The following is a 61,622-nucleotide window of genomic DNA, read 5'->3' on the forward strand; positions in this document are numbered from 1 at the left end:
GAGGTATAAGTTAGAGGGGCGAAGAAAAGCTGGATAAGCTTGAATACACCTTCGTAAGCGAAACACGGGCAAATGGCGAATACGGCGCCTCTTACGCGCCTCTGCGCGATCACGTGTCACCGGCGAATATCGTCATCCCCAGGAGGCTTACAAGTTACCCTGCCCTGAACGGTGAACCTGCCCCGTGCACGTACACGATGCTTACAATGTACGGCCAGGTCTGCCCATAAGATAGCGCGGTCTGAAGACGGCCTCAAGAGCTCGCTCCTTCTAAAAGGGGTTAAGTACCTCCTCCTCGGTGGACAGAACGGCTAACGTGAGAGAATGTGGCACCCTTAAGATTCTCTTGTGCATTACTCTCCCCCTCTCCACATCGCAGCTATCACGGTCAGCTTCCACGGACATACCTCGTCCGGACTCGCCCGGGTCCAGACTCCACCGCTCCCTCTCGACCCACTTTGAGCCATGCATAGTAGTAGCGCGCAATCCCCCGGGACGGAATGCGGTTCCTGTCGGGATACTGGAAGAGCTGATGTCGCGCCGCCAGCCGACTTACCTCAGACTCACGCTCGACCGGTACTTGCTTCCTGGGCGACGACTCCCCACTGAAGCCCGGGCTCATTCCCTCCAGCGCCGTTCCCCTGCCATACATGGCTTGGACTCGTCTTTCGGCTGTTTATCACGCACTCGGAGACTAACTACGTGGGGGCTCCTGCGGTGCGTCCACGTCAGGGAGGCTGAGATGTGGACGCGGATGTAGAAGCAATGGCTGGAACCCCGGCGGCTTCGCATGTACACAACATGTTGCGCCCGCGTCTACCGGCCCCAACGCCAGTGTGGCACCCACGGAATCGTGGCCCACTCATTCGGCCAATCCTCCCGCCGAGCCGTGCCCCTCAACAACGTCGCCGTCCTGGACCCCATGTCGCGCCTCCCACGCCGTGGGTTCTGGATCCGCATCACGGCTTCATCCAGAGTCGGATTGGTCTCCCACAGGTCGCGCAGGTACTTGTCGGGATCGATGCGCGTCGTCGATTCTTCGGCGTCGGTCAGGGGTGGAGGCGCGGGCGAGCGGGCCCGGAGTTCGCGGACGCGCTTTCGTCGCTCTCTTTCTCCGTCAGAACACGACTCGTCTGCCGATGACGCCATACCCTCGATCGAAAGTAGATGATGGCCCGTCTTCCCAAAGCGCACGTCCAGGTCGAGGACCGCCAAGCGGGTGCTGTGCAGCGATGTTGCAAGCTTCGTCTGTAGATCCGGACCTCGACAGTGAGCATCCGCTCCGGGTGAAAGGCGCCGGGAGACTCACGAAGATTTGGTGGTAGTCGCGGTGCTTAGACACGAGACGGACCTCGACGTAGAGCGAGCGGAGGTTCTCCCCACCGGCCCCGCGCAGGGCGGCGACGAGGCCCGACCGGGCGTCCCCGAGGAGCACGTCGTTGCATTCGAGTCGGAGATGTTCCGGCTGGGCGTGCGCCAGGACTTCTTCGAGCATCTCGTTCCGGAGCGCGTCGCCTTCGAGGACGCACCCTATGCTGACCGTCTGGAACTCGATGCGCCGGATGCGTCCAGGGAGACCGAGGATGTAAAGCTCGTCGATGCCGCCCGAGAAGGCCTGCAGACACGGCCACGACACCCCGCCGGGGCCGGTTTGGCTGTCGAGGTTCTCGCCGCGGATCTGGCGCTTCTCTTCGTCGCTCACGACGCTGTACCCGCACTGGGCTGTGCTGGAGCGGAGGTATTGCAGGTTGGGATACGCGCGGACGAGGGAGGTGACGTCACGGATGATGGCGTAGTCGATGGCGAGACGGAGTAGTTTGGGGTAGACGTAGAAGGCGGTGGGCGTGTGCTCGAGACCATACCAATGCTCGCAAATGAGCGACTCGAGGGTGTCGCGGTGGTTGGCGAAGAGCGTGATGGGGTGTGAGCAGTCGAGAGCTGAGTCGTCGTTGTCGAGCTCGAAGTCCTCGCGGTCCTCTATCCGAAGATAGACGTTCGAAAGAGTACATTCAAGCTTCTGGAGTAGCTTGTAAACGCCCATGCCGAAGTATGCGTAGATGTGCAGATTTCGCAGGGAGGAGAGCGTAGTGCAGGCGTCCCAGAGTTCGGTGTGATCGAAGAAGAGGTCTCCTCCGCCTCCGGCGAGCTGGAGTGTCTCGAGCTTCGTGCAGCGGGCGATGAATTTCGCGAGGAGACGCACATGTTTGTCGTCGTATTCATCAGGGTCGCCGAATGCAAAGTAAAGATGGCGGATGTAGCGACAACGTGTCCACTTCTCGGCTTTGATGAAGCGCAGGAAGAGCCTCAGTACATCTAGCTCGTCAAGCCTGATGGGGCGTTGAAGGGCAACCTTGGCACCCTCGTGGTAGAAATAACGGTTGAGGAACATGAAAGATCTGACGATCTCGCGAGGATGTTTTATCACGTTCATGACGTTAATGAGGATGTCCCAGTTCAGTCGAGGGAGCATCTGTGTCATGGTGGGCTACGCTCGATGATATAGTGAGTGGTACGAAAGAGGGGAGCTGGAGTGTGAGGACGAACCGCTGACACGAATAACGTTTTGGCTGAGGCTTTATAGTTGAATCGCTCCGTCGAGATGATGGTGTCGTCGTTCGAGTCTGAGTCGACGTGTCGGATCGGCTACTCTAGTGTTGCCATTCCGCCCGGCCCGGGCGCTCCGTGGGATTTGCCCACTTTCTGTGCCAATGCACTTACGTTGTTAGAACAGACTTTTTATTGACCCAGCTGACATGGCTTCTGCGGAGAGAGAGTGACCGGAGAGCGAGGTTGCGACGTCAACGTCCAAGAAACAGGGCGCCTACCTATTATGCTTCCTGCACGTCCAGCTGACTGGTGACGGAATCACCGTTCTTTTTGAAAGTCTCTTTCTCTCTCTCTGCTATCGCAAGAGGGCGGAGCTAATTTCCGACCTGGGTCAACTCAGGACGTCGTAGCATCCTCGGTCATGCGCATACCATTCGAGGAGGTTCTTAATTCTGGGGTCATGATATCACATCCGACTCCAGGCTCCGATCGGCTAGTACAGGAGATGGCCTTTCGACCCACTTTGAGTTTGAGCGATGACATCCACATACATATCGTTAACGTCCATAAATCGTGGTAAAGCTGATCGTACTAGTAGTAGTACCGTGCGTTTTCTCCCGGGATGCTGGAGGAGGGCGCTTCTGTCGCGCTGCTAGCCGACCCAGCCTCATTTCTCTCCTGCGCTCCCGTACCGCACAGAACCTCACGTGGGTCGAACCCATCTTGCGGTTGCGCGTAATGCACTCAAAGACCGACCACAGGGCTCTCGTGGTGCGTTCATGCCAGGGAGGCCGAGATGGACGTCAGGGTGGAAGCAGTGATCAAACTGGAACACCGGCGGATTCGCATGTACACGATACCTTGCGCCCGCGTCTACCAGCCCCAACGCCAGTTGGGCACACTCGGAATCGTGGCCCATTCATTCGGCCAGTCCTCCCGCCGTGCCGTGCCCCTCAACACCGTCGCCTTCCTGAACCCCGTGTTGTGCCTCCCGCGCCGTGGGTTCTGGATCCGCATCACGGCTTCGTCCAGAGCCGGCATGGTCTCCCAGAGGTCGCGCAGGTACTCGTCGGGATCGATGCGCGTCGTCGATTCTTCAGCGTTGGTCAACGGTGGAGGCGGGGGCGAGCGTCGCCGCAGTTCGTGGATGCGTTTCCGTCGCTCTCTTTCTCCGTCAGACCACGACTCGTCTTCCAATGACGAGACGGGGTTGACGGGGAGCACATGGTCCGTCTTCCCAAGGCGCACATCGAGGTCGAGGACTGCCAAGCGAGTGCTGTGCAGCGAGGTTGCAAGCTCCGTCTGTGGGGGAGCCCGACAGTGAGCATCCACTCCGGGTGAAAGGCGTCGGGAGACTCACGAAGATTTGGTGGTAGTCGCAGTCCTCAGACACGAGGCGGACCTCGACGTAGAGCGAGCGGAGGTTCTCCCCGCCGGCCCCGCGCAGGGCGGCGACGAGGCCAGACCGGGCGTCCCCGAAGAGCACGTCGTTGCATTCGAGTCGGAGATGTTCCGGCTGGGCGTGCGCGAGGACTTCTTCGAGCATCTCGTTCCTGAGCGCGTTGCCTTCGAGGACGCACCCTGCTCTGACTGTCTGGAAGTCGATACGCCGGATGCGCCCAGGGAGACCGAGGATGTAAAGCTCGTCGATGCCGCCCGAGAAGGCCTGCAAACACGGCCACGACGCCCTGCCGGCGCCAGTCTGGCTGTTGAGATTCTCGCCGCGGATCTGGCGCTTCTCTTCATCGCTGACGATGTCGTGCCTGCGGGCTGTGCTGGAACGGAGGTACCGCAGGTTGGGATACGCGCGAACCAGGCGTGCGACGTCGCGGACGATGACATAGTCGATGGCGAGACGGAGCAGTTTGGGGTAGACATGGGGGGCGGTGGGCGTGAGCTCGAGCCCATACCACTGCTCGCAGATGAGCGACTCGAGGGTGTCGCGGTGGTTGGCGAAGAGCGTGATGGGGTGTAAGCGGTTGAGAGTCGGATCGTCGTCGAGGTCGAGCTGGAATTCCTCGTGTGCCTCTTCTATCCGAAGACGGACGTTTGAAAGAATAGATTTGAGCCCCTGGAGTAGCTCGGAAACGCATAAGCTGGAATATACATAGATATCCAGATTTCGCAGGGAGGAGAGCATAGCGCAGGCGTCCCAGACCTTGTTGTCAAAGAAGAGGGCTCCTCCACTTCCGAGTCTGAGGGTCTCGAGTTTGGTGCAACGGGTGATGAATTTAGCGACGAGAGGTACGTATATGTTTCCGCATCTATCGGATTCGTCGACCGCATAGCAAAGATGGCGGAGGTAACGACAGCGTGTCCACTTCTCGGCTTTGACGAAGCGTAGGAAGAGCTCCAGTTCATCTAGCCCGTCAAGCATAATGGGGCGTTGAAGAGAAACCTTGGCACCCTCGTGGTAGAAATAACGGTTGAGGTACATGAACGATCTGACGATCTGGCAAGGATTTTCTATCACGTTTATGACGTTGACGAGGATGTCCAAGTTCAGCCGAGGAAGCATCTGTGTCATGGTGGGCTACAATGGATAATATAGTGAGTGGCACGACAGAGACGAGCTGGAGTGTAAGGGCGAACCGCTGACACTAGCGACCTTTCAGCTGGTACCACGTCAATTGCTGTGTCGAGATGGTCGTCAAATGTTCGTCGCCGTCCCTTCGTTTGGGCCTCGGCGTGTCAAATTGGCTTATCCGTTGTTGCTTTCTCTCAGGTCCGGGTTCTCCGTGTGAACTCCCGCCTTCTATGTGCCGCCGCGGAGAGAGAGATTGGAGAACGAGGGCGTGAGGGGAGACGGAGACCTCGGCAGGCGCCTATCCTGCTCCCACGCGGCCCCTGTGGAGCCATTTTCCGACATGTCGGCTCATCGCATCCTCGGTCATGCGCATGCCATTCGAAAAGGCTCCTGTCGTCTCTCCCATTACATCTTCCGCTTCCATCTACACGTCCATCCTCTAGGGCAAAGCAAACTGAAGTGTCGTTAACCTACTGGCTCCAACCTGTGCAGGAATGCATGTCCATCTTCGCAGAATGTATGTCTTCTCGCTAGACGGACCTTTCGCCTCGCTCAGACTGGGCGATCTGCAGGACTGTGACGCACGGCTCGCGCGGGCCGCATCCGTGGCAAGCCGGACGACGGGTGCGGGTGTGGGCGCGGATGCGACGGTAGTGCACATTTCCGCAATCGGACGAACGTTTCGCAATGCATCGATTGCTCTTCTGGTGCGAAAGGACAATTCGGAGACCCCGGGAGATCGCTTCGTGTTCCACAAACAAGACACGATGGTTGTCTTGTGTGCGGGCGACGACACCAACGCAAAACTTTGAACACGTGTTGCCGATGCGGCAGCGTCGGGCTTCATGGTGCGTGCCAAGACTACGATAGAGCTTGTCTTATCTCTCTGCTGGCGGACACTGTCAGTCTGTGAGTGCTGTTCTCAGCGGATGGGATGGCGTGGAAAATCTGCATCCTGTAGCTACATAGTGCTCTGACGCGATGCGATCTTTCAGAACTCCGATGCTGTTCTCGATCGCCATACAACACCCCGCATGCGTCTGGGCGTTGCCTCTCCTGCTCAATGCGTTCCGCGGGCCCCACATGCCAAGTATGTAACGGCCGGTTTATACAAATTCCTCTCCAATACTCACGCAATGCCACTGACATAGTTTCGGCGCCCCTTCATAGTACATACAGTCATTCTATCTCCGTAACAGAGCTATCACTCAAGCCCACAGCGCCGTCGCCCTCGTGACCACATACGCGCCACAACGGTCCCCGAGACACCGCGCCAAGCTTGAAGAACATCGGTGGCGACAGCGCGGACGGCGCAGTACGTCTACGAGGCGGGTCAACTCGTTTCCTGTTGGGCCACTTTACGCAAACTGCCCTCCAAAGTTTACGTTCTTGCCGCTCCCAGTCGTGCTAGACCACTCTTGCATCTCTTGGCGTACCCGCCCTTGCTGACAACCTCCTCACACCGCGCCAAGGCCGGCGGCACCACCGACGGCCTCCGTTCCGTTACGGTCGCCTCACGAATCCCAAGCCTTTCCCGGCAAGGCGCGGCCAACGCGTTTCCTCCAGTGAACCGGTCTCAAGTGCACAACAAGCCGCAATGCAGGATGGACACCATCTATCGCCGCGTCCCCGGGCGGCGGTGGGGTTTTGCTGGGGTGTATCCTCCCAGCCTTCCAGGCAGGACGACCTCCGAGAAGCTCTTTTGCCCTGCCACCCGTCTTTGCAGCCAGGTATCCTCGGACCTCGAGGTTGTCTTCCAGTGGCGCCCCACCCTCTTGAGCAGAAGACCGCACCCCTCGGAGGCTCCCACCCCCGGCGCCGTCTTCGTTCGAGCGCACTTTGAACCCGGAGTCGGCTTAGTGCCGGTCCTTCCATTGTCAGCGCCGACGCTGGACGACCAAATTCAGGGGTATTTTCCACACTCATTTCCTGAGAACACGAGGACCCGGCGGTGGCCCAGAGCTGCTTCTGACTTCGCGCTCGATCATCTCAGGGAAGCGCCGATGCGGCTGAGGGCGGGTCCGTACGTACGGAGTACGTGCTTCATCTGAAGGTTCTATGTTCATATGTGCTTACCCCAGATTGTTTCGGTGCAGATGTTGCGGCGAGCTCTTCGCGAACGACGAGAGAAGACGCGAAGGCAAGGCTCGAGTCGGGGGGCGTGGCTGTCGCGTGACGGGAGGGTGGGAGACCGACGCGGGCGGCCTCTTGCGCGGGAGGCGTTGGACATACGGCTCGATGGCGCAACGGTGTTCGAATGTGAGGCAAGCTGCACGCGCTCCATCCTGAACCACTTCTCTGACACTCATTGTACCCGCAGACGCATGGGGTCACGCCTACCGCACGTACACTCCTTTGACATCGTCTTCCAGCTGGACCCTACCAGTGGCACGCTTCCGCATGTTGCGACGCCCTTGCGAACTTCCCACCGCCCCGCAGCGTTCATACAATGCAACCACCACGCTCACACAATGCACGGCCTATACCGTGCTACTCGCGCAGTGGCATCGCGCCCCGTGTATCGTCGGACGCAAAGCTTGAACCCGCTGCAACGAGCGCTCCGATATCGATGCCTCAGGATGCCTTCAGATGCCACGATTTCCCCGCGCCGAAGAACCTTCCATCGTGTCCCGGGCGTCATAGGTGACCGCGCGCGACGCTTTGGAGGACGCTAGACCGTGCCGCTGCACACACGCGCCGCCGACGACCCCGGACACTCGTTCATACAACGTTCATACTCGTCCCTGTCTCGGCGGTAACGGACTGTGGAAGACATGTCCTGTCACTTGGGGTTCCAGACCGACGGCTCCAGCGGGGAGCGCCTCGGTTGTGGGTGCTTCTGCGGCCTGGCCTGGCATGCGCTGTCGAGGTGCGTGTGTAGTCCGAAGCGACGGCGACTCAGATAAGTCTGCAAGTCTTAATGCAGCGCACGGCCGGGGTGGTAATGGACACACGAGGTGAGGTCTTATCTTATCTGTGCATCACGAGATGCAATGTCGACATGACGCAAACTGACGACGTGTGTTGACCCTTACAGTCAACGTGGAGAGACCGCCCAGCGGCATGAGCACCCACAACCCAGGGTGCGACCAGCCCTTAGATGCAGGACCACAGGCTGAGAACACTCGCCCACCAAGTGTCACATGTGTACAAGAGCCGCACTGTACTCCGTATGCGGGATATAAATGATTGGCAAGAAAGACCCTTACAGGCGCCGCCATTTTGACCCCCCGGCGTGTCTTGTCCAACATAAAATTTGATGCATGGTGTATCTATACCTGCTCGGTCAGGAACGCTCTAGAGGCTAGCGCGGGCCGTCTCTGAAGTAGCACGAATACTAGCAGTAATCCCGTGTCGGTTTCCACCCATCCTGCGATCCCTCTCGGCGCATCGTGCCCCTCATCATCGTCGCCTTCCTGAAGCCCATGTCTCGTTTCACCCTCGTTCCCCGCCGTGGATTCTCGACGCGCATCGCGGCGTCGTCCAAAGTCGGGATCGTCTCCCATAGCTTGCGCAGGTACTTGTCGGGGTCGATGCGCGTCGTGGAGAGCTCGGCGGCGGTGAGCGGCGGCAGTGGCGGCGAGCGGCGGCGAAGCTCGCGGAGACGCGCTCGTAGCTTGGTTCCTCCGGATCCGTCGGCCCATGCTTCGTCTTCCGGGGAAGACGAGCGCTCGCGGACGTACATCCTCGAACCGAAGGGAATCGCGCCGACGTGCACGTCGAGGTCGAGGACGGCCAGGGGAATGCTTTGCAGCGAAATCGCGAGCTCATTCTATGATCATCGTGGTAAGTGCGCAGTTCGGCTCGAGGGCGATGGGAGACCCACAAAGATTTCTTTGTAGTCGCGGTCTTCGGACACGAGGTGGACCTTGAGGTACAGCGAGCGGAGCTTCTCCGCGCCTGGTTCGCGCAAGACGGCGACGAGACCGGACCGGGCGTTCCCGAGGAGCACGTCGTCGCACTCGAGCCGGAGCACCTCCGGATCGGCGCACACAAGGATCTCCCCGAGCATCTCGACCTTGAACGCGTCGCCTTTGATGGCCTTCTTGAACGCGATCTCCCGGATGCGCCCGAGGAGACCGAGGGAGTAGAGCTCGGCGAGGCCGCCCGTGAAGGCTTGCAGACACGACCACACATCGCCCGAGTCGTCTTGACTTTCGAGGTTTCCGGCGCGGACTGCGCGCCTCTCTTCTTCGCTGAGACCCTGGTTGCCGGCGTTCGGGTGGACCCATCTCTCGCGGGAGCGGAGGTACTTCAAGTTCGGGTACGCGCGGACGAGGCACGTTACATCGCGGATGATGGTGTAGTCGATGGCGAGGCGCAGCATTTTGGGGTAGACGTGGAAAGAGGTCGGGGTGTGCTCGAGCCCGTACCAGCTCTCGCAGATGACTGATTCGAGGGTGTCGCGGTGGTTGGCGAAAAGGGCGATCGGGTGGGAGCTTTCGAGCAGCGATGAATCGTCGCCGTCATCGAGGAGGAACTCATCGCGAGGATCCTCGCACTGCAAGGAGACGGTGGACAATGTAGACCGGAGATCTCTGAGCAAATAGTATGAGAATAAGTTGGCGTAGCTGATGTCGAGGTGGCGTAAAGAGGAGAGCGAGGCAAAGGCCTCCCAGAGGTCGTCGGAGAACATCAGAGTGCCCTCGCCCCGGTCGAGCCTGAGCGTCTGGAGATTGGTGCAGCGCGAGACAAAGTCGTATATGGAACTCAAGGCAACCCCATCGTAGTCGTCGAAGTCGTCGACTGAAAAGTTAAGGTGACGAAGATAACAATAGCGGATCTGCTGCTCGGCCTCCATGAAGCACAGGAAGCCCTCGAGCTCTTCGTGGTCATGAAGCGCGACGGGAAGCCGAAGAGCAACCTTGGCGCCCCGGTGGTAGAAATAACGGTTGAGAGCCATGAAGCACCTGATGACTTCTCGAGATTTGTCGATCGAGTTCATGATGTTGAGGAGTATGTCCCAATTGAGTCGGGGGAGCTTTGTCATGGTGAGCTAATGTAGTGCTTGGTTCAACGGTTAGTGAGAAGAGATAACATATAAGCGCTTACATTTGGGGCCAGATTCTCGTGTCACTTTCGATAGTTCCAGGTCCGCTGCTGTGGAGGTCGTCGTCGGTGATTGGGGTCGACGTCTGGACCGACGTCTGAAACCGTAACGTGGCAATTTCGGCCCCGGCCCGGACCAGGTGGAATTAGACGCTTAAATACTTCACTACCTTATGGGATGACTCGAAATCAATGTATGTTGTGGAGCTTTACCACTGACTTGTTGTGGTTTGGTGTGCAAGTCACGAGAAAACCGAGCTATCATGCACAATTGCCATCCGATACACATGGCAAAGCGAAACTCATCAGAGTATATAAGCCAGGTCCATCGATCGGTCCATCCAAAGCTCTGGCACTCCCCATCAATCCGCATTGTAGGGCGGCATAGGTTCCCTACGACCTGCTACCGGCCAGACCTCCGTCATCGTCGCTGCCTCCCAGACACGCCCGCCGCGGACCACGAAACGAATGTCACGCGTGCTGCTAATGTCACCGTCGAGTACGTCGACGCCGGCTGGGTAGACGACGAAGTCGGCGAGCTTCCCGGGGGTGAGGGAGCCGATCGCGTCGTTGAGGCCGAGGGTAATTGCGGCATCGAGCGAGGCGGCGCGGAGGACCTGAGGGGCAAAGTGCGGAGCATGAGACGATGCCAAAAGAGAGGACGTGCCAAAAGCTGACCTCGTAGTTCGTGAGACCGCCAGCCTTGGCGAACATCATCTCTGAGTGATAGTTGACGCCGAGAGGAGGCTCGCGTGTGCGCCGATGTGGGTGCGATGACCCTTCGCGACCATCTTGGCGATCGAAACGGAGGTGTTGAAGACCTGGTAAGCTGTCGAAGGTGACGAGTGAGCGGGGCGTATAGATACCAGACATTACAACTTACAATCAAGGGGACGAGCCGTAGACTCGCTGACACGTTCTAGAAGGTCGTGTCGGCCTAGCTGTCGAAGCCTGGTAAGGGCATGAGCTCCGAAAACAGGATATATGCTAGGTAATATCGCTTACCGAGGGTTGTTGGGGATGTCCTCGTTGGCCCAAATATACTGCTCCCCCATGACACCTCCATAGTTGACGATATGAGTAGGAGTTGAACCGGTACCGCTCAAAGCGTACAACGTCAACATATCGTCATACAGCACCGGGATGGGGATGGAGTGTTCGACGGTGGTCATGCCTGCAAGGGTTGTAGTTAGACACGCTATGCGCGTTGCTGAAGAGACATACTTACCGTCGATGATGTACGTGATGTCCCAGTCCCAGTTCATGCCCTGCAAACTTAAGATTAGTACGAGTGCAGCACATACACTGCATCCACTTACACCTTCAGGGACGCAAAGCATCTCCAGCTCGCGGGCAGCGAGCAAGAGTCTCTGCCGTGACGCCCTATCCAATAGTGAGAAGGGACGACCACATCAACAAACAAACGCTTCACCTTGAGGGCAAGTTGTAGTTTTTGTACGAGTAACTCGATGGACCACCTTCGACCTTGATGCGAACGAGAGCAGACTTGGCCTCTTCCATGCTCACGATGTCTTGGTGGATATCAGGTGCCCCGGCGCCGTAGATGACATCTCCGGTGTGGTAGATGCGGGGGCCAACCATCTGGCCACGTTCCATACGGAAGCGCTCGTTGAAGCCAAGTGCATTGTTTGAGCTTGGGCTGACGCGATGGTGAGTGGAGGTGGCGAGAAGAATGGAAGGGTCAACTCACTTGTGTAGGGTCGTAACACCGTACGCGAGGAACGTCTCCATCTCCCAAGACCGTGCGGGATACGTGGTCCCATATCCTGCCCAGTGAGCGTGAACGTCAATGAAGCCGGGGACGATGTAACCTGCCGGAGTCGTCAGCTTCTCATGGCCCTAGATACGGACTAACATTACTCACCTCCCTGGACATCGACCACGGTGGCACCATATGGAATGACAAAGTCGTGCACGCCTGCGATCGCCTCAATCACGCCTCCACGGGTGACGAGCACGGCGTCGTGCAAGATATCGGCCGTGAGCTTGCCCGTGTCCATCGTAACGAGCGTCGCGTTCGAGAACACAAAGAAATCTGCGTTTGCTACGCCCGCTTCGCCGTACTTGGCAGCGGCGTGTGCGGTGGCCTCCGCTTTCAGACGCTTAATGTCGCTCGGGTATTCCACAACGACTTCCTGGTACTCCGCGAATTGCTTGTTGCATTCTATGCCGAGGTTTATTTGGTCCTTCTTCGCGAAGTGAGAGCACGCGCTCAATTTGGTGACATCGACGTGGTGGAGCCAAGGACCTGCATGACACGAGGTCAGAACATCGCCTCACACCCAAAAGAACAGAACATACCAAGGAACCAAAACAATTTAGATCCATCCCCGCTCCATGTGATCGAGTGACCGCCGTCCAAGCTAACACGCATCAGACCCTTGGTCGCGCTTGCTGGCTTGCTCCAGACAGCATCGTCGGCTTTGACAGACGGCGCGTAGTAGATGTGGAAGAAGTCGACGATCGCAACCCCAGTAGTCTTGCTGGACGAGGCGGAGGTACAGCGAGCTCAGTGGACATAAGCCCGGTAGCCAGGGTGGTATGCTTGAAACCGTCCTTAAGGTCGATGGTGAACGAGCGTTGCGAGGATTGTACGAGGAGCTTCTTGTTTTTGTTGACGAATGAGAGCTGAAGGTGGTACGTGTCGTCCGTGTCGATCTCGGATGGGACGAAGTGAACGTTCTCGATCGCAACGCTCTTCGATCCATCCGAGGGGAGTGTGACTTCGCCGAGGTAAAGACCTTCCCCGGCGAGGGCAACGACGCTGCCTGTGAGGTGGTCACCACTGGTCTTGATGAACGCGATCTGGCGCTTCGATCCGGCACAACCGCATAGGATTGGGGAATAGTAGCGACCGAGAGGTAACCCGGTGAGTGCGTAGGCGGTGCCCGACGTGAGGTTGGCGAGTTCAAACGTCGTGAAATTGACGTCCGACCAACGCCCATGCAAGACAAGGTCGTCGGCCCAGGTACAAAGGAAGGAGAGAAGTAAGGGGAATTCGGAGAGAGCACTGGGACCTGTTGTGCACTGTGTTCTCCGATGCGCTGAACGTAGGTGGCTCCTGAAGCCTGGAAGACGACCTTCTCGCCGTTGGCATCCGAGCGGAGTTCGGTGAATGCGTAGACACGCTGCGAGTCCGCAGTCTCGACAGACTTTATGTCGGTCTTGGAGGTCCGCGTTTCGGCGAGCCGTTTCTCGATGTGTGCTTTGAAAGGAATCGCCCGAGGCTCTCCTGCAGCAACGTGCTGGCCGTCTTTGTTCTTGGAGAGAGGGACATGGTAGATTTGACCCGCCGCCCAAATGATGATGGCGTCTTCCTTGGGTGTGAATGCGAACGAAGGATATGTGCCCATGGGTGTAGATATGACTGATAAGTCGTACGTGAGCCCGTGCCAGATGTTGCGGATGGTCCCCGTGACGAGATCCCTGATCGTTTCATTGAGATCATGAAAGGCGCGAACGTAAGGTGGAACTCACTTCAGCACAAGGGCTTCTTTGTCACGGACACGTCGCACGAAGGCAAGCGTACGTCCACTGGGAGAAATCTCCGGGCGTGTTGCACCTCCTGGCACAGCACTCACAAGCTGGGTGGTGACGCCGGTGGTGAGATTCTTCGAGTAAATTGCATCAATGCCCTGGTGGACATCTGGCAAGGAAGTTAAAAACGAAGAGACACTCTGAGCAACTGAGTGCGCACCTTTACTGTATTCCCACGTCCCATCGACGTCGCGGACGTTCTTCGAATAAACAAGCGCATCCTTCCCAAGCCATACAAACTGATTTGGCCCGACTTGCTGGTGCTCGTAGTCTTCGACATCCCATCCAAGCGGAAGCGTGCGGCCGACGAGGACCTTACCATCCCCCTTCTTCACCGGGCTCCTCTTATGAGCACTGGGGACCAGATACTCCCATGCTTCGCCCGCAGGCAGACTGCGCGAGGAGGTATGCCACTTGGTACCGATAACCTTGTCACCGTCGGGGTGGAACCTCGCGTCCGAAACCCATCTGTACGTCTCGTTCGTGACGCGTTGTGCTGCGGTGGACGCGGAGCGGTGGGTATATGCGCCTCAGAGATGATGCAAACGACATACCATGTAGACGGCCTTCGCGAAGCAACCTGTGCCTCTTCCTCTCCTCAGTCTCCGCAACTCCCGACGCCAAAAGCCCCTCCTCGTATTTCTTGACCCGAAGCGCGTCCTGGAGTTCGCCAGTCGCTTGCTCCGGACGCACGTCCATCGCCTTGCACTCCTTCCACGCAGTGACCCAGATGTTCTCAATCCCCAATCCTGCGTCGCTCCGGAATACCATGCGCGTGCCATCGGGGAGAAGTGCGGGTCCGAGTCGTGGGGCACTCCGGTGAGGACGGGCACCGCGCGCGCGAACTCGTCTGACGAAAGCGCAGCCTTGCTATACGCGCTTGCCGGGAGACAATAGATGTCGCCGAGCATGTCGAAGACGACGTCTCCGGTCTTGGTATTGACGTCCAGGCGCAGCCAGGTGCCTTCGGTGACGTCGTATTCGAGGAGGCGGGGGAAGGGGAAGTCGGTGGAGATGTCCCATGGGGTCTGCTCCCGGAGGGGCCATATATCATCTTTCCATTGCGCTCCAGGCTCCGAGGATGTTGAGAGAGATGGTGGGGAGAAGGGGACGATGTTAATGAGGCCGATGCCAGGGGTCCACGATACGGGTAGGAGGGTGAAGAGGACGGCGGAGACGGTGAGCAGCGCAATCCTTACGAAGCGCGTCTTGCGAGGAGAGTAGCTCGCCCCCAGGACTGGCTGCGCCGCTGGAAATGGCGTGTCGGGGATCTTCTTGTCGCGACCCATGGCGACGAAGCCGCCTAGCGCGTGCGGGTTAGCAAGAGAGAGCTAGATGCACGACGAAGCCGCGTCTTACCGTCGTAGTGGTGCGGGTGAGAGTCGCGCTCAACGTCCGCGCGTGAACGCGCACGCTGATGAGATCATCGTGCTGCGCGGGCCGCCGAAGGACCTTCTATCCACTGTCCACCACGATGATGAGAATATCCGGCACAGAATGGGTGCCGGCGTCGCGCGCAGATACACGAACGCATATTAAGGTTGCCCCTATGTTCGGCCTCCTTCGTCATCGACCCCTATCGTCTCTTCACCGCCGTTCCTCTCTAACATGCCTGGACTCGATCTCAGGACGAACGTCAAAGTCGAAGATCCTAAGAAGTTCTGCGAGGAGTTTTCCAAGGTCATCCCCATTTAGTTCCACACTCACTATGCTCTCGTTCTTATCATGCAGAATCCCCTTTTCCTCCTAGTTCTCAGCCGAGACCCTCGGCAAACCCGAAGCTTACATCTCCGTCCACCTTGACCATGACAAGCCCCTCACTTTCAATGGCACTTTTGAGCCGGCCTTCTTGATGACTATCGTATGCTCTTTGTACCGTTCCACGCAATGTCGACCACAACGACGAGCATTGTCTCCTCGCAGGTCAGCTCGGACAACATATCTACCGAGAAGAACGAGGTTTATTCCAAGAAGTTCTTTTCGTTCTTCAAGGAGAGATTGAACATTGACGATAATCGCGGATATATGTATGTGCGCGGATCACGTCCGTCGTACGGCTTTAGCTCATATCCAACAGCACCTTTTTGGATCCTGGCCGAGGCAACCTTGGGTGCGTGGTGAATATCGGATTTGACAGGATAACTCATTGGAACGGTGCGTATAGCTGCCAATCGACCACTGCGTTCCACCTCAGTGGTCCGAGCAAGTAGTCGATAAACATAACTGCAACAATGGTTTACAACACTGCCTGTACTACGTAATGTATACTTCCTCGTTCGAACTTATGATCGTGAGCAGACACTGCGCATATTCGGATAGTCGGAAGAATGGGAGAAAACTGGACGACTCAAGAAGTTACATAGTCGCTTAGGCTGGTGGGGAGCCTCATTGAGAGGGTGCGATCACTGTGACTTCGATTGCCATGAGCAATCGATTCTTGTCTTTGTCTTTTCTAATGGGGAGGAGGACAGGCAGGATGTAGCAGTCTCATCAAGCCCGTACGAACGAGCATTGGTCAGGCCTGTCGGAAGAAACCGGGTGGCGGATATTTGAAATGTTGAATAGCCTCTTGTCCACAGCTTCTAGAATCTACTCCATGTACTACTTGCAGCTCATTGCTTCACTTCTCAAGCCCTCGCCTCTTAGTTCAAACATGCCGTATACTGTACCATTTCACTCAATTCGAATTGTCACGGTCACACAGCCTCCTGGGGTACGAAATTTGGGCGCTTGTCACGTGTCCCCGGCCGGTCTGTCGAATTTGCAGGTGGAGGTCACACCAAGCGCCGGCGAGGAATCAGTCGCTGAACAGCCGCTTCGAGGCCGAAAATGGCTCACGGAGGACAGAAATCGCCTCTGAGTCTCTGCTAAAGCCCATGCATGCAAGAATCCGCTTTCTATGCCCTTCAAATCTGAATTTTACCCACCAATTTGTCGAAATTCCGACCATGTCACGGCCCACAGGGCGGTCCGTCGAATGTCGAATCCGTATTTTGGATGTCACACGTCACAAGGGCCGTCGAATTGAGTGAAATGGTACAGTAACGTGTTACTGTGAGGCACCTGCTGATATCTCTTTGGACGCAGAGCACGCGATACTTACGGCTTGCAGGACCTAATGCCGACTGTAAAGGGTGCAAGGATAAATTGTTGAGGATATTGCCGACCAGCGATCGGTCTGATTCGGTTGTCTTGTCTGAGATCGGACTGGTCACTGGGGACCACGTCTAACATTCCGTCCGCCACCATCCCTCACTCTTCTCCCTCTCGAGTTGCCCTCTGAGGTGCGTACCATGGCGATGCTTATCGCAGATTACCCTGTTTACACCCTGGCATGGATGACAGCAGTAGATGTTCTCCGATACCGACGTCCAGCCCTCGGAGGAGACAACTCAGTCTTCAACGAACACCGGAACTTCAGCTAACGTCACGGAACCCCACTGGCTTACACCGCCTTCCCTCACCATCACTTTTGAACTCCGAGGCGAAGCTCTGCACCCCTGGTTCCAAGATGAAAATCAAAAACGCTTCCACCCCCAGACGATGGCCCACGACGCCCTCTGCGACTTCGTCGACAAGCACGCCCCGGTTCTGGAACGCAGCGCGGCCGTCCTACAGCACGTTGTTCGCGTAGCCCGCCAGCGACGCAACAGCGAGCAGCTCGTCCACCGCCTCCCGCCCGAACTCGTCTCTCGCATCTTCACCGACCTCGTGTCTGAGAACACCCCAGAAGGCGACCAAAATCTCGTCACTGCCACCCACGTGTGTCGTCGATGGCGACTCATTGCGCTCGACGACTCCAGCCTCTGGACGGGCGTCAACGTAGTCGCGACGCGGAAGCATGAACACCAAGCAGTCGCGTTCATCGAGCGATCCGCAAACAGGCTTATCGATGTCAAGTTCTTTGGGTTCATGGGCCTTCTCAATGTATTACGCATGGCTTTGGGATTCCGCCGCGCGTCCAGGGCCCACCGCATCCGCTCGTTGGTCGTGGGCCACCGTGATGAGAACGTTGTCCCTACCCTCATGTGGACGATAGCCGGGTCTTGGTACGCCACACACCTGCACACACTGCACATCCTCGGCACCGATAGTATCCTCGACCCAGAGATGGAGCGATTTGCTTCCGTCGTGAGTGGGATGGAGGCGTTCGACTGTGTTCCCGCCGAGGACCTCGAGTGGACGCCCACTCCTGCCCTCCGCTCCCTCCGCCTCCATGGGTACCATCTCAACTGGAAATCGCGAGTCTACCGGAACTTGACCGAGCTCGAGCTCAGAACGCCGGATGCCTACCCTATCAGCCAGAAGCGACTCCTCGAGATTCTCAAGGCGTGCCCAGATCTGGAGCGGCTCCACCTCCTGCTTGCGGACCCCGACGAACCCTTCGTCGAAACCGGCGACTTCATCTGGGACGTCTCCCTCCCCAAGCTGGTCAAGCTGGACCTCCACATGATCTCACCCGGATCGGTCGCGAAGATCCTTGAGCACCTTGTCCTCCCCCCAACGACGCGCTACCAACTCTCATCGGAAGAAGTTCACGACGTCTCGATCCTCCCCATGGACCTCACTCGCCTCCCTGGGCTCGAGGGTCCGACGATCATCCGCGCCGACATCTTCATGCCGCGGGACGAGAACGTCCGGGAGCCGGTGACGCAGGTCTCGTGCACGCACGCCACGATCGGGGACGCGGTCGACCCGGTGCTCAAGCTCGCGCTGTACGCGTGGGAGACGACCGGACGGTCATTCGCGACGCTGCCCGCGGTGCTCGACCTCTCCGCGCTCGAGACGCTCGTCGTGACCGGGCTCGCCGTCCCGCTCGACGACCTCGCGGACCTGCCGTGGCCGGCTCTGCTGCGCCAGCTGCCCGCGCTGCGCACGCTCCGGCTCGTGAAGCCGGACGGGGAGGAGTTCTTGTCCGCAATCGACGCGCTTGTGACGGACGACCCGGTACCGATCCCGCCAGGCACGGCGCGCGTGCCGCTGTTGGAGGAGGTCGAGGCGAGCGGGGTGGAGCTCACGGAGGAGCTGCGCGTCGACCTGCTGGACCTCTTCATCGTGCGCAAGGAGCAATGCAGGGCAGTGCCGCGGCTTCTGCTCCCGCAGGCGAGTGGTGTTGACGATGAGTGGGTTCAAACGGTGAGGTCTCTGGGAACGCAGGTTATTTTGGGTGATGTATAGGCTTGCAGCTAGTCTCTCCTAGGCAGCACTTCTCAGTACAAACGGACCACCGATCGCACACAGAGCGTCGCGATCGGTGAAGGAAAGGTCGGAATAGATGAACACGTTGTGAACGAAGTGGAGTACCGTTAGAACTGCCAGGAAAGCGAGAACAATACGGAGCGACACCGGTGTGTAGTGAGTCGTTTATCGGTACCGAATGATTGAACGCGCTTGGCAATTGTCAGCGTGATACGTTCGGCGCCCTCGCTGCGTAAGGTTTTGGGGTCGCCCCGGCCGTATCGACTCATAAGAACGGACTGGGAGCCGAGACTGCATTCTGGGGGACTTGATGCGCACCTGTTAGCGTCTTCTATCCCCGGGGCTGGACTTGACCAAATATGGCAAGTCACGTACTCGCCGCTCGATGTTCGATTAGTCATCCGGCCACGGAGTCTTCCGGGTTCCCCTCTTACTCTCTACCACCACCACCTCATCCTCTCTGGGTACTAATTTCCCCTCCTTAAATCTGGACACATATCTTACCAACCTGTCTCGCACAGTGATGCTGAGTGTCCATGACTTTCGTAGCAGCACAGCCAGAGATCTTCGGAGATACAATGTCTTATGGACTCGGTATCATGTGGATGATCCCGGGAAAAGGGCATGGACAAACTGGGACTACAATATATTCTGGATCCCCTTGGCGGCTGCAAGTGAGCCAGCATGATGACGCGTCTATTGGATGCCCCGGTCTCTGCTAATAAATTTCAAATACGCGCACCAGGTCCACTCGGACAGCTAGACCGAAGATGGGTGTAGAAATTGGTGATAGTCCCCCCCGAGCGGCCACCCTCTCCCTGCCACTCCCATCTATCTCTCACTTCTCTTGGGACCGCGCATCGTTGGAGGACTCGTTGCCAACGGGACTGTCAGTGAGTGATGGTACCGTATCTTCCAACTTTACATGTACTCACCTTGGCGTCCTCACCACAGCGCAACCGATATTTTTCTATGTGAGAAGACCGTCAGGACTCTGTTTCGTGGGATAATCTCCCGATAGACGTAACATGTCACTTACACCTACTACAAGCGAAGATGCCGATCTTGAGATGACGCCGGAAGCTCAACATCCGCCGTCTTCCCCGGCTTTAACTTTCGAAGTCCGGGGAGAGAAGTTGCACCAATTGTTCCAGGATCGCACCGGGAGCCCGAAGGGCCTCGATTTCAAGTCTATGTCTTACAATTCCCTCTGCGACTTCGTGAAATATCAAACCCCCAATCTCGAGCGCGTCGCTACGCTCCTCCATGATACCGTCTCCGAAGCGCGTCAGCGGCGCAACAGCAAGCAACTGGTTCATCGCCTCGTCACGGAACTTCTCTCCTCTGTCTTCACCCACCTCATCTCCGAACACACACCCCAGAGCGACACCGACCTCGTCCACGCCACACATGTATGCCGTCGCTGGCGCGCCACTGCACTCAGTAGCTCTGGACTGTGGACCCATGTCAACGTCCTTGCTTCACGTAGGACCGAAGATCAGGCTCTCGCCTTCAGCGAACGATCCGGAAGTAGCCTCATCGACATTCGCTTCGTCGGTCACGCAAGCTATCTCTCGACCGGACGCATGAAAGAAGCGCTCGCCCTCGCCGGGAGAGCCGATCGCATTCGCTCATTCATTGTCTACAAACGAGATGAACGCGCCATACCGCTCTTCCTGTCCGTCATGTGGGGACGGCGGCGGCGATGCGAGTGCGGGGAATTGAGACTGAAATATCACGATAAGGCAAGAATCAGAATCATGATGATGAACGTTAACAGCCACTACTTCGCACACAGCCCCGTGTCCGTGTTGCTCCGAGCCCCACCCAAGTACTGAAACTTCTATAGCTCAGGTGATCTACCATAATTCAAAGTGGCACGTTCTGGTTGCAAAGTTGAGGACGCTGTCTCCTACAGCTGAAATAATGTCCATGTGTGGTTTCGTCTTTGGCAACCATAGCCTTGACAATTTGAAGGTTGATCACTCGCCAAGTACGGTGGAAACTTCTCCGGACTTGAATCAAAGCATACTTGTCATGTGAACGGAGTCAAAAACGGAGTGGGAATAGAGCTGAGCTTCTTTGGTGAACCTTGCTTTCCGCTTCTCGGCTCATCGGCATAAAAGAGGCGCGTGGTAGAAGCCTGGCGTTCGACAACACCCACGTCTTCGAACCTTCCAACTTAAACTCGACGTCTACATGAACTCTTCGTCTTCAGGTTTGCCAGCCGACGTCCTCGCGTCTATCCAAGATGGGTATGCCACATCAGGGAAAACCCGGATCCCTAAGGAGGTATAAATTAGAGGCGGTCGCTACTAAGCATAGATAATGCCCACTACCTCCCGATATTTGCCTCTTACGGACACTAAGCCTGCTTTCTCTTAACTTATCGGTCTAATGGTCAAGTACCAAGTCACTAAGTCGTCCGACTGAGGGCCGACAAAGACAGCTACGCAAGCACTCTAAGGTCTGCATAAAAGCCGTAGATTGTCACAAGGAGCTATATACGTAGGTACGAGTCACGAGAGTGGTCGACAAAGGAGGTTGATAGAGTACAAAGGGCAACGGGATGTGGTACAGCCGATGAGGGGGTAGTCAGGCTAGAGGAAGCACCGTGAGGTGGAGGGGACGAGCTGCTACTTCAGCCTACTTGATCGTGCGGTGCGTGCGATGTCGTGCGGTGTGACAGGATCGGCAATGTAGGCTACATATCGTGCACCCGGCGTCACGCATCGCGCGTCCGAAGATTCGTGCCGTGTGTGCGACTCGCAGAGTGCGCGGCGCGTGTCGAGCGTTGCTGCGCGTCAGGAGATGCGCGGTGAGTGTCCGATTCGTGCCGTGTGTGGTCCGTCAGACCCAATGGGAATCGCAGACAGGTGAGGGCACTTACGACGCTCCTCTTCTAGTCCCTTTCCTCAGCGTCCTCCTCCTCGTCTACGTCGTCCCCGTCAAGGCCGTGGTTCCAGGTCGCGTGGTCCATGATCTCCTCGAGGCGGTAGTTTGCAAGGCAAACGTCCTGCCCGTCAAGAAGGTCGAGCGTTCCAGAGTAAAGGCCGTACTCTTTTTTGGCTACGCAGCAGCCTTTTGAGGTCAGTTCGATTTTCGATCACTACGGGCTGCAAGGGGTCACGTCAGCTACCGACGTCGGAGGTACCATGCACGAGGAAGGCGGTTGGCGACGTTCGACAGCGTCGCGTGCCGAGACCACAGCTGCGCGGGAGTCTGCGGCGCCTGTGGGCAGCGACAGCGGTCGGCATCGTGTGTTGTGTGGTACGAGACCACAGCTGCACGGCAGTCTGCGGCGCCTGTAGACGACGCAGGCCGACGTTGCGCAGAGGCCGACAGTGCACGGCGGTCGACGGCGCGGGTGGGCGACGGCGGCCGGCATCGCGCGACGGTGGTACGAGCTGCATGGCAGTCTGCGGCGCCTGTGGACGACGCAGACCGACATCGCCCAGAGGCCGGCGGCGCACGGCGGTCGATGACGCGGGTGGGCGACAGCGGCCGGCATCGCGCGCCGCGTGGTACCAGACCACAGCTGCACGGCAGTCTGCGGCGCCTGTGGGCGACGCAGGCCGATGTCGAGCAGAGGGCAGGTAGACCGCGCCCGTGTGGCGCAGGTGGACGACGCCGTCGCGCGGCCTTACGACGCAGTAGGGGGGCATATAGGGCTCAGAATGAGGGGGCTTACCTGAGGGGGCCGGTCGAGCATGGTGGGCGAAGGATGGGTGGCCGAGGTGGACCAGAGGCGGGTGGCCGAAGGTTGACGCCGTGGTTATAGTGGGCGGTTTTTGCATCGCATAGGGGGGAACTCCATTGTGGGTTTTGGGGCTTCATTCATCGTAAGGATGGTCAGCTGCCGCAGGGGATTGACGCATTTAGCCCTGCGAGTTGGAGATGCTTGGCAAAGTCGTCACTCACCTGGTTGAATGACTACTGGTTGACCAGGTCGCCGTAGTCCTCATCTGAGTCAACGCCCGCTGCCCCGAGCACGACAATCCCCACCTGGAAGCACGCTTCGAAGGGCTCAGCGACATGCTCCTCTGTGGGAGCGGTGCGCGGGCTCACGCTCCTCTACCTCTAGCCCAGCCCGTGCCTCGCTTCCCCGGCGGTGGCACGGCGGAAGAGGCGATTGTGCGTGCGGACTCTGCAGCCGAACGTGCCCGCATCAAGGGAATTGGGGAGTTCATACTGGAGGTCTGGGGCATGCGTCAACAGTGCGCGGACAGGGCAATGAAGGCAGAGAGTCGAGACTAACAGGCGGCGTCTTCAACACAATGATGACGTCGCAGGGCACCTGAGCAATCTCCTAGATTCAGGTTGAGCCGGTAGGGTTTGGTCAACATCTGGAAAGCCAATCAGAGGAAGTACGCCAGGAAGTTGGGCGAAAACTTACGGAGTCATGTGGGCCTGGTCAGCCGGTATTCGCCCGCCCGCGTCGATCCTTACCGGCGCCCATCTCACGCCGTGCGCGTCCATGGCGAGCGCAATCGACCCGTACTTGCGCTCGTCCGTGAGAAGCGGTTACCCGCAGCGCTGAGGATCCGCCACAGCTTGACTATAAGCGTCGGTCAATCGTGGCAAGGTGGAGGCGGACACGTACTCAGAGGGCGGAAGGGTCGTCTGCGACATGAACGCGGGACCGGGAAGGGGCGGCCGTGAGGGTGGCGATTTGGTAGGCGAAGGGGCAGGTGAGGCGCAGAGGGGTGGGCGTGAGGGCGGCGAGTTGGACGCGTAGGGCGCACCTGCGCGGTGCGTCCGCCACCCACGGCGCATCAGCTCCCAAATGCCATCGTCTGTGCGTACATCTGCCCGTCTGGATGCTTGGCTATTTGCTGACGGACAGTCTGCGGTGGAGGCTGGAAGGGGGTAGGGCGTGTGCGGCGGGTGATACGTGGCTAGTTCTTGCCACCGCGATGTAGAGGTTGAAGACGCGCGAGTGGGCGTTGTCCTGGTATGTTCAACCCCACGCGTAGTAGGCTGGGAGTGCGTGACGTCACACCCAGCCCGCCAGTGTTGATCCGCGCCCATGGCGCGTTGAGTTGAGCCGCAGTGCGAGCACGACGCCCTCAAAGAGCACGCGCACGCGCGCCCCCCGCGTGTCGTAATGCTACGCACGCGCCAATGTGCGCGTCGCCCGACGTGGTGTAGCGCCGAGTCCCGACGCCGGGTACTCCCAGCTCGGCGAGCCACTGTGTGAGCAGGACGCTCCTTGTGGTCCCGCATGACAGTCGCTGTGAGAGTTTGGGGAGGTTGTGGGAGGGAATTGTGGACGATCAACAGTCGTTGAACACAAGAGTGGTTTAGAGACAGCCGTACCTTGACCTCCTTCTAATATAGGATCTTGTAGGTATGCTTGTCAAGGAATGAGTTTACGTAGAAGGAGGTGCATGACTCCAGGACGTTGCTCGACGTCCATTCCCGCGGTGCAATGGGGCCGAAGCATGGAAGGAGCTGGCAACTGCGTTCGATCTGGGTGATAGGAATGACGTCGGCAAGCCTTGCTCCGTTTCGAAGTGATCGCGAGACCTTGTAAAGGCCATGGTTGGGGTCGGGTCCGGCGGCAGCGAAGGGCGTGAACCATTCCACATAGGCGAGGTGCTTCGGGACGTTAGAGCTGGGCACATCAGGAAAGAGGTCTGTGGCTTGTGGGGGCAGACGGAATATAACCCGTAATTGCGCGACACGGAGATCTGGGCGGGTGTGTTGCTTCAGTTCATCGTCTGTGACGACACAAACGGCAACTTACCTGCAGCCCCAAGTTGACGGGGGCCGTCTTGCCCAACAAGGTGTGCAGCAGGACCAACACAGACAAGAACGGTGTCAAACCGTTCAGGAATTACCTTCGGAACCTTCCCACGACTAGTCCTTGTTGGCGATGCGTGGGCGGCGTCCTGAGCATAGGCATCTGGGTCCGACGATCGATGCGGATCTCTGAGCCAAAACTTGACCTTGTTGAAGACGCCGAGCTTCCCAAAGTTCATCCGTAAGTCTTGCTATGTTCTAAAGCTTCTAAAACCTCTAAAATTTTAGAGATTTTTTGGCTAGAAGTGTTAGAAATTTTTAGAAGTTTTTAGAAGTGTTAGAGATGTTAGAAGGTTAGAGGGATCAGGATTCAGGATTTGTCAAACTCTCTGCAACATGAGTATGTATTATAGTAATTTACTCAATGAGCCCCAACTAGCAACTAATATGTTTACATGATGCACTCAATAGATCACACAACCAAAGAGGGGAGCTAAATGTTATATTCATCATACTACAAGGTACAGACTATGGACTACAAACAACGGCAGACATTTCATAGAGGCAGCGAACACAGACGCACAAGGTCCCCCATGTGGGCAACATGGTGGTGACGCAAATGACACGAGCCCAGTCGTGATGTGGACGATGTGAGCGAGGTGGGTGAAGTGGGCGAGGGTGACGTGGGAGAAGGCCATCAGGAAAACCCCCACTTGCTAATTAGAGAAAATTCGCTCTAATTAGTGCTCATTAGCAAGTCTTCTCTAATTAGAGCGAATTAGAGTAGTACATTGCTAAGGCATCTAATTAGCTCTAACTAGATGCAAATTAGATCTTCAGGAGCTCTTCATTAGCTGCAAGATAAATCTCAAAGAGGACTCAATTTGTGCCTAATATGTTCATACAATGCTCTCAATAGATCACACAAAGGTAAAGGAGAAGATCTATATTTGTTGTACTACGAGATACAGAGTAAAGACTAAAGACCACAAGACAGACAGGCATACAGCCACTCGACTAAAGAATCCAATACGGATGACACAGGTGACGTGGGCGAAACAAGCGAGGTGGGCGGCGACGCGGGCGATATGGACGATGCAGACGAGATGGGTGACCATGGATGACACTAGCGACATGGATAACCTGGCAAGGGGAAGCGAGCGACACAGACGAGGCACGTGGGCGACATGGCGACGTGAATGACGCGGGTGTGGGCGGTGTGGGTGCGGGCGACGCGGGGGCGAAACGCGGACGTGTCACGCAACGCGGGTGAGGTGTGTGCGACGAGCGAGATGAACGACATGGCCAAGGTGACGGTGTGGGCAAAGTAGGTGACGCGGGTGGGCGGACCACGGGGGCGAGGCGGTTGTGTTAGGAGGGGTGGATGAATGAACGGCAGGCCGGCTACCCTCAGGCGCGAGTCGAACAGGCTCGTCTGCGCGTATGTCGAGTGCCACTTGTACTTGAGCCGGCATGCACGCTGGTGTGTTCGTGCACCACGACCGTTGGTTAGGAACGATTTCAGCAAGATTCGCAAATGACTCACAAAGCTCCAGTGGGTGATGCGGGTGACACGCGCGAGGTGGGCAAAGACGGCGATATGGACGATGCGGAAGAAGTGGGCGACGCGGTCGCGCGCGGTGTGGGAGCAGAGGGCGACACGGGCGAGATAGGCGACGCGGGCGAGGTGTGCGGTGGCCGAGATCGCGACACGAGTGAGGCGGGCAAGGTGAATAACGCAGGTGATGTGGTTGAGGTGGGCGATGCGGGCGTGACGTGGCGACGGGGCCATAAGCTCACGCTGGGTGTGACGCAGAGCGAAGACGTGCTCACCAGCGTCATGCTGCTCGTTCTTGAGCTTGACGAGCTCGTACTGCGAGCAGTTGGGGGAAGAGGAGTGGTCGACGTCCTGGGTGGAGCGCGTTAGCGGGGCAATTCTTGACCTCGAGCTAGCGGCGGAGGTCCCCGAGCTCATGGATACGGACCGGCAGCGACCTGCTCGGGGTAACGCGGGTGCATGATTCCTGAGGGCGGTGTGGTGGAATGAGCGCGAGCGAGCGAGCTCAGGGCAGGGGGGAAGGGGAAGGCATACCAGCATCAAGAGTGGGGTGGGCGATGAACTCACAATCGCATGATATCGGGCACGGCGAGTCGGCGACCAACGGGTCATATCGATCGCGGGGTGCGTCGGGCGTGGTGTCGACGACTGAGGATCGGCGCTGGCCGTGTACAGGGCACGGGTCTTAGAGGATGTCGGAGGGAGGAAACCGGGGCTGGGGCGTGAGCAGGATGCGCGAAGAACGGGATCGTACCAACGTACCTCTTTGTGTGCACTGCGGCCATGGTTATAGTGGCTGGGATCGGTAGGGGGCTTTATTTTGGACGAGCTCGGGCTCGCTGAAGGGGGAGGCTCGCACACGTCGGCGCGAGGGAGGCGGTCGATGATAAGACGAACGCGGTGGACGTACCTGTTCCATATAACGTTGCCGCATCGGACACGTCGCGGATTGCGGTTGATGCTGCAGTCGATGGCCAGGCGGCGGACGATGAGGGACGGGGGAAGGGAAAGACACGCTGGCAGGCGCCACTTTCGCGTGGGAACGGACGCGCGTCGCCTGGACTCCGCGCTTGCGGCAACTTCGCCGCGCTCGCTCTCTGGCTCACCCTCACCCTTACCACCTTCCAATCCCCTCTATATCGACCACGCCAGCCTCCCGTGCTCCATGCGTACAAGCACGCATGAATCATCATCACGCACGTTCACTGGCTTCCCAGCTCCCTCCTCTCGTCCAAGGATACCCTCTGCGACAGCGTGTGCTCGCCACGTAGCGGCTTTAATCCGGTGAGCTCCTTTCTTCCTGCGCATCGTCGTCTCATTTTCCGTCTACCACTCTCCTCTCCCGCACGCCTCATCGCCGCCGATTCTACCTCATTTGATGGTATCTATCATTGTGAAGTGAGTGATCCCATACCTCGGACAAGCATCTCCCTCTCATTAACACCGTCACCGGCTGGTTTCCCTCCCCCGGCCAAGTCGCCGTCATCGACCCGCGCCTGTATCACGCCACAACCATCTCCTGTGTGTCTTCTCCACTACTTTCTCGTGCTTGTGCTGATCTCAACCACCCATCCCGCACATAGCACCCTTTGCCCCGACCGTCCGCGTCACCCCAGCATCGCCTTTGCTCGCTCTGCCCTGCCCCGTCCTCCACGCGCTCTCCTGCCGGGGCCATACAGGTCCTCGTGCTGAACCACGCCACGTTCAAGCACACAATCCGGGCTTGTGCTCGCGCTCGTGCACACCATCGGGAGCAACGCGCAGCAGGACGAAGACGCCCTTGCGCGGTGGGCGTGCTGCAAGGCGAGCCACACATCGCTCAGCGACCGCGTGGGCGTTCGACAAATCGGACTGCCACGCGGCGAACACCCGCACATCTGGTCGCGCTGGCTGGCTGCCTCCGCGCCCACTTCCTCTCAGTCTGCTAAGTAAGTCGTAACCGTCCCGATCCTCAGTGTTTGATCTGAAGTCATGAGCTCCCAGTGCTGCGGCTCGCGGACCACTCCCGCCAGCCCGCCTCCACAACTGCCCTGAGCAATCGCGCATGCTCACTGCCCCGGTCTGACGGTGCTGACCCCGCCGCCTCATCGTCGCCTGCATCGCCCTCGCACATGTTGACCGTCTCGTCCGGCTTCACGACGGCCGCCCACTTTATCCGTCTTCTCGCCTGCGTGATCTGTGTCGCCCACGTCTCACCCACGTCACCTGCACCTTTCAGCCCCCACTGGGTATGTACAGAGAGGCCGTTATACCCAGTGTCTGCGTCATCATATGTAGTTTGTACTTTTTACCTTGTAGCATGATGAATATAAATTTGTTTGCTCCTCTTATGCATTTGTGTGATCTATTGAGTGCATTGTGTGAGCATATTAGGCCCTTGTTGAGTGCTCCTTGAGATCTACCTTGCAGCTAATGAAGAGCTCATGAAGATCTAATTTGCGTCTAATTAGCTCTAATTAGATGCCTTAGCAATGTGCAACTCTAATTCGCTCTAATTAGAGAAGACTTGCTAATGAGCACTAATTAGAGCGAATTTTCTCTAATTAGCAAGTGAGGGTTTTCCTGATGAGGAGGGAAAGACGAGGGCGAGACGGGCAAGCGTGAGACGGATGAGAGCAAGACGGGCGATGGGCAGTATGGGCGGGGCTGCGGTGGGCGCCGCCTGGGGGTTTGCAGTGGGCGCAGTAGAGGCGGGGCACAACGGGGGCGACATGGCCGAGGCCGAGGTAAGCAACACAGGTGACATGGTGAGGGAGGCGCTTGGGCGACACGGGCGGGAACCTGGGGTTTGAGACCACATGGGAACCGACGACAAAGAACGTCGCATGAAGGTCATGCTTATCGAGGAAGTCCAGGACCTTCGGCGCTGTCGTGGACTCATCAGCGCCCTTGGTCCGTCCCCTCGAGTACATGATAAAAACGTACTGTACGTCGACGGGCTATTGTTGAGGTTGATGCCCCGCACGAGCTTGTCCAGGCAAGAAAGGATGTCGGTGTCCGCAACGTAGTGAGCGCACGTCTATCAGCCGTGCGCCCCACGTCCAAGGACGCCGCCGGGTGCTCCTTGCGTGTCGCACCGCTGAGGGTCGGGTCAAGGTCGGGGATGTCCAACCCATTGAGCTCCTTCATCCGCTCCTTGACTTGGGCGGAATCTGTTCCAAGCGTCAGCAATTCCACCCACCCAAAGACACGGGCACCCCACAGCTGTACGCACCAGTGGTGGGGGATCAGCACCAGCCAGTCTGGGCTGAGAAGACGACTGCATGCGCCCGCAAGGGCTCTTCGTTCAGAAACACAACACAGACGAAAAGACGCACAGGCAGTGGGGAACGCGGGCGTGCCCGGGTACGACGGCGTCACACCGGCGGCGAACGTGTTGGCAAGCATGGGCGCCGCTCCCGCGGGCACGTCCAACATCTCGCTGAACAGCGGCGGGACGGTGTTCTTCGAGGTCATGGAAGCGTCGGTCGTCCCCGGAGTCGTTGTGGGGACCAAGTGAAGGGGGGGAGAGAAGTCAGTGATGTAGGAGGAGGACGAGGATGAGGAGGGTGGGCGAAGACGCAGGGAGCGGAGGGGAGGACTAACCAGGGGAGATTAGGGCCGCGGGAGCCCACCGCGACCCCACAAAACGGCCGCGCGCGAGCTCGATGACGCCGCGTGAATGGAGGATGGGGCGACGCGGACCACAACGGTGACGCAGGCCGCTGGGGTAGACGGGGGATGTGGGTGACGCGGAGTGGACGACGTGGTGGGCGAAGGCGGGGCAGTGGGCGACGCCGGCGACGTAGGTGACGCGGACGAGGGCGCGGTGGGCGATGCGCGGGCAAGGCGATGGGGCAGCGGGCGACGCGGGGGAGGCGGAAGACATGGGGCCTAGGCGAGACGGTCAAAAGGTGGGCGAGAAGAGGGCAAGGGCCAGGTAGGCGAGGACCAGGTAGGCGATGCGGGGGCAAGACGTGGGCAACGCGTGCGCGAGGTAGATGACGTGGCGAGGGCGACGCGGCAAGGGCGGCGTGGTGGAGGAGGGAGACGCGGGGGGCCAGGACACGGCGGAAGCGGGGGAGGGCGACGCGAGGCAGAGCCGGCAATGAGGCAGAGGACGAGGGCAACGTGGAGGCAACGCGCAGGAGGTGGAGGACAACACGGAGGACGACGGTGAGGTAGGCGATGCGTGTGCTGGCAGTGTCAAGCGCTGGAGTCCGCACAACGCGCGTTCATTCCCACGCCTCCCGAGCCAGCGCCTGCCTTCGTGTCTCTGCGCTGGCACCGTCCTCCGTGTCCTCCCCGTTCTTCCTGTCCTCCCCGTCTTTTCATCCTGGCGCAACATCTTTGAGGAGCACGTGAACACGCCCCTCGCCCGCCGCGACGAGCTGTCTCGGTGAGTCCTCTGTTCTGCCCTCTTGCGCTCCCCACCTCGCCCACCATCTTGCTAGGCCCTGGCCGCACCACCAACCCTGTCCCCAACATGAGCACTGCTCTTTCCACCGGTGCGGCCGTGTTGTACATCGCCTGCTTGCCCACTACAACTGGGGCTCCTGCGCCATCGACATACCCACCTGCACTCTCGGCCAGGCGACGGCGCGACTCAGCGCGAGGAGTGCCCCACCAGACAGTTCTTGTGGGAGGGTGCGTCCACCTACTGCTCCTAGTACGTCCTTTTCAATCCCCGGTGCACTGTGCGTGTATGCTCACAGACGTGCGATCGTAGTTGCTCCGGCTTTCACTCTGACGACGCAAGTGCGACCAGTACTCCGTCGTCGGCACAACCTCCTCACCCCCATGCTCCTTCTTCTACGCTGACGGCCAGTTCTACTGCCCCAGCTCCAGGCCCACATGCCGTGTGCCCCTCCACCGTTCCGATTTTTTTGTCCACGTACTGACTTCTCGTCCGCAGCCGATGTTGGCGGCGGGAACCCCTCGGGTCTCAACAGCCAAGGCGCCCTCTGACGTCGCACAGCGGCGTGTCCCATCAGCCAGCGCAGCTGTCCCGTGCACGGCATCTCCGCGAACGGGCAGAGCCACCTCCGCAGGAGCGAGTCCATCGACGTCCGGACGGACCTCGAGACCTGCGGCGGGTGTGTCACGGACGACTCGCCGCTCGGTGCGCGCAATGCGGACAGCGGGTGCGACCGCAGCCTCCACCCACCGACAGCTTCCCTGGCTCCTTCACGGTCTGTTTCCCTCTTGTCCGCTATGCTCCTTTGCCCGTGTTCATTCCCATTCTCACATGGTCAACATCGCGACCTCACCTGTGTCATCCGCGCCATTGCCTTGCCCATATCGCTCACCGCGCCCACCTCACCCACATCGCCCAGTGCCTCGCCTGAATCTCCCGCGTCGTTCTTCGCCCATCTTGGGCACGTTGCCTGCGTCGTGCCCGCATCTGCTTGCACCTGGATCTCTGGCCTCGCCCATCTCGCCCACGTCGCCAACCTTGGCCGCGTCGTCCCCTCTTGCCCTAGCCTGCCTCGCCCTCGCCTGCGTCACCATCATCGCCCATCCCACCTTCGCCTGCGTCTTTCATATTTCCCACATCTCCCGCAACGCGACACGCCATACACCTTGGCCGAGTCGATCACGTTGCGCCCGCATCCCCCTCTTTGCCTGTGTCACCCACCTCACCCACGTATGTGTCCAGGCAGACCCTCGCGCCTGCGTCTCCTGTATCACCAACGTTGCACGCCTAACGTCACCTACATCGCCTACGTTACAGACCCAGACACCCCCATGTACAGCATCCTAGTCCATAGCCTGTACCTTGTAGCATATTGTATGGCAATATATTTGTTCTTGCCTCTCTTTTACACTTGTGTGATCAGATATTGGGTGCAGTGTATGAATATGTTATGCCTCCTCTTACTTCGACAAAAATGCGACAATAGTGATGTGCCTCAAACAATCTCTAAGTGCTTCTAAACTTCTAACTGCTTCTAAAATACACTTCTAAAGCTTCTAAGCTTCTAAAGTGTTCTAACTTCTCTCAACTTCTAAAGTTAGAAACTTTTAGAGGTTTTAGAAGTCAACGCAAAGTACTGATGTTGAGGTACTGTCCGCCTGCCGCATTCTCCACTTGACGGGGGAGAAGGGCGGGGTTGTTGGTTCTGGCAATGAATCGTCCGAGGGCGTCCCGAAAGAAAGGTGCGTGGTACAACGAGGGGATGTTGGCGACAGGGATGTTGGCGGAGGGATGCTGAGTGAGCTGGATGCGGGGCGGAGGCGATGGCAATTCCGCCGCCCTCCCTTGCGCTAGTTCATACCGTCTGAGGTCAGCAACACCCCCCGAGAAGAGAGGAGCAGGTACGTACCCTCGGACCCATGCTTAAGTCGCCACTCGACGTAGTTGGAGTGGTGAAGAACCTTCTCCTTTCGCTCCACCCACACTGCCATTTGCGGGAGTTCGTCTTTTCTGTTGGTAGCCCGCCAGGCGTCCTTGGCTAGGATGATGTGGAGCCTTTCTGTGAACTGTGAGTCGAAGTTGTCGGTGGTGCCAAGGAGCTCGATGGAGAGGATGTAGTGGTCGAGACCGTGGAGCTTGGGGATGTGGAAATCGACACGAATGCCCAGATCGACAAAGACGCTCTTGTTTGCGTGGAACTCTTCTAGTGCCTCTTGAAGTAGACGTAGCGTTGAGGCCGAATGGGTTGTGTACTGCGCAAGGTAGAGGACGTCGAGGATGGCCCTGGTAGCACGGATAACTCGAACAGGAGAGTACCCATCTGGGAGGCGTAGGTCGACAATGAGGCCCAGGAGGATGCGACAGACATGGGCATGTTCTTTGCCAGACACCCGAGATAGGATTGAGATTCCTTTGCTGAAGTGTCGAGCGTTGTGGTTGAGGGGGAGTCGACTGCATCGAGCATCGATCTCGTCAGATCCGTAAGCAGTTTGAAGCCAGGAAATGACGTGCTTGAGAACGCCTTGATGCAGCTGATGTAGGATGTCGGGCGTGATGGCCATGAAAATGTTGCAAAAAGGCAGGCGCTCCCAAAAAGGGTGGAAGATCGGCTTGATGCCAGCATCTTTGCACGCCTTGGTGTAGGTCCGCGGGCCTTGATTGAGGGTATCCAAGGCGGCAAAGACGCGCGATATGTCACGGAGAGCACGGGAGGTGTCACAATCTTCGCCGACGTCGTTGCGTGGGATTGGGCATTTCGGGCACTCTCCCGTCTTGCATCCACCTGTCCCTCACGGGATATCAGTTTCCCAGACTCGAGTGATCCGGGGGGCCGTGCCGAGTCTCCTTGACTCAAAATCCCACCCACCCCCAACTATTAGTTAAACTACAGGGTGCTTTCCTTACAGGGAAGTATTCGACGCCTCTACTAAGTATGGCATATATCCAGTCTCCCCCCGTATGTTTTCCCCGCCCGGCCCCGTGATGTCCCGAGTCCCGACCCCTCCGCCATCAGAGCCCCGCCCCTCCTACGTCATTTCCCGCGCCGGCGCCGCGCGCTCTGCCGACTGCCGCATCACTGCCCCGGCATGCCTGGACACCGGCGCCCCATGCCCCACCACCCGTGCTCGTCGTCCCCAACAGCGAGCTCGCTGTCCCTACACCCTGCCTCCCCCTCCCCTCCGTTTCCCTCCGTTCTTTTTGCAATCTACTTGTATTTCAAATGCGCACCTAATGACACACAATGCAATAGCTACACTTGCCTGAGTGTGCCTGCACTGAGCCCATATACCCCCCAAAATGCGTGCAATATAGGAACATATACAAGCATTCAATTGATCGGCCAAGTTCTTCAACATATAGTTGTAGATGAGAGCTGCTCTAGTATAAAATCGCAGGTGGATAGCTAGAGGGGTGCAGGTATGATGTCATATGTTATTTCAGAATGACATACTTCACAGTGACATGGTATATACATGTGTCGTCTTATATACACCCAGGATCGTACCTAGAGATCATTGAGAGCGCATTGAAAGAAGAAGCAAGTGAATAGATGATGTTTTGGTGAAGATGTGATATGTGTTCAGAAGGGGGTATTGCATTGAAAATGCGGCCTTCATATGTTCTTGTGCAGACCTCTGATCACTTTACATCTTGTTGCATTACGTTCATATGTATGTGGAGAGCTCAGATCGTCAGTTTGGTGCTTATCGGTGAAGGATTGAACACAGGCCATGGTATGTCATTATTCTATGACATAGAGTATAGCGATATGACATGTGCTCCGATTATTGTTATGAAAAGCGGAATAAGACGGGGTGTTCTTCTGCTCAACGATGCAGAATGAATCTCGAGAAACGATCGAGTAGTCGCTGAGATATGTCAGATGGGTCTAGAACGGCAGGTTGCACAAAGAACGCCCTTGAACCACCTACAGCACTTTGCACACTCTAAGCTCACCTGACATATCTCAGCGACTACTCGATCGTTTCTCGAGATTCATTCTGCATCGTTGAGCAGAAGAACACCCCGTCTTATTCCGCTTTTCATAACAATAATCGGAGCACATGTCATATCGCTATACTCTATGTCATAGAATAATGACATACCATGGCCTGTGTTCAATCCTTCACCGATAAGCACCAAACTGACGATCTGAGCTCTCCACATACATATGAACGTAATGCAACAAGATGTAAAGTGATCAGAGGTCTGCACAAGAACATATGAAGGCCGCATTTTCAATGCAATACCCCCTTCTGAACACATATCACATCTTCACCAAAACATCATCTATTCACTTGCTTCTTCTTTCAATGCGCTCTCAATGATCTCTAGGTACGATCCTGGGTGTATATAAGACGACACATGTATATACCATGTCACTGTGAAGTATGTCATTCTGAAATAACATATGACATCATACCTGCACCCCTCTAGCTATCCACCTGCGATTTTATACTAGAGCAGCTCTCATCTACAACTATATGTTGAAGAACTTGGCCGATCAATTGAATGCTTGTATATGTTCCTATATTGCACGCATTTTGGGGGGTATATGGGCTCAGTGCAGGCACACTCAGGCAAGTGTAGCTATTGCATTGTGTGTCATTAGGTGCGCATTTGAAATACAAGTAGATTGCAAAAAGAACGGAGGGAAACGGAGGGGAGGGGGAGGCAGGGTGTAGGGACAGCGAGCTCGCTGTTGGGGACGACGAGCACGGGTGGTGGGGCATGGGGCGCCGGTGTCCAGGCATGCCGGGGCAGTGATGCGGCAGTCGGCAGAGCGCGCGGCGCCGGCGCGGGAAATGACGTAGGAGGGGCGGGGCTCTGATGGCGGAGGGGTCGGGACTCGGGACATCACGGGGCCGGGCGGGGAAAACATACGGGGGAGACTGGATATATGCCATACTTAGTAGAGGCGTCGAATACTTCCCTGTAAGGAAAGCACCCTGTAGTTTAACTAATAGTTGGGGGTGGGTGGGATTTTGAGTCAAGGAGACTCGGCACGGCCCCCCGGATCACTCGAGTCTGGGAAACTGATATCCCGTGAGGGACAGGTGCTTGCATCCGGTGACTAGGACCTGTTCTGGGTAGTCGCCGACGTAGCTGGCAAGAATCGGGTGGCCTCGTCGAGTGATCCCGTCGCCGCTCGTAACGGGTATGCCGTCCTGGCCTGCAGCCCCAAGTGGAGCGAGGACGCGAGCTAGGCAGGCATGGAAGAGGTTGGCAAGGGAGCGTCGACGAGAAGCAGTCCCCTTGATGTGAGAGAGCTTGGTGGTGGGGAGGTAGGCAAGCAGGATCTGACCACGACGAGACGGTTTTGAACGTATGGACTTGGGCAGGTTCCCGATTGTGAGGTAAACGGGGTACGCAGTCTTGTTTCCAAACTGAGTAAGCTGGGTCTTGTCGGAGCTGATGATCACGGGAATGACAGTTGCACCCGGGTTTAACTCCTCCAGTCGCTTCTGTGAAGTTGGACTTTGAGTGAGACAAGCGGCTCGACTCCCATTGGGGCAATGAAATCACATACCTGTTGCACCCACCACCACTTCCCGGTATTCATATCGAAATAAACCCTCTCTTGTCGGGATTCGTCCGTGTAGTGCTGCTCAGGGGTAAGAAGAAGGAGAGGGGCGAACTCCGGGTCGCCAAAAAGCGCCTTGATGCATAGCAGAACGTCTCGGAAGAAGACCTCGAACTTCTCCCCTCCGACCTCTATCTCATGCCGATGGAAAGGTGGTCGTCCAGAGGGCAGTTCTTCGTCGATGAGGCGATTGAGCTCACGAGAGTTCTTGTAAGATAACTCGAGCCGTTGTGCTACCTGTAAACGTAATCGTCAGAACGTCCTTTGCACTCACACGCGCGGCTGGACTTACGCCTTCAATTGTGAGTAGATCAGTAAAAGCGGTAGAGCCCGACCCTCGAGTCTTCGCCCATTTGGCAACATCCCAATCCAGCTTCGAGGCAAATGGGGCGAAGGGATTCAAAGATGGAGCACCGTCTTTGATCTGAGCTTCATAGGTGTCGTAGCCTTGGTTCCATCGAGGGGCTTCGGAGACCCGCGTCCGTCGAAGTGGTGCAGCAGCGGAGGAGAGAGGGAATGGCTTGACATACGTCTGTCTGTGGTCTTGAACGGTGTGCTCTGCGATGACCCGACGTTGTCGAGATTGCGGAGGACTCCTGTAGCTGGATTTGGCCTGGGTCTGGTCCATGACCTGGGCAGTGGCAATAGCGTCGTCATCATCTTCAATGGTGAAGGGACTATGGAGCGGAGGCAGGTCGATGATGGGCCCAAGCTCTTCATGTTCTGAGTCAGAGGCAGCTTCTGGGTCGATGAATTGGTCGAAGTCGCCAGGGGAGTAATCCCCAAAGAAGTCGCCCTCAAACGGCTGAACTGGGATAGGGAGGAGGGGCACCAAGTCTTCGTCGTCAGGATCGAGAGGCAGGGGAGGGAGACCGTCAAGGAGTTGTCGACATCGAGGGTCACTTGTTCGCGCCAAAGACAGCCCCGACGGTGAGAACCTCCGGCCACAGCCTGGGCATGTAGATCCAGAGGAAGTTCCGTTCTTAGTGCGAAGATCGGACATGGTGGTAGAGGATGTGGAGGTGGGGAGAACGGTACGCCGGCTGGATGGGTGTGATAGAGACAGCTGAGCGTTGCGGTCCCAAGGAAAGCTGAGTCTAACCTGGCGGCCGTTGGCTGCGACCAGGATGCATCAGGTCGGAGCTTAGAATCTGGATGAACCAAGTTAAACCGCCACCTTTTGATCCCAGGCGTTCAAGACAACTTTTCTTGATACGGCTGAGACAGGACTAATATCTTCGCCTGTAAAAGTTCAAGCCGCTTTGAAAGTCAGCAAAAGCCCGCCCAGGCTGGCTGATAGGGCACGTACGTGGCCGTCTGACCGTCATCCACAACACCCGTTCCCCATCCATCCCTCTATCCCTAAAACCGCCCTCTTTCGACCATCCATACGACTATAACATCAACAGCACAGACGTGATGCGGCGTTCTTCGAACCGTCAGAAGAAAGCCGTTGTAGGAGCTGTGCTGGATGCAGCTTCAATGGAAGCTGAAGCCGTCAATGAGCTGGGTAAGCCTTCCATTCAGTCACTGCTCTCGTACCCACTCCGCATATTTCTCACCTGCCACACCTGGATACTCCATTGTAGCCAAGAAACAGACTGCCTCTTCGCCTTCCCTTCCTCCTCGTGGAGCGAAGGCAAAAGCCCTTCTCAACAAAGGTGAGCCTCTCAAAATAGGTAGCTGCTGATGATAACCTGAGCTGACAACTAATACTTTAAGTATGGACTTCTGACGCACCTGCTCCAAGGAACAAGGCGGGCAAAAAGCGGGCCCTTCCGGACGAAGTCACCGAGGCTGCAACCACTGTGACTCTGACGCCGTCCACTCGGAGTCGACCGAAACCCCGACACAGGATGGCGGTGAATGGCCGCGATGAGTCTGCCAAAACCAAGGAGGGCTTAAGCTCGAATGCGGACGCTTTGTCTCAGAAGGGTACGTGCCTAGTTCATATTGCTAGTACAGAGTTGGTGGTGAATTGGACGGTTCTCAACAGGCACCAAAGGAGGCCGGTCCCGTGGCGCTGCGAAATCTGCCGACGGGGACTCGGAGACCACAACCCGACCTGCTGAGCCGCCTTCCAAGCGTCAGAAGCTATCTGTTCGTCATCGTGCCGGTAAGCCTTACCTCTGGCACAGAAACCTGAGCCTAAAACGCACTCTGAATGCTTTCCTACCAGCTGACCGTAAACCCGAAGCCGAAAAAGTCTCTGAAGACTGTCCCAAGGCGTCATCTGGAAGCGAGGAGGACCAATCAGTGTCGTCTGAAGATGACATTGGTGTCAACAATGACTGGGCCGAACTCACAGCAGAGGTACTACCCCAATGAAGCAATGTTGAGGTTACGTTTTGGCTAACCAGATCTTAGAAAGCTGCTTGGTCTGATGACGACCATGATGCTGATGTTCAAAGCTCTGGCGATAAGGGGAAAGGTAGAGTCACAGGCTTACCGGTGGACGCCCAACATTGTACTGACAGCTCTCGACAGGTCGACAGACCTACATCACTTTGGATGACCTCGAAGAGTCGTCTATATCAGGCTCCGAGTTCCGGCCGGAAGACTCAGTCGACCACGAGTCGTCTGCTGAGAGTTCTGAGGTCCAAGTCTTCGATCCAGACTCTGATTTTGAGGCTTTCGACCCAGATGCGTGGATGACTGATGAAGAGTACACCCATGAGAAGATGGTGGCGAACTTGGCCAAGGACGAGGAGAGGCGGAAGGCGGAGATTGTCCGTCGTCGTAAGGCGGAGAAGGAAAAGGTGCGCTATTAGGCGGCGAAGCTTGTAGTGTGCTTTCTCACCGTGCGTATTAGGAGTGCATCCGTCACGAGAAGGCGAGAAAGGAGGATGAGGTAAGCGTCACATCTCCCAGCCCTCCCTCCATTGTCCGTAGCAGGCCGCTCCTCTCTCCCCCTCCCACCATGCACCTCTCCCTCCCTGGTCCACTGCTATGTTGTGACAATGGTCCCTCCCCAGGAACCTCTTTGGCTTGATGTTCCTCCCAAAAGGTCGTCTTCATCTCAAGCTGCCAAAGCATCCAACAAACTCCGGACTGCGTCTGCCTCTACCCCGGCTTTGGGTCCCCAAATGGCTCAATCTCCTGCTACAAAGCCCTCCGGATCCCGTAGCGGTGCGTTTCTGCTCTCACCAGCCTCTTCGTCTACTTAGATCAAATAATGGATGCAGCTCCGATACTCTCTACCATCTCGACCAACTACTCATCGGAAGACGACGACGAGGAAGACGACGAGGACATCATTGTGGAGGCTCTAGGTCTAGTACCCTCCGACCTGCCGCCCATGACGTATGCAGTTGTGCCCTCCGCGAACCCAGGTGGAGTACTCTCCCTCACATCTCAGCACATTCACGTCCGCGACACCCTTCGTGTTGCTTTCGAGTTGGTCAGGGAGCACGTTCTTTCGGAGAATGCATTCCCAGACACAGTTGGTCGCCATCAGTTCGTCACTGCTTCTATCCTGCGTGCGGCTCAAACCAGAGGGTACAATGGCCTGGCTGGATGGTTTACGTCGAACCCAGACGAACTCAGAGCGCTGGCTCCTATAGTACGTCTTCTCCTCACTGCTATGCAATGGCCAGAGTCACCCACGCAGGCCCCAACAGGTCAACCAGCGCATCTGTTCCATTCGGAACGACCTCAAAAAGGCATCCGATAACCTGGTGGTTGGTTTCTTCAAGATCGTTTCTGGTGATGAGACGAAGCAGCTCATCAAGTGGCTCCTGCAACACCTCAACTACTCCTACCCCGTTGAGGTAATGTCGAACAAGCCTAGTACTACGCCAAGGTTGTGGCTTACGCAGATCATCATCTCCGTCCTTGCAGCCAATGCAAGCTACTGTGCCCCGAAACAAACCTTACCAGCATCCAAGCATCTCGGCGATCCTAGCCACGGTGTTCTTCAAGGGCCGGAAGCCACACGCCAAGAAGCACGCCTCTATCTTCAAGTCCACCTCCCCCGATCGTCCCGAGGAGAAGGAGATCCCGATGACGATGGTTGCCCTTGTTAGCACTGCGGTGAGTTTCCTACTCGAACTTGCTGACTGGCATATACGCTGATCGACATCAGATACACTCCTCGCTCATGGATTGGAGTCAAGGGACTCACCAGCCGACGTACTTTACAGCAGACAAGTACCTCGACGCCTACAACGAGCACGTTTTCAACCTTGAGCAAATCAAGGCCCGGAACCCACGCGGCTACCATAAGACGATGCATGGGCTTTATGTCGCTGCAGGGTACGTTGGACCACTCCTTTAGAACCCCCCGCTCATCGCTTTCAAACAGCGGCAGTATTCCTCCTCGCCCGGCTGATATGAGTGCCAACATCGCCATGGTCGACTACGACAACATGGATGTAGACTAGGTTGACTTCCAGAAACAACAGCCAGATACCCCGGTCCCCGCCTGATTTCTCTCCCGTCTCGTCATCTCCTATCCCTTTGTCCTTCCGTCTTCGTCTCGTCGTCTCCCGTAATTTCGTCTCGTCGTCCCCTATGATCTCTTCGTCTCCGTTTCCCCTTCAATTGCCTACTGTATCACCGTCGTGGCCTCCCATCTTGCCGTCTCGTTGTTACAGCTCCCCGTCTCGTTGTCACGGCCTCGTCATCACGGTCTTCCGTCTCGCCTCGTCATTGGGTCATCTTGGCAAGGTCCCCCCCGGGTTTCGTCCTCTCACACCTCTCTTTATTCCTTGGTACGTTGTTAATGCGCCCCTTTGAAGCGGACAAAAGCAGCTGCTGACAGCCAACCTGCCACTGCACCATAGGCCGTCTAACTGTCTCTTCAAATCAAGCCTTTCAAGCCGTCCACTCTCACTCGTCAACATGCCCCCGGCGTCCGGCATGCGCCCACCACGTCACCCCAACTGTCGTCCCTCCCTTCTCGTCTCTCACTTCAACTAATCCGCCCGTCTCCTCTTAGTCTCGACCCGTTCTTCCTGTCCTTGTAAGCCCCCATCAACCGTGTTACTTAAGACTGAACCCACTCCAATAGACACCAAACCCAACTCAATATGTCGCCAAAGCTCACACCAAAGCATCGACGGCACCACCCACACCAACCACCAACACGTCGCCCCCCCAACCAACAACCCCCGCACCAACACGTCACCCCCGCTCCAGTGTGTCGCCCCACACACCAACGCGAAGTCGCCCCACGCACCAACACGGAGTTGCCCCACGCACCAACGCGTTCCCCTAGACCAACGTATCGCCCGTTTTTGTTCCCCTTTGTTTCAAGCCCATATCGGTATGTCATCATCCTTCATACCATCAGCGTGCCAACTTGGAACCCCGGCTGACAAGTCCGTCTGACACAGCTGCTGTGCAGTGTTGTTGCCCACCGCTCACGCATAAGTCCGTGTCGTAGCCTCTTCAGTCCTGCCACCCTTCCGACTTTGGCTAAACCATCCAACAGATCTCAACGAACGAGACTTCAACGCCCCTACCCAGGTCGACGTCGCCACCTCCATCGTCGCCGCCTCCATCGTTGCCACCTCCACCAGCCCCCCCTCCCCACCCCCGTAATTCGTCCCTATGTTCGTCCGTCTTCGGCGGCGTCGTTCCTGTGCACCTGCAGGCAGCTTTGTGCCGTAAATTCGAGAGTTAGACGCCTATTGTATCGCCGTGTTCTTCCTGCTTAGCAGACGTCTGTGCAATGTCAATAACTGTGTACTCTCCTCTGTGTGAACCCAATCGGTGCCGATGAGCACATCTATCCGCCTCTTTTGAGATATAAATAGCTACTATTATGCCCTTTTATTCGCTACTAATGATGCTAATGACCGCTAGCCGTCAGGGGATTAAACTCATTAGACTAATTTAGAGACATCAACTAATGACGATAATAATACCTCATTATACTCCATTACATCTCAATAGACATCCGGGTTTTCCCTGATGCATTCGCTGGGGTTTCTGTTTCCACGGTTGATCATTCCGTCTGGCCACAGCATCATCTACAGCTATTGTGATACTGGGAGTGATGGTGAGTTTGCGCTACGCCCTGTGAGCGCTGATAACGAACTGGTTGATGATATACTGTATACAGTGGTGTTTTTCTTTGACTACATCCTTACAATCAGAGAGGAGATCTCCCTCTTTTGGAACAGCAAGCTCACTCTCGCCGCCGCACTCTTTTTCGCCAACCGATATCTCTCGATAATCACGCTTGTGTACGACATAACTCTTAACTTTGTCCCTACTCCCACTGTCAAGGTCAGATTATGTCAAGTAAAGTGTTTACTATGGCCTATCTTCTAAAGTATCGTTTCATGTCACAGATGTACGCCGACGCCGTAAATATATTCGCACCCGGCAGATACTAACCGCATTTGTTCGTGTAGTTGCTTGGACACAGATCGAAGCCAATCGACGTTCATGCTGTCAACCACTGTGGTCTTCGCAGGTTAGTTTCCACTAAATCATCTCTTCCACTATACCCATGCGGCCGCTTCAGCGTTCTGCGCACTTCGCACTCTGGCCATGTGCAGAGTCCAGTCTCTCAAGCGCTGGGCATCGGTGCTCATATCCACCACCACCTTCCTGCTCGCAATGATACCGGTGGGGTTAAATATCGTGTGTGCCACCAACATGGTAGTGCGCTGTTGGACTGAGCTGACGACGTCATGCTAGATGGCTGAAGTACGTGAGACTGCACGGGTCGATGGCGGAGGATGCGACATTGCCTCGACGGCGGGTCCTAGTAAATGTACGTTTTGCTCCAAAGCACGCTTGGTGTGTACTGGCTTTCATTTTGTATCCACACAGTGATCATCCTCTCTCGCCTCTCGCTCGTGACCGCGGACCTCATCGCGATCGTCATCACTTGGCGTGCGTTGGGAGTGGGTTGTCGTCAAGACAGCGGTACCGGTGCACCCTCTGGCTCGTTCTCGCGTGTTTTACTCAAAGACGGTGCGCCATATATGCTTCGCACTCTTTTAAAGCCGGTGCAACCCAAAAACCTGACAGGCACACTTTATTTTGTGTGAGCGCGAGTGACGTCGATGGGTTCACGATGGATAACGCTCGTACCCAGGACTTTGACCATCCTCAACCTACTCCACATAGTGTTCTCGAGTGTACCGGTACGTTCTCGACGTTGCGCTACGTTCATGTGTTGAGCACATTGACGTCGGTCAATGCAGATCACTGCCAGGGGGTTCATATTCGTCACTCTCTTCACCACCCCGTCAGTGTGATATTTCCGGCTCCTCTGCTCGACAGTTGACACCGCCTTGATAGGTTGTCTTCCATCCTTGTGTCCCGCTTCCTCATTCATCTGCAGGCCGTCAATGCCAAGGTTTCCAGAAGAGGTGTTTCCTCCGACTCACCTGAAGTTGGAGGCGCACAGGAAGAGTCGCTCGTCTTCGAGCGGACGATGGGATCGTTGACCACCTCCATCGACGTTGTGGAACAAGATATAGACTTTGACTACCTCGATGTGGCCGGCACGGGTGACGAACCGGAGGAACAGGGCGTTGGCAGGTGTGAGGTGTGATATGAGACAGATTACTCTTGGCGTCGAGCACGGTGGCGCGGGAACTATACCGATAGTGAATATACGGAGATGTATCGCTACGCGTCCCTCATACAAGCTCTATATCATACAGAGAACATGGGTGCACTGCGAGAAAGCGAGGTACATAACATCAAGGACGGGAACGACGATTGGCGGCGGCGCAGGGGGGCGTGATTATACAGAGTGTGTGGTAAGGTATGTACAGTACAGGGTTTTGAACCATCCAAGTCAAGCGGGAGAACCGATAGCCAGTAGAGTCGTGCGAACGCAGTTGCTGTTGAGAGGTGGACAAACGCAAATGCTGTTGAGGCGGACAGGGACGGATGCTGGTGAGGGGCGAATGGAGGCTGTTGAGAGTTCGGAGGATGCAAGATGCTGTTGAAACAAACGGCCTGGAGAAGGGCGCTCAATCCTTGCGCCCGTCCTTGGAAGGCCTGGGAGGAGAGCTGGGCGCGGCCAAGCCGCCCACGCGCGGCGGGATCGTGAAGCGGAACATCCCCACCGTATTCCCGAACCCGCCAAGGCAACACGACGGCGTGCACACAAACGGCGACACGCGCGTGAAGTGCAGCCGCGGCACCGCCGTCCTCCGCTTCGCCGCGGCGGGCGCGCCAGCGCGTCCCCAGCTCCCGCTCCCGGCCGCGACCGACTCCTGCCGCCGTCGCTTCGGCGAGGGCGGCGCGTGGCTGAGCGCCAGCAGTGGAGCGGGCACGACCTTCCGTTCGAGTGGGTCGAACGTCCAGAGCTCCCATCGGTCGAGCGCAGCGGGGGTGAGGCCACCTGGCTGGTCTGCGGCGAGCTGCGCCTGCGCGTGGAGGTCGCTGCTCGTGCGTTTGGTGAGCGCTGGTCGCGGGCGGCGGCGGATGCCGACGATCTTGTCAAGTCCAACGTCCCACGCCCCGCGTTCAACGGTCGTCTCCGCGACGCGAACGACGACGAGGCTCTGCCAGATTGACGGTTGAGCATGTGCGGCGAGGAAGCTCGACGCGGGCGTCACGTCCTGTGGCCCGATGGGCGCGTCGTACTCGTAGTAGTCCGGGTTGCTGAGCAAAAAGGACTCGGAGGCGCGGCGAATGGTGTCTTTCTCTGACGCGCGGCGCGAGTGCACACCGTGGCCAGAGACAGGGAAGGTGGATGGGGAAGAGGAAGAGAGCGAGGGGCGGCGGGAGCGTATGCGCACGGGGGTGTTGGCCCCTGTGGAGCCGGCGGAAGCGTTGCTACTACTGCGAGGACGGATGGAGGAAGTGAGGAGACTTGAGCGGGGAGCTTGCTGGGGGATATTGCGAGGGCAGGCGCAACGACGTGTTGGGAGCGTCAAGTATGCGCGGTAAAACTGGACGACATGCCCGACCGAGAACGTGATGGAAAAGTTCTCGACGGGGAGCTCGCCGCACGTTGTGCACTCAGAGACCTGAACGGGGGAAAGCCTGAGGAGGTTGATGTCGCCGAACGGCTCGTCGAGGATGAACAAACACTCGACTGTGCTCGCCTCCCAGAGGGAGATGACCCCCGCTTGAGACGCAGCGCCCACGATGACGCGCTTCGCCCCATCGAGCTCGACCAAGCATGCGTGCGCCTTCGAGACGAGGTCGGATGGGTTGCCCGCGTTGATTGCGCATTCGCCCTTAAGTACCGGGTTGGCCTGTTCAACGTTGCAGATCTCCAGGACACCATCGTCCAACGAGAAGGCGACGAGTAGCCGGCCATCGCCTTGGATCGGAAGGAGCATAGACTTGATGACGGACGCGGCCCGAGAGGGTGTCACATAACGGCCGGAATTGAAGGACAGCACATCCCATTCCACAATCGCGCCATTCTCATAGGCCGCATAGAGCCGACAGGTGAGTGCGGTGGGAGATTCTGTGGTCGCTCGCAAGGGGGTGATAGCGCCGGACGCGAATTTGAGCGTTCCGGTGAAGTAAAGGGAGGTGACACCGGACGTGAGATGCTCGAGCTGGAAGTGGGGGAGAGGTTTGATCCGTCCGACGCCAATGAGAAAGACCGCGACAGTACCCGAGCCAGTGCCGACCGCGCAGACGTTGCCAAGGGGGTTCATCGCAATGGCTGTAATGGCGTTGGCGGTCGAGGGGATGCTGGCGCCTCCGAGGACGAAGTTCGAAGTGTCAACGGATACATGGGATTGCGTCTCCGTTCGCCAGATGACCAGTTCGTTCTGCAACCCGACCGTAGCGATGACTTTCCCATCTTCACTTGTTGCAATGAGCTCCACATCGGTGGCGAACACGCGAGGTAGTGTCGAAAACGAAATACTCCCCTCCACAGCTGACAGCTCATCGCTGGGGGACTCAGGTTCGGGGGCTTGTCGCTGCGCCTCGAGAAGCTCCGCGTCCTTGAGGAGGTAAAGAAGAAGACCGTAGAGGGTCATCGTGGTGGCCGTGATGGGCACGACGAAAATCTTCAACAACCATTCGAGTTGACGCATCGTTCGGCTCCAGATGCGGGGAAGACGAGGCCGAGAGGGCTTGTCCGACTCAGCGGAAATGTCGTCCAATGCCTCCGTGTTAGTGCCGCCAAGAAGGAGGATAGTCGGGGATTCTATGCGAATGTGGACCAGGGAGCCAGAGGTGGGGTTGATGACTTTCCACAGGCGTTCAGCGGGGGACACGCTGTCGGGGGTGATGTTACGTGCTTGTGAGAGCTGAGCCAGGGGGTTACGAGCTGGCGTTTTGACTGCATGCGCGTTGCCGCCCGTCGGGGAATAGGTCGTGTAATACAATGCGGCGGTTATCGCAAGAAGCTGAGGTGGTGCCACCCGCGCGAAATTAGCGCAAGGGAACGCCAAATGTCGTTACATGCACTGACCAGGAAGAAGCTGATGTTTTTCGCGGGCCGCCCATGCATAGCGCCTTGTAGCTTATCCCATGTGGAGCCAAGCTTTGTCTTCTTCAACGAGGCGGTGGACTTTCGTGGGTCGGCGATAACTGATGGTGTCAAATTGGCGTTCTGGCGTAGTAACTCATCGAGCTGTGAGCATCATGTACGTCAGAATGCAGGTCATCGAGATATCAGCACATTCACTGGCCTCCAAACGCTGGATGTCGATGGACACTACGGTTACGAAGAACGTGTGGACAAGGAACCAGTGGGCGACCAGGACAACGATGGAGAAAGCGCAAAATTGTCTGATCGCGCCCGTGGAGAAAACCGCGATCACTCCCAACACCGCGTTGTATGACACGACCTTGAGCGTATTGGATGTTCCCGCGTAGCTGAGCCCCTGAGCGATTCTTTCCTTCACGGGCAAGGAGATCGAGGTCTTCACCACTGCGTCAACCTGTCAAACCTGCATCAGAGATCGATCGAGAACTGCGGGGAGCATACGCACAATGCTAGACATGTTCTCGACACCAATGAAGACGAGGATGATTGGGAATAGCTCGAGCGGGACCATAGTGACACGGAAGCCGACCAAAGCGCATACACTGACGCTAGTGATGGTGCTAACGACAATCTCGACAAGTCCTGTAAACGCCAAACCGATGCGCGAATGCACCATGTCCATGCGCCGGAATAGCAGGAAGCAGTAGATGCCGAACACCGTGTAGGTGACATAGGTGAATGCCGAGAGCATCGAGAGATTGCTTTTCAGGGACGCGTTGTTCCGGAACTGCGCGGTCAGCGACAATGACATCCATCAGCAATCAAAATGACGGCCCAAGAACGCGAAGCGCGCGGCGTACCTCGAGGGCGACTAGCTGTGGTCGCTGTGCTAGCACTACCAGTTCCCCTGCGTGCTCGCTCTCCACTGCATCTTCGAGCGCGTGAAGCCACTGGAAGTGGCCGTCGTGTCCGAAGCAGTCCTTGTCGTGGAAAAAGTACGTGAGGACCAAAAAGGTGGCGGAGTCGGCGTAAGTTGACGTAGGGTTCACCCGCTCTCGTCCAGTCAGGACCATTTCCGGAGTGACGGGGATCCCAGCGACGGAGATGTTTGGTGAGTTGTTGATGGTTTCGAGAATGTTCTCATCCGAACGAAGGGCGACCGAGTCGTGTCCCCAGAAGACGGACGGGCCGAGCGAGAAGCACGACCCGCCTGGGACCTTGAGGCAGGGGACATTGCGCGTGGCGAGAGAGTCCGCGATACGCCGCTCAAGGTTGAATGAGGAGAGAAGCGCACTGATATCGAGGGCCCCGAGGCCGTCTTCGGGAGAGACACTGCCAACCAGGACGCGCTCCTCCCGTAAGAGCCCTTCCGACCCGCACCGTGCCCGGGCAACGGAATCCTCCCTCACGCGTAGCCACGCATCTCCTTCCCACAGATGTCTGAGGTCGTGTTGAGCGAAGTAGGTGGAGATATCGTCCGGGGTGAGGAAGGCGTCCAGGACTCGCAGGGTAAACCCCGCGAAGTATTGCGTCTGTGACGAGTAGTAGCTTGCAATGGCCGGAAAGAGGAGGGAGGTGATGACAACGGAGGACACGAGAATGAGGCGGGTTTGATGCGTGGCGCAATGGCTGAAGAGAGCGAATGAGGGTGACGGGAGAGGAAGAGAGGTGAAACACACGCACATGCCGAAGCGGTAGAAAAACTTCGTCCCAATGAGCCTCGCACGCTGGAGCGCAGCATCGAAAGGGGAGTGCATCTTCTCGCTCGACAGTGGTTGAGTGTCGGCGGCGGGGGGATTCGGTCGTTTAAGAGGTCTCTAGTCGATTCCAAAGGCACTAGTGATTCAAAGGGCATGAAGCCTACTAGACGCACGTTGAGGACCGGAACAAGACGTCTGGTGTGGCAGGGGGCTCACCGAGGGTCGCTATATGGTGCGTGCGTTCAGAGTCGGCGATGGACCGCGGGCGAGTGAGGCATCATGGAGGAGGTAGCGGGGGCCCAAAACAGAAGCGGGGAGCACGGAGTCTGCGAGGCCACGAGCCGGGCCTGTCGGCCACACGCAGCCTGGGCGTCAGGCGATGAGGGCCGACGCTGCGGGCCTGCCGCCGAACTTGGCACCTCCGCCAGGATCGAGCAGGCCGTTTGCATGCTAAGGCATGCGACGGTTGTCGCGAAGGAGCAGACTGGTACATGCAAGCGTGGAGAGGATTTAGCAGCAGGGTGGGACGAGACACGTACGTGAGACGGCTGACACTGCGCAATACGCGTGTCGGCAGTCCCCGGAAAGCGCGTCCATGCACCAGATTTCGACAGTGACGAACGTACGACTTGGCCTCTCTCCTCCCCAGTCCTCCGCCACACCATGCAGTCTCTCCACAACGCCGCCAGGGCGGTCTTGCGCTCATCGTCAAGCAAGAAGTGCAAGTGCCACACGCTGATATTCCCGCGCGATGATTCTAACACACACACACAGGTATGCACATGACCGCGGTGCGGAATGCAGCCACCAAACTCACCATGCCGGCCATGTCACCAACAATGACCGAGGGAGGGATTGCGTCATGGAAGAAAAAGGAGGGCGAGGCCTTCACCTCCGGTGACGTTCTACTCGAGATCGTGCGTGGCTCGAATACCCTCTGGCGCGGCTCGCGCAGCATCCTGACTGTAGAGTTCTGGTGCAGGAAACAGACAAGGCAACCATTGATGTGGAGGCGCAGGACGATGGTATTCTTGGGAAGATCTTGGTGCGTACGCTACTTCTCACTCGTTGTATGCTATGTTTATGCCGCCGCACAGGCACCAGACGGCACCAAGAACATCCTTGTAGGCAAGACCATTGCGATCCTCGCCGAGGAGGGCGACGACCTCTCTAGTCTTGAGATCCCTGCGGACGAGCCTGCACCACAAGCTTCGACTCCGGCCCCGCAACCTTCCATCTCTGCTTCTTCGCATCCTTCAGCTGCCCAAGCTAAGCAGGCCCCAGCTTCGCCCTCCCACTCACACGTAGAAGTCCCGAAGACCGACCGTCCGCTCTTCCCGTCCGTGCTGCGTCTGATACAAGAGCACGGAATTGCGCAAGCCGGCTTCGACAAAATCAAGGGCACAGGCGTGCGCGGGATGCTCACCAAAGGAGACGTGCTGGCACATCTTGGGCTGGCCTCTACTCCCACAGGCACCTTCCGCGAGACCACGGTCCCGGACGTCAAGACGGACGCGAAATCGAGCCCGAAGGCTACTCCTCCACTGGACGGCGCGGCCTTGCGTAGACTTATCGTGGGCAACATGCTGGAGGCGTCGGTGAAGGCTCGTGCAACCGCTGGTGAGTACTGTATTATATTTTGCGGGAGGGATCGAAGTCCTCAAAACGCGCAGCCCCCTCACCTTCGGCAGATTTCGACTCCGTCATCGCGGACTACCTCCCAGAGCTCAAGCCTCGTCCGTCCATCCCTTCGCTTGAGACGGCGACCACCAAGCCTAAAAGCGCAGACTTCCTGGACGGTTTGATTTAGTGAACTTCGCTGGACTAATGCTTAGACTATGTTACATGTTACTCTATTACACTTTCGCTGCGAAGACATGCACCGTCTACCCCCGCTTTCGTTTCATGGATCGTCCATCGCAAGACACTGTTGAGATGTTAACAAAGGTCTGTCTACAAAGGGAGGGCATATACCCACCCAAAACTCGATGAATGCCTGTGCTTGCTTGTTGCGACGTCGTGGGGTAGGCATCATGAACTGCAAGCTCAACATCCCCGTCTGGTCGATGCGCAACGATGTCTTCATGGAGCTCTGCATTGCCCGCAATGCTTTCGCTACGTGCGAGTAGCGATACCTTCTCCTTGCGTAAGCACTCCCTGCACAGCCGGGAAAGAACGGATCGGTACTCACGTGAACGATACAGCCTCGGGACACTCGCAAGTCTCGAGCACCTCCCGGTCATTCGGATAGTCCATTTCCGTCGTCCCGAACTGCCCCACCGCGCGGAGGCGGAGCCGCGGCGGGGCGTTGCGCACAATACGGTTCCCCGGCGGAGGCGGATTGCCAATGATAGTGAGCGTCGTCGTGCTCTGGTCGAGCTCGGCGAGTGCGTCCCGAAGCCAAGACGACTGCTCGAACGGGCAGGACGGGGAAGTGCGCAGAGGAGCCGCGGCCGGAAGCGATCAGCGTTCGGGGTCGCATTGGGCAAGGAGGAACCTTCGCGCACTTTTAGAATGATCTTCAGGACGCTGCGGAGATAGTTCCGTCAGGGCGCGAGGGCTATGCAACACGGGCACAAGAGAGGGAGACGCACGCGCCGTCGCCGTCGATGGAGAATTCGGAGTCGGTGGGCTCGTGCTCCCAGGTCGTAATCTCGCAGGTCGCCGTCGGGCCACCTGACTCGTCCACGCTAGAGAAGACCCGGGACGAGCGTCATTCAACGCGCGAAGATCCCGTCAGCGATAGCGATGCACGCACATGAACAGGGTGAGGGGGTGCCCGGCCCCTGCATACGAGAGGCGCATCCCCGTTCCCTTGCCTGGCGCAAACCACTGGTCGAGTCTCGCGATCCCTGCGCCGGGATCTCCGGGGCCCTTATCTCGGTTGCGCGGGCCACCACCGTCTGAGTCGCCGCCGTCCTCGTGCTTCTGCTTCTTCTTCGTTGCCGAGCCGGGGTTCAGGGGGGTAGAGCCGAAGATGTTAAGACATTCGATGAGGGTGTGGAGCGGGATCTCGAACACCGTGGTCACGTAGTCTTCACCAGAGCGGTCCAGGTCTTGTGAACCATGTCTAGACTCGGGTCGGTAAACGTATTCATCAAAGATGTCTCTGAATATGTAGGCGGTAGCTGGATGCCCCGGGGGGAAGCGACGTCAGAATTGCGTGCACCACCGGATCCATATGAAGCAACAAAGACCATCCAGAGGGTACTACCAGCACCTATTTGACAGCATATGGCAATTGACTGATCGTCCTTGGACTGTCTACACCAGGACTGAGTGCACGGGTAAGATGCTATGAGGGGATAATCAAAGTTGCGCAACTGATCGCGGGCGCGCACCGCAAGTATAGGGTCTCAAGGGATCAGGAATAGAACGGCATGAAGAAGGGGGACATCGGACACTGTGTGGGGCTTCTACACCGTGACTGCAGCCTGTCTGCCGGAATGCCAGCAAGCACGCCGGAGCCACGTCGTGGGCACGTCGCACCAAAGTTGGCCGAGGACGGATGAGTTTTGGGGTGCTGCCACAGCATCCGAGCTCTATCTCGAACACTCGCCCCAGATACCATTCAGACGCCAAAAACATTCCCAGGAGACCACGCTGGTCCAGGAGGGCGAGACAGCTTCTCAGGTGCGGGCCGCTTTACAGCGTGCATATAGCTGTCTTCGGGTCATTATGAGCGCACGAATGTCAGCTGTATGCGTGCTGCAGGTGGGTGTCTACGCGCACACTAGTCCAGCCTAGTCCCAACGGGACTGCGGAGTGCGCTGCTGTGACGTGGCGAGGCCGGACCATCCCAGAGGAACTGTGACGCATACCGTCTCTGACCTCCGTTCACCCTCGTTTGGTGATGAGCGGGGGCAGAGCGGGAGGTGTGTTCTAGCCATGCTCAGAAGCAGGGTCGCGGGCACAAGACATCGCGCTGACCCCCGACGTACAAGATCGAATGAGGCAGATCTGAACGACCACATACCTTGGATGCTTCTCGCCTCTTCTACGGTGACAATGAACGCGGCGGGGTCGATTGAAACGCGTGCGCGCTACGGCGGAGAAGCATGAGAACGAGCGCATTTGAGATAAGCCGGGGGTAACGCGTTACGTTGGTGAAACTGACGCCTTTGAGGAGGGCGGCGAAGTATCTGAAATCTGCGACAGACGCCGCGAGCACCTAGAGATATGTCAACGATCGTCTGGGGGTGCAAAGGAGCAACCGTGCTGAACGCACTCTGGGCTGCTCTTCTTCTTCTTGAGACATTGCGGATTCAGTGACGTGAGAAGGCCGCTTCCCGATGTCTGAGGGATGTTAGCCTTGCGGTATGGCCGGGGCAGGTTTCGCGGAGAAAGCGAGAGGCAAGAAAGCCATGGGCGTAGGCGTCAGGGTGCGTCAGGGCCGTCCGTGGTCGGGACACGCGCGCGCGAGAAGACGCGGGGGAGATCCGTGACCGATCGCATGTGTGACGTGACAGTCGGGATCTAGACCGGGCGGGGATATGGACGCGACTCGCCCTGCGCGCCCTCCATCTGCTCTTCTCCCTCCCCCACCATGTCCTCCTCCGCCTGGACGGCCGACGCCAACGAAGCCCTTGCGCTCTCTCTCGGTACGTTCTCCGCTTATTTTCGCTTGTGCGCGTGTCCCAACGACCACCTCAGTGCGCGCCACGGACGATAAAGCTTCCCTGTGGTCAAGGGAAGCGTACGAGGGCTTCCACCCCACATTCACATATCCAGTAAGTGAATGTCATCCCCCGTCAAGCGCCGTCTCCGACGCATCTGCTCCAGATTGTTGGCGAGGAAGAGAAGATGTATGGGTACAAGGACCTCAACATCGACGTACGCGTCTCACTCAATCCGCTCCTCTCTCCACGCTTCTCATTGTTTGCCAGTTGAAGTTCGCGTCGGGATCTCTGGCGCAATATCTGGACGTCAAGTACACCGAAAAACTTCCTTCCTCCTCCGCCGTAGACGAGGTAGAGGCAACGATTGCTAAGTTCATCCCGGAAGGATACTACACAGACGAGCACAAGTTCCTCGAGCGCGTTGAGCACGACGCCACTCATTTCAAGCCCCTTGGGGAGAAGATCTACTCGTACTCCCGCACGGCCTCCACGCTCCCCAAAGGCAAAAATGTCGCCGTTGCTCGCGTTCTCAGTCCCGAAGACCAGGAGACAGTAGACTATGAGGTTTACCATGTGAGTCCATTGTTCCGGAGTCTCCATGCATCGCGCGTCTTCGCGCGCGGTACACCGCGGCCCGGACTGTTGTATCGAGACAGTACAGCCGCTGCTACCACGTTGCATCTGTGCGTCACTTCCGCCCAGCACAGCGCGATCCTGGTAGGCGGGGCCTAGCCAGGATGGCCCAGACCTGTGGCTTCTGTTAGTCATGTTGACGTGTACCCCCGATGATGGTCCACGTTCCCACCACCCGTCAATGCTGCTGTCCCTGTGTCGCGTGTTCACTGACTTGGGCCGTCTTTCAGTCCACTTGGAGCACGCCAGGGTTCCGCGAATTCCATCGAAGGATGCGGATTTTCGTGCTGCTTTACATCGAGGCCGGCTCCTTCATCAGCGAAGACGAAGAGACTTGGGAGTTCGCCGTACTCTACGAGAAGCGGCGACGGCGCTCATCCCTGAAGTCTTCACATATCATTTCGTCGGCTACTCCACCCTCTATCCCTTCTACTGCTTCCCCGAGCGCGTTCGTCTACGCATTTCGCAGTTCCTTATCCTCCCTCCCTACCAACAAGACGGCCACGGATCGGCCCTCTATACCGCTATTTATCAACACGTTCTCGCCCAGCCGCGGATAGCCGAGTTGACTGTCGAAGACCCCGCTGAAGCGTTCGAAGATCTGCGCGATCGCAACGACCTCAAAATGCTGCTCGCCAACGAGAGGTTCATGCGCGAAGGGTTCGGCCCTGAGGCAGTGTCAAGTAACGGTGGCAAGGTGGCGCGGAAGTCGCGCGGACGACCCCGCAGCATGCGTAACGGCGCCGGCAAGATGGGTCCACCTGCTGACCGTGCGTGGCTCGAGAAGTGGAGAACCGACCTGAAGATTGCTGGGGTGCGCGTTTTTTCGTCGGTCATCTTCGTCCGTCCGCTGACGCATGTCTTCCCTTCTCTTGGGTCCCGGTCTTGCGTGGATGCTTACAGCGACAGTTCCATCGGCTCGTCGAAATGCTCATTTTGAAGCACCTGGATCCCACCGATGAGATCGCCCAGCGATCTTACCGGCTGCAGGTGAAGGAGCGTCTTTATCGATTCAACTACGTACGTAATGCGACTTTATTCTTTGTTGAAAAGACGCTGACTGGTTCCGTGCCCGGTTCCTGCAGGAGGTCCTCATGCAACTGGACAAAATAGAATGCCAGCAGAAGCTCCAGGAGACGTTCCAGAGCGTGGTCGCGGACTATCGGCGTATCCTTGGACACGTGCATTAGGACGACATGGGCTCGATTCCTTCCGACGCTCTATGAGCTGTATACAGTACACTACCCCACTGGATTTCGACGCGCTGCGAGGCATACGGCTCACCTGGGTCTCGCCCGTGGTTTGAGCGCGTGGTTCGCTGTGCCCATGCGCTTGGCTGGCGCTGATATGACGGTCGGCCGCGCGTTTGTCTGCCGCTGCGCGCAGCCGGCCAACGGACTGTCTTCGATGGAACGCTTCTAGGTCTACATTGGCGTTACGTCCCAGGCTTTGTTGCACATTGCACCATCACCTTACTCCCTGTCATCACTCGGTATCTGTACTAGCCCGGTATAGTATTTTTATGTAGCGAAGTATTATCTCATCTTCACCACGGCTGCCGATGCCTAGGTCCGCTCAGCTTCGTGGGCGCACTGCCGAAAGAGTGGAGATGGGATGAGGAGCTTGCGCGTGCCCTTGCACGGGCGTCTAATTGCACTTCCAGCTCTGTCATCGTCCATGGCAGGACCTCTGAGAGTAATAGTGTCACCGTCCGTGCTGTGTTCCTAATTGGTGTTGTATTCTCTTAGGACTTGTGCCTTGCCCGTCGAATTGCAATACGCAGTCATTGTTCATTGCGGAGAGGATTCGGCCTTGCTCGCAAACTGCGCGTTCGTGTGCAAGGCGTGGCGACAAGAGAGTCAGCACCATCTCCTCCGGAAGGTCTCTGTCAAGACCTATGTACCTCTCCAAGCTCGGAAACGCTCGGACACGCTCGGACTTCATATCGTTCGAGGTCGCTCTTCACATAACGCAACTTGGCGACCACATCCAAGAACTCCATATCTCCGGACGCAAGCTCGCCATCACGAAATACTCTCATCGGGACTACAGCTCTCCTCTTAAGGCGACGGAGATTGGCAACATCGTCCCGTATCTCACCAATTACGCTCCCTTCAACTCATCGACATACGCCTGACCAGTACCGGGTTCCCGCAGTTCGATCCACACGAGATGCAATCCCGGCCCACGTTGGATAAGCTCGTCATCGACACATACCTAGACCGGCAGGAGATCCACGGAGTGGACGGCGTCACCTACATCCTATCCTTGTTTTCTTCCATCACACTCTCCGCATCCAGATGATGCCCCGCTCGACGCTCATCTCCATGCACGCCACTCCAGTGCCTCCACCCGCTCTCTACCGGTTTATCCACGCATCGCTGAAGCGCTGACGCCCGCGCTTGCAGAACCCCGCACGACCCTCCGGCGCGTGCTCGCGTTCCCCGCGATGTTCCCCGCGCTCCGCCACCTCGTCTTCGCCTTCGACCGCGGCTACTGCGCCCCCCGCGATCTGCCCCTCGCGCTTGCCGGCGCGGCCGAGGCCCTTGCGCTCGCGTGTGCTCCAGGCGCGCTCGGCGCGCTGGAGAGGGTGACGGTCCAGCTCGCCGGCGCGAGGACGTACTGGGCTGAGGACGGCAAGGAGATAACGGAGGCGTGGGCGCGTGTGGACGAGGCGCTCGCTTGGGCACGAGGCCTGCGCGCGGTCGTCGTTGACGTTGGTTCTGTGGAGGGCGAGGCGGCGGCGGGTGTGGTTGGGCCACGTTAGCCGCGCGTTGTGGGGAGGGGGCTGTTGGAACACGCGGGGGGAGGGTGAGCATCGTTTCTACAGCGTCTAGATCGTGCGGAGGCCCGTCGCTGACCTACTTCGCAGGTCGGCGCGGACTAGTGGGAGGTGCCGGAGTGAAGATCGAGCCGGTCACCTGTGAAGCGATGGTACAAAGAAAGTCTGGTAACCCGTTATCGGACAACTCGAATGCCCGTTCCCATAGGCTACACGCGAAAGGATGGGACCCGCCGCTCAACGTTCAACACTTGTTCACCGACACCTCCGTCCCGGTCGTAACCGTCAACTCCCGCACCCAATCCCGTGAACCCGGATACCCCAGCAGCTCTATCCGCGTCAAGACGGAACCGCGCTTATTACGCCCCGCTGTACAGTCTTGAATGCACCATACATATGCTTCTGTCTCGGGGTGAAGACGGCGTCTACAATCTCCAGTTCCTCCAACTCCGACACGACCGGCGGTTCCAGGCTGCCTTCCCGCGGCGTAAGCACGCGCATGAAAACTACGATGGCGGTTCACTCGTGGTGTACGAGGTGCCGCGCGCGCCGGAGAGCAAAGAGCAGGGACCAGGCGTGCTGGTCGTGGTCGTGGTTCTCGACGGGCCCCACCGCCACCAGGCCTGTGTTCACCGCGCCTAGGTCGAGCGCAGAAGAAAGGGGAACGTATTCGTCGACGAAGGTGGGTAGATTTTCATGAGGTATATGAAGGGTATAGAGTTTGTAGGCAGACCGTCTGTGTATCGCCGAAAAACGAAGCAGTGCATGTTTACATCAGGGCCTGGCATGTGAACGTTCTGGGCCGAGCGCCAGACATATACAGTATACTTGCGTCCAAAGAGATGAAGTGGTGTTCGCGAGGGCGTTCGCGCCAGTGTTTTCGGATGTGTGTGACGTGAAAAAGGTCTGTGTTTATATGAAGGTTTGTGCCTGTGGGCGACAGGAAGATACCGGAGAGGATCCCGGGAGGACGCCGTACAGAGAGTGAGGTCACTGCGTTGCATACTGCCAAGAGTCGATGTACCGTGGTGCGGGGGACGGGCGTGTGTTCGTCGGCCGAGGCTCGTGGGCGGCTGTCACGGGTCACCCCAGAGAAGGACGTTGCCAGTCCCCGTCAATATGATGTCCTCGAGGACGGCAACCGCGTCGCTGTGAACTGTGTCGCCCATTCGAACTCCAATCTATGATAGGGACGCTGTCAGTTAGCGGACTCACTCGCGATTTTCTCGAGCCATTTGCACGTATACCGGCCGGCGTGTGAGACGCGTGCATATCTCTCAATGGTAGTGGTGGCCGAATGGAAAACTGCGGGATGCGTTCAAAAGAGGAATGTCTGCAGTGGACGCCACTGAGAGCAAATTCGAGCTCACCATTGGAGCGCGTCGCGGTTCAAGTCACCACTGTGCGATAGAGAGTCTTTATCAGGTGGTATTGTAGAGTCAGAGTCGAAGCCGACGTGCGTTTGCTGATAGCTAGGTTCGGCGAGCCCTTCGCAGCGTGCCAATTTGCCTTGAACTTGAAGCCTTAATGGACGCCCGGAGTGCGAAATTCCATTCGCCGACGAGTCGAACCTAGAGCTCCGCGCTAACATGACTGCTGAGAAGGCGCTTAACGGTGTTCCCCTTCCAGTCGCCGCGTTCAAGTCACCGTGACGACAAGTACTGGACCGTGACCCAACGTAGTCCCAGCATCCGGTTGAATACAACAGAAATCGCGCACTGCACTCAGCTCACTCTCAGACTGCAGCTATCGCAGGTCATACCATGGAAGATGGGAATCAATCTAGCCCTCTCCTCACCATCACCCTCAAGTTCCATGAAGACAAGATCTACTCGTGTTTCGAAGATGGGCTTCAGAATCGCTTCGACCCTCGGTCTATGCCCTATCGCTCCCTTTGCGAATTCCTTACCAAGCAAGCTCATCTACTTGAGTCCGCCGCAGTGCTACTTCGCTCCACCGTCGCCAACGCGCGAGAGAGGCGCAACGACGACCAACTCTCCCATCCCCTTCCGACGGAGCTCCTCTATCTCATATTCACCTACTTGATCTCCGATCGCGCCTTGGAATGCAACACGGACCTCGTACACGCGTCACACGTGTGCCGCCGATGGCGAACCGCCGCACTCGGTAACTCTAGCCTCTGGACGCTCTTCGACGTAAATGGATCAAGGAGGATGCACGATAAAGCTCAAGCGTTCATGGAAAGATCGGGCGACAAGTTAATCGACGTATACTGCTCCAGAGGACCACGGCGCATATCCGTCCCACCCATTCTCGAAGGGCTTCTTCCGGTATCAAAGAAATCTCATCTCATCCTCTCCCTTATTATCAATAGGCGCGACGAGCTGATGGCTCCACTATTTCTCCAGTCGATATGGGCGGAGGGCTTTGCTTCGCACCTTCGCACCCTGCATATCCTTGGGTCTGAAAACATACCGGAGCGTCATGGAGATCCCTTCGCGTCGATAGCAGTCAACGGGTTACGGATGTTCGAGGAAAATATTTCCGGAGACCCCAGGTGGACGCCCACTCCCCTCCTACGTTCCCTTCGACTCCATGGATTCCACCTCCACTGGAACTCGCCCGCCTATCGCAACTTGACGGAGCTTGAGCTCAGAATACCTGATGTCGAACCGCCAAGTCAGCGGCAACTCCTCCGGATCCTCAAGGCGTGTCCCGATCTACGCCGGCTCGATCTACGCCTTTCCGGCATCGCAGGGCCTTTTGTCGCGGCAGCTCACAGAGTATGGGACGTCTCTCTTCCCAACCTCGACACCCTCTCTCTTAACATGCCACCGCCCGCCTCGATCGCAACAGTTCTCGAGCACCTCATCCTTCCCCAACCACGCGCTACTCTTTGGAATCAACTGAAGTCGGTGATGCGCCTCTCTTTCCCGACGACCTCTCTCGCCTCCCGGGCCTGGGGCATGCCACCATCGTCCGCGCCTCCATCGAGCTACCCTTTCAAGTTGACGTTGACAAGCCCGTCATCAAGGTCACCTGCACGCACGCCGCCATCGGGAGTGACGACGACCCCGTCCTGACGGTCCGCTTCCGTGCCTGGGAGACGACCGGGCCCGTGCTCAGGACGCTCCCCAGGGCGCTCGACCTCGTCGCTCTCGAGACGCTCTCCGTCAGCGGCCGCGTCGTTCCCCCGCCGGACGGGCGGCGGGAAGCGCCGTGGGAGGCGTTCCTGCTCGAGCTCCCCGCGCTGCGGACGCTGCGCCTCGTCCGTCCCGACGCCCGCGAGCTCTCGATGGTGTTCGGCGCGTTCGGGTACGAAGGGGGTCCGGCCCCGGCCCGGCGTTGGAGGAGCTCGAGGTCGTCGAGCCGTGTTGACGCAGGGGCTGATGGGGGAGATGGTGCGCCATCTCGCGACGCGCAAGCTTTATTGGGGGGCTCTGGACCGGCTCGTGCTCACGCGGGCCGGTGGATTCAAGAGGGGTGGCTTCTGGAGCTCAGGCTTCAAGTGAAGCAGATGGTCGTGAACGATAGCTGAGGCGAGCACCGCGCAATAGTCCGTGTATTCACTAACATACATTTTCTTGTCTGCCTGGTCACCGTCGCCAATGAGCGCAGTTGCTCGTTGTCCACGGCAACTAGAGTGCGCGCCGCCGCGTTCCTCTTTGCGCACTCGCACGCATGCTCTGACTCTCTCTCATGCTTGAACAAAACCTTCTCGTCGTCCATCAGCTCCACGACGACCGGCATGTTGTACACCTCGTACAGCAGTCACCTCCGCGTCTACCCTCCGCCTACGCGCATACACGGTTCCCGCGCGGCCGCGCCATTTCCGCGCAGTCCACCCCCGCCCGCTCCTGTTCGAGCTCGGGCCCCGCCCGGTGTAGAGGATGGGAGGCTTGCACTGCTTGTACCGGTCCAGGATCTTGTCGAAGTCGCGATGGGAGAAGAATAGCTCGCGGCGGGGGAGGATGGGCGGGTTGTGCCGGTAAGCCGCTCGAAGCGCATGAGGACTCAGGCCTCAGGGGCGTGTCGTCGACGCGCCGCGTCCCGCACTGGTCGATGGGCTTGTCGCAATCGATCACGGCCTGCTTGCCGTCGGCGACGGAGCCCTGGACGTCCCAGAGCGTGACGATCTCCGCGTGCTCCGGCGCGGCGATGGGTTGACCTCGGGCACGGCATACCCGTTGGCGGCCTGCTCCAGGTGCGGGGGCACGGTCGAGGTCGACGAGGCCAATTCGGTGGACATGGTGGGAGTAGTTATCTGGCGTATTCTTGGTTCGGGCTCGCACATGGCACGGTAGAGAACAGAATTGCAGTGTATTGATGTAATGGTACAAATTGCTACATGATGCCAATAGGTGTAACGTGTTTGCTATACGTAAGTATGAGTATCGTATCGTAGAGGTGCACGAAGTGACAGTGTGGGGGTTTCTCATGACGGCCTGCCATAGGTGTCCATAGTTTTCTAAACCGCACCCCTGGCCCTCACCACCAACCCATAAATTGTCGCACCCTTGGGCGACAGACATTATGGAATCAGAAACACGGTGGGTGGGGGAGGGCGCGCCGACAACGTCGGGGGTACGATCACGGCTTCCGGAATTCGACAAGCACAGTGTAGATGGTGTTGAACGCGGTGTAGATTTCTTCTCGGACCTGATGGTCAGCATCGCATATTAGCGAACGCGCTCATCGATAGAAGAGGCACAACGTCTCCGACAGGAAGAGAGTGCGTTCTCAATGAAAGGGGGATGAGGAAAAATTTACCTTAGCACCAGTCAACACGATCTTGCCAGAGACGAAGATCAAAAGCACAACCTTCGGCTTGATCATGCGGTAGATCAAACCCGGGAAGAGCTGGCGCGGCGGCATCAGCACGTAGGGAACGAGCGAAGCGAACAAAGAGACGTACCTCAGGTTCATACGAGCTGAACTGACCGTGGCTGTATGCGAGACCCTCCAAGCGGATGGGGAACTTCACATCACACGAGCCGACGATGTTCTGGATCTTGAACTCAGAAAACTTGGCGTCGAAGCCAAGCTTCTGCACGATACGCGCGTATTTGCGCGACGCCAGGCGCGAGTCGTCTTCTGACTTCGCACCGGTGACGACCATCTTGCCCGAGGCGAAGATGAGGGCGGTCGTCTTTGGGTCACGGATACGCATGATGACCGCCGCAAAACGCTGTAAAGAAGCGCGACGGAGGGAAGTCCGACGGCTCGACATCAGAAAACAACGCCACAAACCTTTGGATTGTACTCGGCATTCCGCGCATGCAGCGCGATGGTCTTCAAGTCCAGCCGGCAATCGAGGTGACGGTCGCGACGATGTTCTGAAGAGTGGGGACGATACCGTCGACAGCTGTGATGTGTTGCTGCTCAA

General features: G+C 57.6%; 6 protein-coding genes across 6 annotated transcripts; 2 read left to right on the top strand and 4 right to left on the bottom strand.

Annotated features, from left to right (window-relative positions):
• Nucleotides 1–24,211: 24,211 nt before the first annotated feature.
• Nucleotides 24,212–24,574, bottom strand: BXZ73DRAFT_56977 (uncharacterized protein; the record flags this gene model as incomplete). The annotated part of the gene is made up of 1 exon (XM_048021532.1): nucleotides 24,212–24,574. A coding segment is annotated over one exon (363 nt), but the record flags the coding sequence as incomplete, so codon positions are not given.
• A 1,177-nt stretch (nucleotides 24,575–25,751) lies between these two features.
• On the bottom strand, nucleotides 25,752–26,968 carry BXZ73DRAFT_82759 (uncharacterized protein; the record flags this gene model as incomplete). The annotated part of the gene is made up of 5 exons (XM_048023787.1): nucleotides 25,752–26,105; nucleotides 26,172–26,534; nucleotides 26,611–26,649; nucleotides 26,751–26,898; nucleotides 26,946–26,968. 5 exons carry the CDS (start codon nucleotides 26,966–26,968, stop codon nucleotides 25,752–25,754), a joined length of 927 nt encoding a protein of 308 aa, XP_047871426.1.
• Nucleotides 26,969–27,743: 775 nt separating this feature from the next.
• BXZ73DRAFT_82760 (uncharacterized protein) lies at nucleotides 27,744–29,639 on the bottom strand (the record flags this gene model as incomplete). The annotated part of the gene is made up of 5 exons (XM_048023788.1): nucleotides 27,744–27,871; nucleotides 27,929–28,213; nucleotides 28,236–28,442; nucleotides 29,201–29,335; nucleotides 29,501–29,639. The coding sequence occupies 5 exons, from the start codon at nucleotides 29,637–29,639 to the stop codon at nucleotides 27,744–27,746; spliced, it is 894 nt and encodes a 297-aa protein (XP_047871427.1).
• A 1,009-nt stretch (nucleotides 29,640–30,648) lies between these two features.
• BXZ73DRAFT_107973 (uncharacterized protein) lies at nucleotides 30,649–31,130 on the top strand (the record flags this gene model as incomplete). The annotated part of the gene is made up of 5 exons (XM_048017047.1): nucleotides 30,649–30,670; nucleotides 30,756–30,831; nucleotides 30,892–30,920; nucleotides 30,991–31,023; nucleotides 31,078–31,130. 5 exons carry the CDS (start codon nucleotides 30,649–30,651, stop codon nucleotides 31,128–31,130), a joined length of 213 nt encoding a protein of 70 aa, XP_047871428.1.
• Nucleotides 31,131–33,032: 1,902 nt separating this feature from the next.
• Nucleotides 33,033–37,166, bottom strand: BXZ73DRAFT_56964 (uncharacterized protein; the record flags this gene model as incomplete). The annotated part of the gene is made up of 5 exons (XM_048021531.1): nucleotides 33,033–33,361; nucleotides 34,542–34,545; nucleotides 35,655–36,044; nucleotides 36,110–36,400; nucleotides 36,456–37,166. Coding segments are annotated over 5 exons (1,725 nt in total), but the record flags the coding sequence as incomplete, so codon positions are not given.
• Nucleotides 37,167–37,645: 479 nt separating this feature from the next.
• Nucleotides 37,646–40,545, top strand: BXZ73DRAFT_107976 (uncharacterized protein; the record flags this gene model as incomplete). The annotated part of the gene is made up of 14 exons (XM_048017048.1): nucleotides 37,646–37,673; nucleotides 37,753–37,824; nucleotides 37,886–38,098; nucleotides 38,160–38,279; nucleotides 38,343–38,476; nucleotides 38,531–38,594; nucleotides 38,651–38,922; nucleotides 38,976–39,014; nucleotides 39,139–39,292; nucleotides 39,349–39,725; nucleotides 39,784–39,933; nucleotides 40,004–40,195; nucleotides 40,248–40,417; nucleotides 40,467–40,545. The coding sequence occupies 14 exons, from the start codon at nucleotides 37,646–37,648 to the stop codon at nucleotides 40,543–40,545; spliced, it is 2,064 nt and encodes a 687-aa protein (XP_047871430.1).
• Nucleotides 40,546–61,622: the final 21,077 nt, after the last annotated feature.

The sequence above is a fragment of the Epithele typhae genome (assembly GCF_022376455.1).
Source record: "Epithele typhae strain CBS 203.58 chromosome Unknown BXZ73scaffold_134, whole genome shotgun sequence".
In the NCBI taxonomy this organism is placed as follows: Eukaryota; Fungi; Basidiomycota; class Agaricomycetes; order Polyporales; family Epitheliaceae; genus Epithele; species Epithele typhae.